The 72,089-nt window shown below is 44.7% G+C and overlaps 1 protein-coding gene across 4 annotated transcripts; it reads right to left on the bottom strand.

Annotated features, from left to right (window-relative positions):
• Positions 1-37,794: 37,794 nt before the first annotated feature.
• On the bottom strand, positions 37,795-49,897 carry BRD2 (bromodomain containing 2). 4 transcript variants are annotated; one of them, XM_044269137.1, is made up of 13 exons: positions 49,496-49,897; positions 48,620-49,396; positions 46,289-46,393; positions 45,600-45,737; positions 44,981-45,125; positions 44,066-44,262; positions 43,620-43,988; positions 43,069-43,197; positions 42,763-42,969; positions 41,831-42,066; positions 41,433-41,737; positions 39,476-39,619; positions 37,795-39,094 (listed from the first exon to the last, which is right to left on the bottom strand). In XM_044269137.1, the coding sequence occupies exons 4-13, from the start codon at positions 45,708-45,710 to the stop codon at positions 38,961-38,963; spliced, it is 1,977 nt and encodes a 658-aa protein (XP_044125072.1). In that variant the 5' UTR covers positions 45,711-45,737; positions 46,289-46,393; positions 48,620-49,396; positions 49,496-49,897; the 3' UTR covers positions 37,795-38,960. The 4 variants fall into 4 exon arrangements, with proteins under 4 accessions (XP_044125072.1, XP_044125071.1, XP_044125070.1 ...); XM_044269136.1 differs by lacking the exon at positions 46,289-46,393 and adding an exon at positions 46,876-47,179 and having other exon boundaries at positions 43,620-43,985; positions 49,496-49,895; XM_044269135.1 differs by lacking the exon at positions 46,289-46,393 and adding an exon at positions 46,876-47,179 and having other exon boundaries at positions 49,496-49,894.
• Positions 49,898-72,089: the final 22,192 nt, after the last annotated feature.

Genomic DNA, 72,089 nt, shown 5'->3' with positions numbered 1-72,089 from the left:
TAGTATAATTCATGTTTTCAGTGTTTGCATGTGTATTTGCTGCTGCATATAGTGTTTCTGCATTTTATTTCATATTGTTTTGTGGTGCTGGTCTAATTAGATTTTTTTGCATCTAAAAACTTGTTGTTCTTCCTGTCCGAATTGCTCCAACTTGTAAACTGTTATCCACATGCCTATCCATATCCACTGCTTTTATACAAGCAATTTTCCAGGTCATGTACTGAATCCTTCTACAGACAACCAGCCATGGCAGTGTGCATCATACTGAGAGCTTCCATGAAGAGCTTCCAAACTGCACAGATTATTGCACATGTGAGGCGTCGCTAAACAAGATGTTTGCTTCAAACAAGTCCAGGTATCTTCTTTCACTGTAAGGTGTTTTTCTACCACAGCAATTTACAGCATGACTTGAAGATCAGTGAGGGTCCTGCGGGGCCAGGACGAAGGGTAGGCTGGGGTAGGCGCCATCTCATAGAAGCCGGGGGGGGGGCGTAAAAAACACTTATAATGTGGTGCGTGCGCACCTCTCCTTCACACTCAACCTGTCACCGACAGACAGTATTTACTTCTCCATTTCCTTCCATAAAGGGGCACAATGTGCGCATAACTACTGTAAAGGGGGCACAATGTGGCCATAACTACTGTAAAGGGGGCATAATGAGGGAAAAACTACTGTTAAGGGGCCGCAATGTGGCCATAACTGCTGGGAAAGGGGCACAATGTGGACATAACTACTGTGTAGGGGGCACAATGTGGACATAACTATTGTGAAGGGGGCACAATGTGGACATAAGTACTGTGAAGGGGCACAATGTGGACATAACTACTGTGAAGGGGGCACAATGTAGGCATAACTACTATGAAGAGGGCACAGTGTAGGCATAACTACTGTGAAGGGGGCACAATGTGGTCATAACTACTATGAAGGGGGCACAGTGTGGACATAAGTACTGTGAAGGGGGCACAATGTGGGCATAACTACTATGAAGAGGGCAAAATGTGGACATAAGTACTGTGAAGGGGGCACAATGTGGGCATAACTACTATGAAGAGGGCAAAATGTGGACATAAGTACTGTGAAGGGGGCACAATGTGGTCATAACTACTGTGAAGAGGGCACAATGTGGTCATAACTACTATGAAGGGGGCACAATGTGGCCATAACTGCTTTGAAAGGGGCACAAAGGGGGCATAACTACTGTGTGGGGGAACTAAAGGGAATAGGTGGGATTGGATGTGTATAGATTGGGCATTGGGAAAAGTTAGAGGTGTGGCTTTGAATTGAAAAAATTTGCTGTGCGGTTTACTGTCCCTTTTTAGGCTTTTCAAAAGTTGGGAGGTAATATCAGTAATAAGGAGGAATAAAGCTGCACAGTGACACCACCCAGATTGCCATTTTATCCCCAGAACATTGATTGTGGCTCATGGAGGAAAATTAAAAACAGTGCTACCCAATCCAAACTGTGCTTTCATTTCAGGAAGAAGGCTGGAGTCTGGTTACCAGAGGCAACAACACCCGTATAGAGACATTCCTTGTCACATTAGGGGACAGATTTATCAAAATGAGTGTGAAGGAAAAGTGGCCTAGTTGCCCATAGCAACCAGTCAGATTCTACCTTTCATTTTCAGAGCTCCTTTGGAAAATGAAAGGTGAAATGTGGTTGGTTGCTAAGGACTTCTAAGCCAGTTTTCCTTCACAACAGTTTTGATAAATTTGCCCCAATGGTTGCCTGCACTGTAGGTTCAAGAAGTTTCTGATGTTGTGAAGAAGTTCTGGGACTTGTAGCTCGTTTGTACTGCACACATAGAAGCACAGACCGATTCTGTCTGGCCTTTATCATACATAGTAGACATATTACCTGGACATCAGCAGGTTCTGGCTTCTTCCTTCTCACAGCATTTGCTATTAGGACAAAAAATAATTATCCCTGGGCTTTTGCAGTGACCCAGTGGTTCACTGCTAAAGGAGTTAATATGTGCTTTTCCTTCCTAAATTGGTATACAGAGGAGAGTGCAAGCCCTTAGTTACAGTTGCTGGGTGTGAGCTGGTACCACCCCTCTAGTTGGGAGCTGCTGGGGAGTGTGAAGTGTGAAGAGTGGAGTTGAGAAACAGCAAACATAGACACTCCACCTCTCTGAGCCAAGTGCTGCCAAATAAGAGACTGTATTAGGAGCCAGCCTCTGGGGACAAGGGACACAAGGGACAGTGCAGGAAAAAGCCAGTGAAAGTAATGCATGTGTCAGGCTATGGACTTCACTGCAATTTGTCTGGGCTTGAAGCCTCTGGTTCCCAGGTATATCCAAGAGATAGACTGACCATCTGTTAAAGGACTACACCCTGCAGAAGGTATTGTAGAATTACTGGTAGAGAGAAATTACACGCCTCTGGCCAGACTGAATCGACTGCATTGTTCATCTGGAAAGGACCATCATACTATACAACCCCACCCGCAGTCTTAGGGCAAATGTGTTCTGTAACATCTAAAAACTGTGCCCACGTGCATTCGTGTACTGCAGAAGTTTCTTGTAAAGACTGTTCATTTGTTGAGCTAAAACTGGCCTCATTATAGGCTGATAGTTGTAGACGGGCTGGGCATGCTGGGAGTTGTAGTTTTTCAACAGCTGGAGAGCTGCAGGTTGGCCCTCCCTGCCATAGGTGATGTGAAGCTGGACAGGGTTGTGGCCTCCATTGAAGATACAATGTCAGAAATCAATGGTAAGTAAGGCTGGATCTTCACCTAGCAGCTCTTAGCAAGTACAGGTGAAGAACATGTTGTTTATGTGCTTCTGTGCTAACCAGCCCAGGAGGAGCAGGAGCGGAGGATGGGAGTGGTAGTGGCTCTGGCTGTAATGATTCTTTACAGTGGCGACCCTCACATCAATGCCCCCTAGGGCCAGGATGCACCCTTTCTTCCCTTGGAGCAGGCCCTGATGTTGGGGCTCCTACCTGATGTTGGGGTGTCCTTGATGTTATAGGTTTGGTGCAGGTGCAAGGCAGGAGGTGTAGGGTGCAATTGTTAACGGACAGCGTTGGAGTCAGTAACCAGGCCATTTGTTGACAATAAACAAGTGTCTCTTTACTAAAGTGCAGAATGGGATTGGGAGCTGTGGTGCATCCAATGATATCATGGCACAGTTCTGAGGTGAGTCACGGAGCAGTCTATTCCCAAAAGCTGTATATAGACAGAGCAACAACAATAATAATAGGAGTGGTAGTGCCTGAGATGTTTGCAACCTTTCCAAGAAGATCATGCAAAACAATTAAAACTGGGGTAGGCTTCCCAGACCACAAACCATCCACACACGTAGCAAGAAAGTGTGGTAGGTGCCAGAGACCACAAACCGTCCACATGCAAAAAGTCTCACAATCAGCTCTGCAATTCGTAGACTGAAGAAGGCAGATTGTGAAACTGTTATATGAGTGTGAAAGGTGCCGTTAACTCTTAATTCTTCTTTGGCCATACACGGCAAATACTTTGCTACCACGCACGGCTTTGTCATTTTAGGCAGTCTATGAATGGCTTCTCTACCTTTCCCTCAGGGATTGTTCTCTCGGCAGGAATGATGTTTCTCCTGGAGCTGAACTGGCATCTGCCCCTTTCACAGATAAACTCTGCAGTGGCTGTTGCAATACTTACTAGAATGCTCCTCCCTCAGAGGGAAAAGCTAATTCCCTCTGCTCAGTCAGGGCATAATTAACTAAATAGTGCCACCTACAGACACGTTTTGGAAATACATATGCAAAGCATAATAAAGAGCATGAACATATTACATAACATCAAATTAAAATTTTTGGGGAAGTACCCTGTTCTGGGGTACTGCACCTCACCAGCTGCGAAACTGGGGCAATTTGTGGTAAATTGCTGTGGTTTTGCTACACAATTCCCACACTACATTACCGTTTCTTCATGGAAATCTAGCTTAAAAGATAAGGAATTTGAGTCATGTAGCATGCAAAAGGGGCCAATTTGTTTAGTATAGCTAGAAAAATGTTCTAGAAAGACCTGAGACATAGAACTATAACTAAACAGGGATATTGCTTTCTTTCACCAGACAACTTTCCAATAAAGTAAAGCAGGGTTAGGCAACCTCCGGCACTCCAGCTGTTGTGAAACTACAACTCCCAGCATGCATACTTGCTATGCTCTTCTAAGAACTTTCAAAGAAATGAATGGAGCATGCTAGGAATTGTAGTTGTAGGTTGCTGATCCCTGAACTAGAGAAATGATCTCCTCTTTTAGTTTCTCAAGAGGAAGACATTTGAATAAAAAAAAAATATATAATACAAAAACAACTTCCCCTACTTTATATAACTTTTCTGTTGGAAACAGGCGCTTCATAAATACGACACCCTATTTCTCAATCTATTTACACTAGACCAGGGATGCTCAACCTGCGTGCGGCCCTCCAGCTATTGTAAAACTACGACTCCCACCATGCCCTTCTGTAGGCTGAAAACTGTAGGCTGTCCGGGAATGATGGAAGTTGTAGTTTTGCAACAGCTGGAGGGCCGCAGGTTGAGCATGCCTGCACTAGACATTAACTGATATAACTACATTGACAATTCTCCCCCATACAGATCACTATGTCTGCATCTTCCCCAGTATATTATAAAACTCTCTGCCTGCAGCCACCACCAGGCAGAGCTCAGTATATGGCAATTTATACACTTACCATTGACTGCAATGGAAACCGTAAAATCTCTTTGCAGTGAGCTTCCCTTAGTAGTGGCTGCATGAAAATTTCCAGTTTTCATGTTGGGAACAGAAGAAGTAGTGCAACACCTAGTCTCACCCCGAGGTCTAAAAATGTGGGTGTGGCATGGGCGGGAAGAGGGCGGGAGGACCTTCTGATTCATCATTTCCTATGTCTGCTTTAGGCGTAGAAAATGGTCTAAATATAAGACAGCTCGGAAGCTATCTTACATTTAGAACTGGCGCTGATTGTGCCGAAGTTAAGTTTAGGCCGGCGCCTCTTCATAACTTCAGCAGATCCTCCGCCAGATATAGGGGTTATTAAGACCGGCGTCTTACTAATGTATTGTGATTGTCCATATTTCTTCCTTTGCTGGCTTGATTCATTTTCCATCACATTATACAATGCTTTTATCCAGTGGTTGGGACCACCGTTGCAGCGCAGATACAAGGTGGCCCTCTCCCACTGTCCCGGCCACCAGAGAGGAAAGTGCTTTTTCCTATAGTGTGCAACCACGACCACCAATGCTGGATTGCAGGGTGGTCGTAACCCCTGGAAACGAGCAGTGTATAATGTTATAGAAAAATAAATCCATCCAGCAAAGGAGGCAATATGGAGAATCACAATACATTAGTAAGTGCCTTGTATTAACTTTCTCTACATGATAAATGCCACTTGCTGAAGTGAGACAACCTCTTTAGAATAACATAACTGCAAGGTGTAAAGTCAGGTCCATAAATATTAGGACATTGACACAATTCTAACATTTTTGGCTCTATACACCACCATAATGGATTTGAAATAAAACGAACAAGATGTGCTTTACCTGCAGACTGTCAGCTTTAATTTGAGGGTATTTACATCCAAATCAGATGAACGGTGCAGGAATTACAACAGTTTCATATGTGCCTCCTACTTGTTAAGGGACCAAAAGTAATGGGACAGAATAGTGATAATAAATCAAACTTTCCACTTTTTAATACTTGGTTGCAAATCCTTTGCAGTCAATTACAGCCTGAAGTCTGGAACGCATAGACATCACCAGTTTTGTCTTCAGCAAGTGAAATGCTCAATCGGATTCAGGTCCGGGGATTGACTTGGCCATTGCAGAACATTCCACTTCTTTCTCTTAAAAAACTCTTTGGTTGCTTTTGCAGTATGCTTTGGGTCATTGTCCATCTGCACTGTGAAGCGCGTCCAATGAGTTCTGAAGCATTTGGCTACATATGAGCAGATAATATTGCCCGAAACACTTCAGAATTCATCCTGCTGCTTTTGTCAGGAGTCACATCATCAATAAATACAAGAGAACCAGTTCCATTGGCAGCCATACATGCCCACGCCATGACACTACCACCACCATGCTTCACTGATGAGGTGGTATGCTTAGGATCATGAGCAGTTCCTTTCCTTCTCCATACTCTTCTCTTCCCATCACTCTGGTACAAGTTGATCTTGGTCTCATCTGTCCATAGGATGTTGTTCCAGAACTGTGAAGGCTTTTTTAGATGTCGTTTGGCAAACTCTAATCTGGCCTTCCTGTTTTTGAGGCTCACCAATGGTTTACATCTTGTGGTGAACCCTCTGTATTCATTCTGGTGAAGTCTTCTCTTGATTGTTGACTTTGACACACATACACCTACCTCCTGGAGAGTGTTCTTGATCTGGCCAACTGTTGTGAAGGGTGTTTTCTTCACTAGGAAAAGAATTCCTCAGTCATCCACCACAGTTGTTTTCCGTGGTCTTCCGGGTCTTTTGGTGTTGCTGAGCTCACCGGTGCGTTCCTTCTTTTTAAGAATTTTCCAAACAGTTGTTTTGGCCATGCCTAATGTTTTTGCTATCTCTCTGATGGGTTTGTTTTGTTTTTTCAGCCTAATGATGGCTTGCTTCACTGATAGTGACCGCTCTTTGGATCTCATCTTGAGAGTTGACAGCAACAGATTCCAAATGCAAATAGCAGACTGGAAATGAACTCTGGACCTTTTATCTGCTCATTGTAATTGGGATAATGAGGGAATAACACACACCCGGCCATGGAACAGCTGAGAAGCCAATTGTCCCATTACTTTTGGCCCCTTAACAAGTGGGAGGCACATATGCAAACTGTTGTAATTTCTGCACCGTTCACCTGATTTGGATGTAAATACCCTCAAATTAAAGCTGACAGTCTGCAGGTAAAGCACAGACTTTTTTTGTATTAAAAACACTATTCTTTTATTGGTCGGATGAAATATGCTAATTTTTTTAGATAGAAATATGGGTTTTTTATGAGCTGTATGCCAAAATCATCAATATTAAAACAATAAAAGGCTTGAACTACTTCAGTTGTGTGTAATGAATCTAAAATATATGAAAGTCTAATGTTTATCAGTACATTACAGAAAATAAAGAACTTTATCACAATATGCTAATTTTTTTAGAAGGACCTGTATATGTATTTATAGCTCCCTGCACATTTGTGAAAAGTGGACATCAGGTAATTCCTCCTTTTTGTGTTACAAACTAAACAACTAGAAGATGAGAGCTGGATTACAACAGGTAGGATCCCGATTACTGCACCAAAATGCCTGTAAAAAGAACATAAAGAAAAGTTTATTTTACTCCATGTTCATGAAAAAGGTGAAATTGCTAATACATGATCACATAAAGTGATTTAGTGCAGGGTCACTGTAGAAGTTAGCTTTTTTTTTTCAATTTAAGACATTAAAGTGTCTTAGGTCATCAATATTAGATCGGTGAGATATGAAACCTGGTGTCACCACCAGACATCTGAGAAGCTCTCACAGACGTTCTTCAGAACCTCCTCCTTGAGGTTCCTTTTGTTTTGCTTCTGTTTTCTCATCTTGTTAGCCTCTCTCAGCTGTCATGTAGTTGCACTGATTGCATCCCTTTAAATCCCTTCCCATACTGCATCACTTTGCGGTTTATACAACTTCCTGGAGTGTGTGCATGCTGGATGCTACTACTGAGTCTTCTACAGATAAGTCTGTTCATTTATTTGTGTTTTCCTGTTTGCTGGATCCCAGGTGACCCTGACTCCCTCCGTATCAAGTGTAGGGAGCCGGTGGTCGTGTCCCCTCACTATTATAGGGTGTTCAGGTGTTATACAGTCGAGGAACGAGGATATGCGATCATCTACCATTGAGATTTTTGCATAGGCTGAGCAGTTAGGGAGAGAGCCAGGTCTGTTGCAGGGCTCTCCCTTTGGTTCCTTAGTTTTGGATCCAGTCAGTCGGATCTTCATTTTGTGTCTTCTAGTTTTCTGTACACCTTCTGTGACATCTGGCACACCCACCAATCAGCTGTTTTGGTCTGCCATGGCACTGGGTTCCAGCAGTGTACAGAGCAGGAGCTGCAGTACACCTACACGACCACTACACAGTGTGTGGAGCCTTCTGCCTTCAGCTTCCTAGACCGGATAGTTTCCTGCACTGCGGCAGCCCAAAAAAGGGTAGTACAAGAATATACAATCAATGTTCGAATGTGTTTGCTTTATTATTTATTTCTAATAAAAAAAAATAATAAATTGGCCTGTATTTATCTATGATTGAATACGTTTTTTTTTTACTTTTATTTTTTCTCTCATATACATATCACTAATAAAAGTGATCTAATAGTAAGATCTCATTATATCTATGTTACCTGTATACAGAAACATGCAGAGAAGACACAGATCACATCGTCCCTGTTCTGTATGCCTACAACTCTTCCTACTGAAAGGGGAGCGTAACTACTGTGAAGGGGCACAATGTGGGCATAACCACTGTGAAGGGGGCACAATGTGGGCATAACTATTCTGAGGGGGCACAGTGGTGGCATAACTATTGTGAATGGAACATAATTTGGACATAACTACTGTAAGGGGGCACAATGTGGACATAATCTGTTAAGCATGCTCAAAGTGGACATAACTACAGTGAAGGGGGCATAATTGATGTGAATGGAACATAATTTGGACATAACCACTGTAGGAGGCACAATGTGGACATACCCACTGTGAAGGGGGCACAATGTGGACATTACTATAAAGGGGGCACACTGTGGACATAACTACTTTGTAGGGGCACAATATGGGCATAATTTCTCTGTGAGGGCACAAAGGGAGAATAATTACCATGTGGAAGCACTAAGGGAACTGGGTGGGATTTGGATGGGCACTGGCCAAAGTTAGAGGTGTGCTGTCCACATCCGTGCCACCAAGGCGCAAATTATAGAACACATCCTGTTCCTGTCTGTTTTGCAGAAAAAAATTGACATTTTTTCACTTTGGCCTGCGAAAAGTGTGGGATGCACACAGACTGCATCCATATTTTGCGGATACAGGTTTTGAGGACACATACGGCCGTGTGAGTGATCCTGTACTAATTTTTACATTTTCTTCCTCTCATGTAGATACAACTCCTAACACAAATCCCACTATACCGGTGGCCATCTTGTTTTTAGCTGCATCTGATGACTGAGGGTCTAGAAAATAAAATGGACTATTGTAAAATCCTATGACATTTATGACTACAGTTCTATCCTTTATTTATTTTACAGGATCTTCTTAACATGATTATATCAGCAGATATTCCCAGTTTATATGGGTTATTGCAGGAAAACTACCACTATGGGATGAGCAGGACATTTCAAATGACGTATTATTGCTGCATACATAAACACCCAACACAACGGTCACCTGACCAAATTTATCCCACTAGGGACCGACTCTGCATAAGAATATTCAAACATAACTTTTATTAAACTCCAAAAATAATGCCTTAGATTACAGGGGAAAAAAGCAGTCTGGTTTGAGAGCTGCCCAAATACCGCTGCATGCAACCTTTTTTGTAAATATTTTTGAAAATAATCCAGTCCGACGGTGATCCGGCCACCTGATCCAGTATTAATGCCGGCTATCGGCCTAACAAAAAAAGTTGCATGCAGTGGTATCTGTGCAGCCGAAACCCAACGCGGCTGGATCACGCAAGACCTCATTATAGTCAATTGGGATTCAAAGATGGATCCGGTGAACTTTCCCCGCAGGCTGTTTTCTGCTGAAACAGCCTGCCAGTGTTCACCAGATCCATCTTTGGATCCCAATTGACTATAATGAGGTCTGGCGGTGTCCAGCTGCTTTCCGGCATAAACGCTGGGTTTCGGCTGCACAAATACCGCTGCATGCAACTTTTTTTTGAGATGTGAATGCGGCCTTAGCCAGTTTTCCTTTACACCAGTTTTGCTAAATCTCCCCCAATATGTTTATTCTTGGTGCAGACTCCACATTGAAAGGAAGGACTAAATCCCACCCCAGCGATTCCCAGCCAGTCTCCTGTGCTGGTACTTGCTTGAAGCTGTGCAATGTCTACAATCTGACGAGGGCAGGCATGTTCAGCTTTGAATGGCATTCTAAGCTAGAGTGGCTGCCCATTATCAGATTCTAGATACTACGCCGCTTCGGGCCATGCAAGTACCAGCATGGGAGACTGGCTGGGAATCCCTGATTCCATCAGAGACCTAAAATCCACGTCAAAATCCAGACCAAATATCACTTCAAACAGAAAACTGCATGGAAATACCCTATGGCCCTCTGTGTGACGCCCTCTTTTTCTGGACCACACTACTAATGATTTTGGATGCTGGGATTTCCTGCTTGGTCGCAGGTCTATTGTACTGTACTCTCGGAGGTTAGGCAGGAACCTACAGCATCATAAATCGCGAAGATACTGTGAGTTCTGGAGCAACACATCTGCCTTATTTTCAGACACGAGCCTTCCACCAGGGGGTGACGTCTCTACTAGGGGTCCTAGGTAAGTTATTATGTGTATTTATTAGTTCTATTTTCCCGTCCCTGCTCTTATCTTAAAATACTTGCTTTATAGGTTAAATTACTTGCTTTATTAGTATCCTTTCCTGTATATATTCATTAATCCAGTCAAGCTTCCAATCTCAGAGAAATGATGCATAGGTGAAGCCCTCATTCAGTCCATAAGGGGCTAGGCTTTTTAGACGGTAAATCCATCTAGCTTCATTCTGTTGTAGTTTTCAATCCAGATGACCCATTCTGGGGCCTAGTGTCATTTTTTGGATTCCCCAAAATTTGAGGCACTGGCTGTTTCCATTATGTACAGTTTGTAGGTCTCTAGATAGAGTGGTGTCAGAATCCGTGTTAATACAACTTAGATGTTTGTATATACGTCTTCGAAGTTCCTGTATAGTTTTGCCTATGTATAGTTTGGGGCAGCTGCATTGTATGGCATAGCTGACTCCTGTGGATTTGCAATTTAGATATTCCTTTATTTGGTATTTTATATTGTCCACCGGATTCTCTAAATCCTTCCTTGGTGTCATCTTCTGACAAAAAGTGCAGTCTCCGCATGGATAGGATCCTTTTGTACCTAGCCATGTGCTTATATGTTTTGTTTCCCATAAAAAAAATGACTGAGTACTAGTTTCTCTTTAATATTCTGACCTCTTCTGTAGGTAATCGCTGGATTTTGAGGAATTATTTATTTTAGTTCCTCGCCAGTAATATATGCCAATGTCGTCTGGTGGACACCTGACCATATGGGGAGGGTGTACAGGGACTGTGGGTCCCCCTTCCCCTTTTCCTAGGTCCCCTATCCTTGTTATAGGGCCCCATTCGTTTGGGTTAAGGTTCTGGTGCGTTGGGGGTTAATGGTTGCATCCTGCCGGCAGGAAGGGGCGTGCTGCTGAGTGCCCCTTTATAAGGCTCTGCGTCCCCTCCCTCTTCCTCTTTGCAGAAGCGCTGTGTCCCTCCCTCCCTCCCTATTGTTTGGATACGAGGTTTCTGTTGGTGTGTTTTTTGGTCATGTAGGTCTTGTTAATTGGGGCATCCTATTAAGTCACAGCTGGCGGCTGGTAAACAGAAGTTGGTTACTGAGCAGGTGAACTGGCGTAATCCGCCCGCTGGGAGTCCAGCGGCTGGCGGATCGCATGGGCTCAGCTATGGTTATGCCGTTTAAAGAATTAGCTGTGGCCGACTACCACCCAACAAAATTGTTAAATAAAAGTTATAAACGTGACAAGGTTGTCTGTGTCATTTGTGGTGGGAGGGCATGTTGGGGCCAAGGGTTAGATGGTTCCCTCACCCCCCTTCTCCTTTCCTGAAAGTGACTACCAACAGTCTTAGAATGCTTCAGATTTTTTCATGTTGGATATCAAAGGTACCTATAGCTGTTTACATTCCTGCCCAAAACCTTCATTTGTAGAGCAATTGTGTTTTGCTCTCAAGTATTGTCCTATTGGGATGCCTTTCTTTAATGCAGCTGGATGGTGGCTATCCCAATGAAGAAGGTTGTTTGTGGATGTAGGTTTCCTAAATACTTCCGTTTTTACACTACCATCACCTTCAAGGCTAATTGTTAGATCTAGAAAATTCAACGTGCTTTTATTTTTTTCTGCTGTAAATTTAAGGCCTAATGTGTTGTTCTTCAGTTTTACCACAACATTATTCTGCAGTGCCCTCCCACAAAATTAATATATCGATATATCGATAAATCGACCCCAATATAAAATGTGTTTCGTGAATTCGATGTGTTCATCTGTGAATACTGTTCTTTCCTCCACCCTAAAAATAAATTTGCAAAACCCCATGGTTATCGGCCCACCAGGAAATTTCCCTGTAGGGTCTATGGCGCGTCCATCTTTGGAGATTACACGCAGACTGAGCCTTCTTTCTGGGCTGTACACAAATCATACATGCACACTTTCTTCACTGGACACAACAATGACCAGAACACCTTCTGATGTGATTTGCATTTGAATAGAAGTCAATAGGCAGATGCATCCAAACATACCCTGTTTTGGATCTATCTAGAAAAAAAGCAAAAGCACCACACAAAAAACGCACAAAAAAATGCAATAAATAGTGCAGATTTTTTTGCATTTTTGGTACAGATTTCATACAGATTTTCCGCAGCCACCCTTAGGCCCCTTTCACACGGGCGAGTATTCCGCGCGGATGCGATGCGTGAGTTGAACGCATTGCACCCGCACTGAATACCGACCCATTCATTTCTATGGGGCTGTTCACATGAGCGGTGATTTTCACGCATCACTTGTGCATTGCGTGAAAATCGCAGCATGCTCTATATTCAGCGTTTTTCACGTAACGCAGGCCCCATAGAAATGAATGGGGTTGCGTGAAAATCGCATAGCATCCGCAAGCAAGTGCGGATGCAGTGCGATTTTCACGCACGGTTGCTAGGAGACGATCGGGATAGAGACCCGATCATTATTATTTTCCCTTATAGCATGGTTATAAGGGAAAATAATAGCATTCTGAATACAGAATGCATAGTAAAATAGCGCTGGAGGGGTTAAAAAAAATATTATTATTTAACTCACCTTAGTCCACTTGTTTGCGTAGCCCGGCATCTCCTTCTGTCTCCTTTGCTGAACAGGACCTGGGGTGAGCATTAATTACATGAACAGGACCTGTGTTGACGTCATCACATGTTCCATCACATGATCCATCACCATGGTAAAAGATCATGTGACGAACCATGTGATGACCGGAGTGACGTCATCACAAGTCCTGTTCATGTAATTAATGCTCACCCCTGGTCCTGTTCAGCAAAGGAGACAGAAGGAGATGCCGGGCTACGCGAACAAGTGGACTAAGGTGAGTTAAAAATTTTATTTAATTTTTTTAACCTCTCCAGCGCTATTTGACTATGCATTCTGTATTCAGAATGCTATTATTTTCCCTTATAACCATGTTATAAGGGAAAATAATACAATCTACAGAACACCGATCCCAAGCCCGAACATCTGTGAAGAAGTTCGGGTTTGGGTACCTAACATGCGCGATTTTTTTCACGCGAGTGCAAAACGCATTACAATGTTTTGCACTTGCGCAGAAAAATCATGGGTGTTCCCGTAACGCACCCGCACATTTTCCCGCAACGCCCGTGTGAAAAAGGCCTTACAGTTTTATAAATGCATAAGGTAACAGAAATTCGCTGTTCTCTGCAGTCTCTGTCAAGAATGTAAACAGTCACTAGAGGGCAGAAGAGGTTTAACAAGTTTTAAAAAAAAGGGGAATTCTGGGGACCATATGTTAGGTTGTTTTGAAAACTAGTAACTATGAATGAATTGAACTTCAGGACTTTTAATATTCGCTTTGTGTGCTAAGACACCCAAGCTGTGGATAAAAATAATTAAAGTGGTATTCCCATCTTAAAATGTATGGCATATTAATAGAATATGTCATAAATGCCCTAACCCTAAGTTCACACCTGAGCGTTTTACAGTGCGTTCAAACGCGCTGTAAAACGCTCAACACATGAAAACCAATGCTTCCCTATGGGAATGGTTCTCACCTGGGCGTTTTACAGCGCGTACGATCGCGCTGTAAAACGCCCGACGCATAATCAAGTACTTGAGCTTCTTTGGGGCGTTTTGACGCGCGTTTGTGGCCATAGGACACTGCAGTCAATCACACAAACGCGCGTCAAACGCGCGTTTACTATTACAAAAAACACGCATAAAAACGCGCGACAAAAACGCGCGTAAAACGCGCGTTTGAGAAACGTTCAGGTGTGAAAGCAGGGTAAAGGTGGGGGTTCCATCTCCGGGACCTGCTCCTATATCAAGATTGAAGCCCTGTTGTGAGCGGAGATTCTTGACATAGGAATGGGTCCCAGAGGAATTATATAAGCAACATATTCTCACTTTGGCTGATTTCATACATGGCTTTTCATTTCTGGCATTTTTGCCAACCTTGTTTTTTTTAATTTTGACCTGCATTTTTGGTGTGTTTAAAAAATAAATTAAAAAAAGCAATGCTACCTCCCTATGTTACCTGTAAATCTATAGGAATTTTGAAACGCTGTACACACACATGCTGCTTCTTTTTTTTTTTTTTAGCATTTTATTTGCACTTGCTGTGTTTTTTGGGGGGTTCATGGTGTTTTCTTTGCTCTGTGTCCTTTTTGCAAGTTTTTACCCATACGCTTGTCTAAAAATAAAGCATACATCAAAAATGCATGTGAACAAAAAACCTCAAAAAAACTATCATAAAAAAAAAGCATATAAAGAATTAATTTTTACAGGTATTTTGACAAAAAAAGGTACTACCAAAAAAACTAAAAAACAACTCATAGCATGCTGTGACAGACGTAGGTTGTTAGGGCATGCTGAGAGTCATAGTCTCCCAAAAGACAAATAGCCGCAGGTTGAAGACCTGAATTACTGTTTTTCCAAACGTAAATGATCAGTTCAGGCCTCATGCACACGGCCGTTCCATTTTTTGCAGTCCGCAAACCGGAGATCCGCAAAAAACGGAAGCCGGGCGGCTCATTGTAGAAATGCCTATTCTTGTCCGCAAAACGGACAAGAATAGGACATGCTATATTTTTTTTGCGGGGCCACGGAACGGAGCAAAGGATGCGGACAGCACACGGAGTGCACCCGAGCTGCAAAAACTGCACCTCGGATGCGGACCCGAACTTCGGTCATGTGCATGAGGCCTTAGATGACAGATGTTAATAGAAGTCACCACTAGAGGGTGCATAAAACTGCATCTGATTACGACTTCCTTCACATCGGCTAAGAGAGGGATGTGGATCACGCCAACACTTCTGAGGAATACTTTCCACAAAAAAGCAAGAGTTCCAACATGAAAACAGTTCTTTCTCCGAGAATCGTTGATGCATGATTTCACTGACGTCGCGGGTGGAGGAGGCAGACTGGAAGGTACTGGGAACAAGTGAAGAGGCGAGCTTAGGCTACTTTCACACTTGCGGCAGAGTGATCGGGCAAGCAAACGGACAGCATTGCAAGAACGGATCCGTCTCTCCGGATGTCATCCGGAGAAATGGATCCGTTATATATTTGTTTAACATTTTTACCGGTGTGTGCATGTGCACGGATCCGGCATTGCGCTATTTTTCAATGTAAAGTAATGATTCGGCATTCCGGCAACTGATCCAGAATGCATGGGGATAAAACTGATCAGTTCTTTTCCAGTATTGAGCCCCTAGGATGGAACTCAGCGCCGGAAAAGAAAAACGCTTGGTCTTTATTAAAAATATGGAGTCCTTTTTTGTGTACAGAGCTGAGATGCTCTAGTAGGAGCCTCTGGATTTTCTGTCTTTTCCCATCAGTTGGGGAGCTGATGGACTCCTTATCTCTGCTCTCTGACCTTATAAACACTCATTATAGCTCAGTTCTTATCTAAGTGATAGGAATGTGGCTTTAATAAGTGTTTATGACTTCTGAGTAGTTTAGAGATAAGGTTTATTAGGGCACAAAGTGAAAGTAGGATTCACATAGCTAGAAAAACAGTTAACCATTTGTGACAGAACGGCTCAATATTTTTAATAAAGGCCAAATGATAATATGATTTTTAACTAAAAATGAGTAAAATGCAATCGTAAACAAAGCCGAAGGTGTACATAGCCTTTAATGGCCCCACTGAGCAATTTGAGACTGCTTAGCATACCAAAGTAAATTTTCTGGAAAGGTGGATAATAAGTCCTTATTCACACGTCAGTGTTTAATCAGTGGTTTCCATCAGTGATGTGAGCCAAAACCAGGAGTGGAAGCTACACATAGGTTAGGGGGAGTTGTTCATACCAGCGTTTCGTTTTCCATTAGAGTATTAAAACGGAAAATAGCGGAATTGCTATAATGGGAAGCCAAACGGAACTCGTTAAGGCATTACATTTTAATCCATCCTAATAGAGTTGAAAAGAGAAAAAATGGCATTGCGTCTGGTTTCTGTTATTTTGGATGGAAAAAAAAGTCCTGCAGACTTTGATGGTTTGATGTGTATCAAACCTTGTGACTTTTTACCTCCAGAGGCTACTAACTGTCCCACTTTGTCTGTAGTGATTTTTATAATTCACTATAGACTTTAACATCTGGCCAGATGGAGAAAAAAAATGCAAAAAAATAAATAAATGCAAAAACACACAACAAAAACTCTATGTGTGCAGAGACGTAGGGAGCACATTATTATTGCACCTATTTTTTAAAGCGACATGGTGGCACTTGGCTAAGTTGAATGATATAGCAGACTCACCGCTCCGCTGTACTCCTCCACGCTCCCCCTCTGGCACATATACCTGTGTATACCGCAGCCAGGTAATCCCTGTCCTGACGAGGTCATAACTATGACGCATAGATGTTTTTTTTAACACAGTTATAACTTTTTATTTGCCACAAATGCTTCAAGTTCTTTGCAGAGCCCGATTCTGACTTCTGTGCATGCAATGCCATGAATGCCATGTTAACCTTTGTGCCAAGTGCCTGTGATACTATGAAATGCCTAGTGACTGCCCTTGTACCCTTTGTGTTCCGTAACCTTTCTCTATTATTGTGCAAAAAAAATTAAAAATGAAAGGAGGTGCCCATTTTTTATCTTCTGTCCAATGGGTGATACAAAAAAAATCACACGAATCAAACTGTGTTCTATGGATCAAAAGGGAAATCTGCAGTTTTTTCTTTCTTTTTACCAAACATTACGTTGTGATAGACGAGGTGCCCATGAACGAAGAGTGCCGAGTGTGTCTGTATTCAGAAAACACATGGGTGTGACGGCATATTGTGAACATTTTATTATTCGGGCTATTGGTGTATGTAAAAGTGTTAAAACTTGTCTTTATCTTGTCTCATGAGCAATACGGATTGTGTTCAGGAAAAAACTGATGGTTTTATACGCAAGTTTAATCTTTTTTTTTCTGAAATAACATTGTTTTTCCATTTTTCTATCCAGATTGGATGTGTTTTTCACACACTTGAAGAATTAAAAACTCTCCTAGCAGCCATCAGGGAAAAACTTATTGCATCCGGATGCCTCCGGTTTGTAACGCGAGCCCCATTCGCTCCATGGAGCCAGGGTTGCGTGAAAAACGCACAATATAGAACACGCTGCAATTTTTCCTGAACTCTGAGGTGATGAGTGATAAAACAATGCGCATGTAGATAGACCCACCTGAATGAATGAGTCAGAATTCATCCCAGATGCGGTGTGTAGTTAAAAACAGAAGGCATCAGGATGCAATGCGTTTTTCACTGATGGATGCTAGAAGATGTAGATGGGGGGGGGGGGTCATCTATGGGGGGCACTAATTAGGGGTATTTTTTACTTGCAAATTATGGGGGACACTGAGGGCATCTACTGTGGCACTATATATGGGGCATTTTATACTGGTACATTACGGGGGGCACTAGGAGGAAGGGGGGAGAGGAGCACTATGGGGGCATTTACTGGGGGCACTATATAGGGGTATTTTATACTGGCACATTATGGGGGCACTATAAGGGACATCAGCTCAACTGGGGGCATTACAAGGGGGTATTTTTTGCACTGTCTATTATAAGGAGAATTATTACTACTGGGGGGGCATTATGGTAGGCTTTATTACTCCCCCATGGTATGACCCCCTAGTAGCAGCACCAGCCTCTCTCTGCTCTGCTATCCCTCTGCCCCTTCTCCAAATCCTTATTATGAAATCTTTCTCATTAGGATAAGGCCTCATGCACACGACCGTTGTGCCGTTTTTTTTCGCGGACCCATTGACTTTCAATGGGTCCGTGGAAAAATCGGAAAATGCACCGTTTTGCAGCCGAGGCCGTGATCCGTGTATCCTGTCCGTCAAAAAAATATGACCTGTCCTATTTTTTTGACGGACAACGGTTCACGGACCCGAAGATCCGTCTGCATAAAAGCTTTTTCTGATCTAAGTTTTCACTTCGTGAAAACTCATATCCGACAGTATATTCTAACACAGAGTTACTGCTATAGAGGGAGGGGGGGGCCGATGGTGGGCGCACACTGTGCCACCAACGATTTATAACAATAGAGGGAGGGAGGGGGGGCGATGGTGGGCGCACACTGTGCCACCAACGATTTATTACAATAGAGGGAGGGAGGGTGGGGGCGATGGTGGGCGCACACTGTGCCACCAACGATTTCTAACATTAGAGGGAGGAAGGGGGGGCCCGATGGGGGGTGCACACTGTGCCACCAACGATATTCAAACTGGGGAGGGGGGTCTGCCCCCTGCTGCCTGGCAGCCCTGATCTCTTACAGGGGAATATGATAGTACAATTAACCCCTTTAGGTGCCGCACCTGAAGGGGTTAATTGTGCTATCATATCCCCCTGTAAGAGATCGGGTGGTGCCAGGCAGCAGGGGGCAGTCTTGTACAAAGTTTGTAGTGTATTCTAACTAGAAGCGTCCCCATCACCATGGGAACGCCTCTGTGTTAGAATATACTGTCGGATCTGAGTTTCACGAAGTAGCTCATATCCGACAGTATATTCTAACATAGAGGCGTTCCCATGGTGATGGGGACGCTTCAAGTTAAAATATACCATCGGATTGGAGAAAACTCCAATCCGATGGTATAAAAGAACTCCAGACTTTACATTGAAAGTCAATTGGGACGGATCCGTTTGAAATGGCACCATATTGTGTCAACATCAAACGGATCCGTCCCCATTGACTTGCATTGCAATTCAGGACGGATCCGTTTGGCTCCGCACGGCCAGGCGGACACCAAAACGACTTTTTTTTCATGTCTGTGGATCCTCCAAAAATCAAGGAAGACCCACGGATGAAAAAACGGTCACGGATCACGGACCCACGGACCCCATTTTTGCGGACCGTGTGCATGAGGCCTAAAGCACAACATCAGCTCCACCGAGCCCCCTGCCAAGTGTTGAAGTGGTGTCCGAGATCCCCAAGGGCCAAGTAACTGTAAGTTTTTATGTGGAGTATGTTTATGTTATACACATATAGCACACACTGTGCCCCACAATATACAGTATACCCCTACTCTGTGTAGTCTTGTGGCAGCGGACAGAAAATAATCTGGAAGTGCCCCTGCCGAAACCAGGCTCTGGATCCGCCACTGCACTGAACGGCAAATAGGCCCTTACATTTTTCCACTAATACATGCTAAAGAAGGCTTTAGAACATATAACTGCACTGCTGAAAGGCAAATAGGCCCTTACTTTTTTCCACTTATACACGCCACAAAAGGCTTTAGAACATATAACTACACCACTGAATGGCAAATGATATATATTTTTGTGCCACTAATGTGTAAAATTAGTATTAAAAGGGGCGAGCACCAGTGGCCCAAGCAGAAAGAGTTACTTCACCAGGGAGGTGGGTGTGCAAGATAAACTCAAGACACTTCTGTACAGTCGTGGCCAAAAGTTTTGAGAATGACACAAATATTAGTTTTTACAAAGTTTGCTGCTAAACTGCTTTTAGATCTTTGTTTCAGTTGTTTCTGTGATGTAGTGAAATATAATTACACGCACTTCATACGTTTCAAAGGCTTTTATCGACAATTACATGACATTTAAGCAAAGAGTCAGTATTTGCAGTGTTGGCCCTTCTTTTTCAGGACCTCTGCAATCCGACTGGGCATGCTCTCAATCAACTTCTGGGCCAATTCCTGACTGATAGCAACCCATTCTTTCATAATCACTTTTTGGAGTTTGTCAGAATTAGTGGGTTTTTGTTTGTCCACCCGCCTCTTGAGGATTGACCACAAGTTCTCAATGGGATTAAGATCTCGGGAACTTCCAGGCCATGGACCCAAAATGTCAACGTTTTGGTCCCAGAGCCACTTAGTTATCACTTTGCCTTATGGCACGGTGCTCCATCGTGCTGGAAAATGCATTGTTCTTCACCAAACTGTTGTTGTTGGAAGAAGTTGCTGTTGGAGGGTGTTTTGGTACCATTCTTTATTCATGGCTGTGTTTTTGGGCAAAATTGTGAGTGAGCCCACTCACTTGGATGAGAAGCAACCCCACACATGAATGGTCTCATGATGCTTTACTGTTGGCATGACACAGGACTGATGGTAGCGCTCACCTTTTCTTCTCCGGACAAGCCTTTTTCCTGATGCCCCAAACAATCGGAAAGAGGCTTCATCAGAGAATATGACTTTGCCCCAGTCCTCAGCAGTCCATTCACCATATTTTCTGCAGAAGATCCATCTGTCCCTGATGTTTTATTTGGAGAGAAGTGGCTTCTTTTTTTCTGCCCTTCTTGACACCAGGCCATCTTCCAAAAGTCTTCGCCTCACAGTGCGTGCAGATGTGCTCACACCTGCCTGCTGCCATTCCTGAGCAAGCTCTGCACTGGTGGCACTCCAATCCCGCAGCTGAATCCTCTTTAGGAGACCATCCTGGCACTTGCTGGACTTTCTTGGACGCCCTGAAGCCTTCTTAACAAGAAATTAACCTCTTTCCTTGAAGTTCTTGATGATCCTATAAATTGTTGATTGAGGTGCAATCTTAGTAGCCACAATATCCTTGCCTGTGAAGCCATTTTTATACAACGCAATGATGGCTGCACGCGTTTCTTTGCAGGTCATCATGGTTAACAATGGAAGAACAATGATTTCAAGCATCACCCTCCTTTAAACAGGTCAAGTCTGCCATTTTAACCCAATCAGCCTGACATAATGATCTCCAGCCTTGTGCTCGTCAACATTCTCACCTGAGTTAACAAGACAATTACTGAAATGATCTCAGCAGGTCCTTTAATGACAGCAATGAAATGCAGTGGAAAGTTTTATTTGGGATTAAGTTCATTTTCATGGCAAAGAAGGACTATGCATTTCATCTGATCACTCTTCATAACATTCTGGAGTATACGCAAATTGGTATTATAAAAACTTAAGCAGCAACTTTTCCCATTTTCAATATTTATGTAATTCTCAAAACTTTTGGCCATGACTGTAGTTTAGCAGTCAGCTCTGCAGGTGGCCATACCTGGAGAGCTGACTGCTGAATAGGGATGAGCGAATAGTCTTCGGATTAAACATTTGAAGTCGATTTGCATAAAACTTTGTTAGAGGGGGGGGGGGGGGTAAAATAATCGACTTCAACAAAGCCAGAATTGAATACATAAAAAAGATAAGGTGTAATTCCAACCACATACGCTCAAACTATTCTGCAGGTTTTCCTTCTCTTTCCCTTAAAGGGTTTGTCTCACTTCAGCAAACGGCCTTCATAATGTAGAGAAAGTTAATACCAGGCACTTCCCTTACGTACTAACCAGCAGCAAGAGTGGAGATTTCTCCCATGTGAAACTGGTAGGACAGGTGGAATTTTTATTGATTACAATTGCTACCAAGACAATTAAACAATTAACCCACCCCCTATAAAGGGACGCCCGCCCCTAAACCAGTGCTTTTTTATCTGTCCTATGGACTGAGGACAGGTTCAGGCGCTGCCTGTTACCTTACAGATTCGTCTTGGCTCTTGTGGCCGTTTTTTTCCTAAGTTCGGCTGGGTTGCGGCCTCTGCCGCAGTTACATGGAGCTCCCCTCTGTTAGCACCTCTATTTCCCAGCTATATCCCTTTGGGTTCGGCCTGTACTCGACCGCGGCCCAGGCTGCCGCGCTCGACGATTCCCGGTTCAGTGGCGCGTGTATAGTCGGCGGCTATTTTAGCTGCGCTTTCGGCCCCTGGTGTGAGAAGCACCTAACTTGTGCCAACTGCGAGATGCCGATGCTGGACTTCTCTGAATACAATAGGTGTCCTTTATGCCGTCCTCCTCCGACGCATCCCACGATGGGTGACATGTTCGGCTGGATGAAGGAATTCATGGGTAATTCCATTATGTAGATCAAGAGCGCCCTTTCTTCTAAGAGGGACAGAGTTTCATCGCCAGGTCCTGTACCTATGGCTGAAGACGTCATTTCGATTGAAGACCGTTCCTCCTCCTCTGATGAAGATGATGCCACTTACCTCTCTTCCGCCAGTCGGCGGCCCCTATGGTTGCGTCCCTGGGTTGCCGATAACGCCTCAAAATTAAATCTGTGTGGCTTACCATATGAACTAGGAAGACTCTTTGATTCAGAATTAGAGGCGGATAAAAAGGGGAAGTCCCTCCCCCAACAATCCTTTCGGGGCAGGAGTAGGCCCAGAAGTTCTAGAACCCAGGGGCCCTCCAGGTCTCAACGACGTCAGGAGTCATCCAGATGCGGACGGGGTCGTGGAAAGGACCGTAGAAAGGAAGCGGATCTATGTCCTGGGTTTTCTTGTAGATTCCGAACGGATGACTCTTTCCCTCTCTCCAGACAGAAAGGATCGAGTGATAAGAGCCGCGCAGTTCCTCATGGTTCCTCAGCGGGTGTCCATCAGAACACTCATGAAGATGTAAGGCGACATGTCAGCATCTGCGGAAGCAGTTCCTTGGGCTCTATGGCACCTACGTCCACTTCAGGAAGAAGTGTTAGCAGTTTGGAATCGCAACCCCAAGGTGTTGGACAAGACGCACTCCCTGTCTACCGAAGTCCATTCCTCCCTCAGGTGGGAGGTCCTGGATCACGTTGACCAGACGCCTCCCTTCTAGGTTGGGGAGCCCATCTGGAGGACAATCCAGTACAAGGTACCTGGGGTCCGCAGGAGAGGCTTCTCTCGCTCAATCTGAGAGAATTAAGAGCAGTTCGTCTCGCTCTCTACCACTTTGCTCCTCTTATCCGCGGGAAGGCGGGAAGAGTCAGCTCGGACAATACGACGGTAGTCACTTACATCAACAGACAGGGAGGCACAAGATCTCAACCTCTTCTCCAGGAAGTTGGTTTAATTCTTGCTTGGGCAGAAACCAGTCTATCCCACCTTTCGGCTGTTCACATCAGAGGGAATCTCAACATAGTTGCAGATCAGCTGAGTCGGGGTCTGCCAGTTCCAGGCGAATGGTCATTGAACAGAGACGTTTTCAACCAGATCACACTCCGATGGGGTGTTCCAGAGATCAACTTGATGGCGACCCGCTTTAACACCAAGGTGGACAGATTCTGTTCCCTCTACATGGACAATCCTCTGGCGATAGACGCTCTGTCCATAACATGGAGGTTCAGGCTCGCTTACATATTCCCTCTAATTTCCATGATACCAAGGGTATTGACGAAAATCAAGCAAGACCAGACCTCGGTCACTGCGATAATACCATTCTGGCCAAAGAGGTCTTGGTTCACCCAGCTCATGAAGATGAGTCAGGGCACATATTGGAGACTTCCCCTAACGCAGGACCTTGTGTATCAGGACACAGGACCCTGCTTAGATCTGAGGAGACTCAGTCTGGCAGCCTGGAGATTGACAGGTCCCTACTAGAAGCTAGAGGGCTTTCTGCGGAGGTCTTGAGAACGATTTCACATTCCAGGGTGGAGTCTACAAACAAAGCTTATTCAAGGATATACAAGATCTTCCTTCAGTGGTGTGCTGATAAAGAGGTTGTGCCCTCAGATCCTCCTATTTCAGCGATTCTACAGTTTCTGCAGGACGGCCTGGACAAGGGTCTAAGCCCGTCAACGCTCAAAGTTCAAACCAGTGCACTTTCTGCCTTTTTAGGCAGACCTTTAGGGTCAAGACCCCATACTCAGGAGGTTCCTAAAAGGAACCGAAAGATTAAAACCTAGAATCCTGAGACCTATCCCTGAATGGGATTTATCTGTGGTTCTGAAGGGGCTATCCTCTCCCTCCTTAGAACCCTTAGAAAATGTGGACCCTATATTTTTATCTTTGCAGGTCACATTTCTACTGGCCATAACTTCGGCTAAGAGAATTGGAGAACTTCAGGCCTTAGCGGCCGCTGAGCCTTGTACCCTCCAGGACAGAGTTCTGTTGAGGTTTCTACTGACCTTTGTCCCCAAGGTACCATCGTTTAGAAATACTAATCAGACCATACCGGTTTTATGTCCCTCTTCCTCATCTCCAGAGGAAGAAGCCCTCCATTCCTTGGACATTTAAAGAACTCTCAGAATCTATCTGAACAGAACTGCGTACTTCAGAAGATCCGAACACCTCCTGCTGTCCTTGTCGGGAAAAACAAAGGTCTAAAGGCCTCTAAACCCTCTTTGAGTAGATGGGTAAAAGAGGTGGTCCACGAAGCTTTTCTATCTCAGGGGTTGGCTCCTCCATCCTTTGTCACTGTCCACTTTACAAGGGCAGTTTCTTCTTCGTACGCGGAGAAAAGTTTGGTTCCGCTGGAACAAATCTGTGCTGCAGCCTCTTGGAGCTCCCACAGCACCTTTATAAAGCATTACCGCCTACACTCTAGGTGCTCGGAGGGAGTGGCATTTGGACGGGGAACCCTCACAATTTGTCTGTTGCTCCTTGCTAGGTCCCCACTTGTGCTGCTGGTTAGGAAAGCGTTAATTTTAACGTAAATTTGTTTTCCCTTAGTCCTAACAGCAGCACACAAATTTCCCACCCTATTTTTGTTTGTGTACTTGCTGATAAAGCACTGGTTTAGGGGCGGGTGTCCCTTTATAGGGGGTGGGTTAATTGTTTAATTGTCTTGGTAGCAATTTTAATCAATAATAATTCCACCAGTCCTACCAGTTTCACAGGGGAGAACTCCCTACTTGTGCTGCTGTTAGGACTAAGGGAAAACAATTTTACATTAAAATTAACGCTTCCTAAAGTATTGTGATTCTCCATATTGCTTCCTTTGCTGTCTGGATTCATCTTTTCCATCACATTATACACTGCTTGTTTCCATGGTTACAACCACCCTGCAATCCAGCTGTGGTGGTCGTGCTTGCACACTATAGGAAAAAGCATTGGCCAGGACCACGGGAGTGCACATAGGTTAGTGCGTTTTAATATAGTCTACAAGCACGACCACTACTGCTGGATTGCAGGGCGGTCGTAACCACAGAAACAAGCAGTATATAATGTGATGGAAAAGATTAATCCAACCGGCAAAGGAGGCAATATGGACAATCACAATACATTAATAAGTGGCTTGTATTATAAAGGGGTTGTCCAAGTTATTTTTATTGATGGCCTATACTCAGGATAGGTCATCAATATCAGATCGGCAGGGGTCCGACGCCCTTGCTGATCAGCCGATGGAAGAGAAGGTGCACGCCGTGCCAGCGCTTACTCCCCTTTAAAGTTTTCCTGCTTGCCTTCACATCCACAGCGGCGAGCAGATGTAATAACACCTAAGCCGCCCCTTTCATTTCAATGGGGTTTGTTCCTATACATGTGTATATAGTCAGGGATCAGCAACCACCAGCGCTCCAGCTGTTCTGAAACTACAACTCCCAGAGTGCTACATTCACTTCTATGGAAGTTAGCGTTTCACAACAGTTGGAGTGTTAAAGGTTGCTGATCCCTGGTATATAGAAAAAAGCAGTCCCCATTGAGTGGTATGGCTTAGGCGTGATTACATCTGCTCATCGCTGCGGATGTGACAGCGTGCATGTAAACCAGGAGGCAGCGCTGGAACAGCTTGCGCTCTCTCTTCAAACAGCTGATCGGCAGGGGTGCAGCGCCACGCCTTTTCTGATATCGGTGACCCATCCGGAGGATAGGTCATAAATATAAATAACTTGGACAACCCCTTTACCTTTTTCTACATAATACTATTTGCTTAAGCCTCATTCACTCAACCGTATTTTGTTTCTGCATTTTTTGCAGATACCAAGTGGACCCATTTTTTTCTATCGGGCCGCACAAAGTGTCATCCATGTGCTGTCCATCCCCCAAATTACAGAACATGCCCTATTGTCATTGATAGGCTATTTCTACTACTGGGAAGAGTAAACAGATGGCTCACTGTGAGTAATCACGCTAGGTGCTCTGGACGAGAAGAGCCACCCCTTGCTCTGGTTGAGTAAATTGATAGATAAATTGGACCGGCACTCAAAACCCCCAGAGGAATGTGGATCCAAACTTGTTTATTCAGGTACAATAGAATAAAATAAATATAACAAAAATACAATTTTATCGATGGATATCGATTATAAAAAATCGACTACAATGAATCGATCTAATAAAATCGAAAAGATAAAATACATGCATAAAATTCAACTAAAAAAATAAATAAAAAATATCCGGGGGGCGTGGCTAACTGCCGACATGAGCGCACGCACTTGAGAGCGGCTCCGTTCCCTGTATTGAATCCTGACTAATCCTGCCAAGCTGCCTACTTCGAATTTCGAGTGGCAAGTGCAGAGGAGAAGAAGGAAGCCCAGGCGACTAGACATGGGTCCCAGCAAGGCACAATCTGCGGCTGAAAAGCTCAAGGAGTATGCCCGCCAGGAAAATCAACATGGCGCCGCGGCTCCCGCCACTCCGCGTGCAGCGGTGATGCGTGGGCAGGCTGCACAGCAGATAGAGCCTGATGATACTGGGGAGCCTGAGATTACACTGAAGCTGATGTCGGAGCAGCTCCTAACGGCGATCTCCTCATGCCAATCCTCCCTTACATGCAAAATAGAGGAGGTGCGGGTGGACTTGGGTCTGCTGAGACAGGACGTTCATCAACTACGGGAGAGAGTGAAGCAGACAGAGGATCGTGTGTCGGCACTGGAGGACTACACTAGGCCGCTGGACTCGAGACTACAGGAGGTTGAGAGTGCTGTTGGGCTGTGGAGGCAGAAGTGCGACGACTTAGAGAACCGTGCTCGGCGCAACAATGTGAGGATCCTGGGGCTACCTGAAAGAGCGGAGGGGCGAGATCCTGCCAGCTTCTTGGAGGTATGGTTTAAGGCCCAATTTCCTGACGCCGCATTCTCTACGGCCTACGCTGTTGAAAGAGCTCACAGGGTCCCTGCCAGACCACCTCCTCCAGGCGCCCCTCCGAGGCCTTTGATGGCCCGTCTACTAAACTGGAGAGACCGGGACTTAATCCTAAGCCAAGCGAGGAACAAGGGAGCGCTGATGCATGATAATGCTAATGTGTCACTATTCCCGGATTTCTCTGCGGATTTGCATAAGAAGAGGGCCACCTTCGTTTCAGTTAAGAGACGCCTCAGAGAACTGAATTTGCAGTATTCAATGGCCTACCCAGCACGCCTCCGTGTGATTGATGGGGACAGACCAGTATTTTTTACAGACCCGAAAGAAGCTGAGGACTGGATCTCCAGGCGCCCAAGGCCTCGTTAATTGTGCCATTAGATCGGAACTGCAAGTATTTTCCGATGTGAATTGAGTAACATGGGTGCCTTGCCACTGCGTTTATATTTATGTTATGGTGCAATCTTCTACCTCACTTGCACAAAATTTGATGTTTTTCAGTGTCTGACCACTGAGATCCTTATGCTGGTTCATGCTGTAGGTTTATAGCTAAGAATGGTCAGGACACATATACAGGTCCTTCTCAAAAAATTAGCATATTGTGGCAAAGTTCATTATTTTCTGTAATGTACTGATAAACATTAGACTTTCATATATTTTAGATTCATTACACACAACTGAAGTAGTTCAAGCCTTTTATTGTTTTAATATTGATGATTTTGGCATACAGCTCATGAAAACCCAAAATTCCTATCTAAAAAAATTAGCATATCATGAAAAGGTTCTCTAAACGAGCTATTAACCTAATCATCTGTATCAACTAATTAACTCTTAACACCTGCAAAAGATTCCTGAGGCTTTTAAAAACTCCCAGCCTGGTTCATTACTCAAAACCGCAATCATGGGTAAGACTGCCGACCTGACTGCTGTCTAGAAGGCCATCATTGACACCCTCAAGCAAGAGGGTAAGACACAGAAAGAAATTTCTGAACGAATAGGCTGTTCCCAGAGTGCTGTATCAAGGCACCTCAGTGGGAAGTCTGTGGGAAGGAAAAAGTGTGGCAGAAAACGCTGCACAACGAGAAGAGGTGACCGGACCCTGAGGAAGATTGTGGAGAAGGACCGATTCCAGACCTTGGGGGACCTGCGGAAGCAGTGGACCGAGTCTGGAGTAGAAACATCCAGAGCCACCGTGTACAGGCGTGTGCAGGAAATGGGCTACAGGTGCCGCATTCCCCAGGTCAAGCCACTTTTGAACCAGAAACAGCGGCAGAAGCGCCTGACCTGGGCTACAGAGAAGCCGCACTGGACTGTTGCTCAGTGGTCCAAAGTACTTTTTTCGGATGAAAGCAAATTTTGCATGTCATTCGGAAATCAAGGTGCCAGAGTCTGGAGGAAGACTGGGGAGAGGGAAATGCCAAAATGCCTGAAGTCCAGTGTCAAGTACCCACAGTCAGTGATGGTCTGGGGTGCCATGTCAGCTGCTGGTGTTGGTCCACTGTGTTTTATCAAGGGCAGGGTCAATGCAGCTAGCTATCAGGAGATTTTGGAGCACTTCATGCTTCCATCTGCTGAAAAGCTTTATGGAGATGAAGATGTCATTTTTCAGCACGACCTGGCACCTGCTCACAGTGCCAACACCACTGGTAAATGGTTTACCGACCATGGTATTACTGTGCTCAATTGGCCTGCCAACTCGCCTGACCTGAACCCCATAGAGAATCTGTGGGATATTGGGAAGAGAAAGTTGAGAGACGCAAGACCCAACACTGGATGAGCTTAAGGCCGCTATCGAAGCCTCCTGGGCCTCCATAACTCCTCAGCAGTGCCACAGGCTGATGGCCTCCATGCCACGCCGCATTGAAGCCTCCTGGGCCTCCATAACACCTCAGCAGTGCCACAGGCTGATGCCTCCATGCCACGCCGCATTGAAGCAGTCATTTCTGCAAAAGGATTCCCGACCAAGTATTGAGTGCAGAACTAAACATAATTATTTGAAGGTTGACTTTTTTTGTATTAAAAACACTTTTCTTTTATTGGTCGGATGAAATATGCTAATTTTTTTAGATAGGAAATTGGGGTTTTCATGAGCTGTATGCCAAAATCTTCAATATTAAAACAATAAAAGGCTTGAACTACTTCAGTTGTGTGTAATGAATCTAAAATATATGAAAGTCTAATGTTTATCAGTACATTACAGAAAATAATGAACTTTATCACAATATGCTAATTTTTTTAGAAGGACCTGTATATATATCCATTTGCTACCATTTGCACCTGCAGCTGTATTATCGAAATGTACAGGGAATGTTCGGCAACCAGTACGGGCTTAACACACCTTCTCTTCCCGTACCGGTCCCCGAATATACTGCCACAGAACTAGCACTATGATGTATGCACTGGATGTATATTCAGAAATGTTGGTTCTTCACATGTTCTGTTATGTGTTTATTATGTTATTGAAGGCATGGTCATCTCAGGAATTTGAAAGGATTGAGAATGTGAGGCACACCCTTAGGACGCGATGGGAGTCCCTCCTTTTTTCCAGAGGAATCCTGAATTATGTAGGGGGAAACCCCATGTCTACATTATGGGGTCCCTGGTGGTGATGTCCTGGAATGTGAGAGGCTTGGGAGCTCCGAATAAGAGAATTGCGGTGTTTTCGCATATAAGACGGTATAGCCCTCACATTCTAGGACTTCAAGAAACCCATTTGACAGCTGATACTGGGCATAGAATTGTAAAACAGTGGGTCCAATGGTCATTGCAGACATACGGTACTTCACACTCTAAAGGAGCAGCCATTTTGGTCCGTAAGGGTCTCATTTGGGAACCGCAGCAGTCTGTAGTAGATCCAGAAGGCCAATACTTGATGGTATACGGATTCATTAGCCATGTGCCTTATGTTATTATTAATATATACAACCCCCCTCCGGTTAGAATCTCGCTACTTCAGACGACATTGGGATTTGCGGCACAATACCCCTCGGCCCGGCTACTCTGTATGGGGGATTTTAATATGGTTATGCAGGAGGAGTTAGACAGGCACCGATCACCTGGTCTGGGGGTAGGGGAGACCCCATCGACCACCACACTATTTAGAATTGCTGCAGAGATGGGATGGTTGGACCTGTGGAGACTTAGAAATCCGCAGTTAAAGGAGTATTCCTGTTTTACCCCCTCTAGAGGCGCGCTATCGAGAATTGACTATATTCTGGGCAATGCTGTAGTATACACGGACCTAACTGATATTACTTATGAACCGCAGGGACCCTCGGACCATGCTGTGGTTATGGCACGTCTGAATATTCCTCGGGCCGCCTCTAGAGGGGGGAAGATGAGGGTTCATCCCTTCTGGCTTTCTCTTCTAACCCAGAATGATAGAATCCCTGATCAGCTGCGGGTTTTTCTGGACATACAAGGTGATGAGACTGAGAGTTTACTACTATGGGACACCCTGAAAGCCTATCTGAGGGGTTGTTTAAAGTCCTCAATATCTTATGTAAAGAGGGATACAGCTCGACAGGAATTAGACCTGCACACCAAATGTAGGGAGGCTGAGGCCTCTTTCTGCTCTGACCCCACGGAGGCGAATAGAATAGAGTGGATGACTAGGGGCAGGTCCTACATGCTGCATCTCAAAGAAAAAAGTGAGCGCAGAATATTCTTTATGAAGCAGCAGTCGTTTGAATCTGGAGACAGAGCGGGTAGGCTACTAGCACATGTTGCTAGGGCCAACCAACTGTCCCCCCCCAGTATTGCGTATACTGAACCCAGAGGGACGACTGGTGGAATCCGTAGATGAAATATTAGATGGTTTCAAGAGATTCTATCAAATACTGTATAGCTCCTATAGCTTCAGCACTACACTGAAGGGGAGCTGAGCGACTATATTGCCGAGGTGACTCATCCTAGACTTAGCACAGAGGATAGAAACTTGCTAGATGCGAACATATCCTTAGAAGAAATACAGCTAGCTATCCGTGACCTTCCTGCTGGGAAGGCGCCGGGCCCGGACGGGATCCCTGTGGAAGTTTACTCTAGATATAGTGAGATTCTAAGCCCCCAACTCCTTAAATTGTACTCAGCTTCACTTCAGCGGCATCAACTGCCTGAGACGTTATACGACGCTACTATTGTAGTGATATTAAAACTAGACAAAGACCCAAATGAATGTGGTTCTTATAGGCCAATCTCATTGCTAAATTTAGACTACAAGATTCTGACTAGATTACTGGCATCCCGCTTGAACAAAGTGATAACATCTATAGTGCATCAAGACCAAGCTGGATTTATACCTGGTAGGACTACCTCTGACAATATCAGAAGAGCGCAGGTCACAGCACAGATAGGGGCGGCGGAAGGGAGAAGGTGGGCCCTAGCGTCTCTTGACACGGCCAAGGCCTTTGACTCTGTTGAGTGGTCTTTCCTACAGCAGGTCCTACGGGGATTTGGATTTGGCCCAAGGTTTATAAGATGGGTTGAAATCTTATACCAGAGACCCAAAGGTAATATACTAGTTAATGGCACCCAATCGAACTCCTTCACGCTCCACAGGGGAACCAGACAGGGATGTCCTCTTTCCCCACTGTTGTTTGCTGTGATGATAGAACACTTGGCCCTACGTATCAGACAGGATGAGTCCTTTAAGGGGATCTCTAAGGGAAATAGGGAAGAGAAGATAGGTCTGTATGCTGACGATCTCCTCCTGTTTATGGATGAGCCTGAGCGGACTCTTTTCCGAGTGCAATTGCTGTGATAGAGAAGTTTGGTACATATTCGGGCTTGCACATAAACTGGATGAAATCGGCTATTATGCCTCTCTGGGCACATAACTGGCCGGGAAGCTTTCATAACCTACCAGTAGTGGACCAATTTAAATATCTTGGCATTGTAATTACAAGGGACCCTCATACATCGGTGGCGAGAAATATAGACCCTATAGAACTTTTGTTTATCGATAAGTTCAAGACATGGAAGTCCTTACCGCTTTCCGTGATGGGGAGATTAAATTTAGTTAAAATGATACTGCTCCCTAAGGGCCTATACCTCCTGTCGCATGCATGTGGTCCGATCCCCAAGGTTTTTTTCGACAGACTGCATTCTTTAACTACTGCTTTTGTTTGGGGCAAGGCCAGAAGGAAGCTCTCCTTGAAAGTGCTACAGAGGTCTAAAGTTCAAGGTGGGGCGGCCCTACCTGATTTTTTCTTATACTACTTAGCTGGTCAGCTGAAGCATATTGCGCCGTGGGTGGGAAGTGGGGAGTTACCCGGGCCGGAGTATTGGCTGAGGGAGCATGTCCATCTCTCTACCCTGTGGCCGGTGTTGGAGTCCCCGGGTTTAGTTCCTGGGAGACTACTCCCTGTTCACAAGCTGGCCAATCAAGTATGGAAGGCTGCCAAATTTAACGCGTATAAAGATCTGCCCGATGCTGCTCCTCTCTGGGACAATCCTATGTTTCCACACTTGGTTAACCTTGAGGGTTCGACGATTTGGAAAGGATGTGGGATTCTGTCACTGGGAGAATTATATGTCGAGGGGGGAATTAGGTCTTTGCAGCAACTACAGGAGAAGTTTGAGATTCCTCATACTCTCTTTTATAGATATCTTCAGCTAAGACACGCCCTAGACGCGCAATTTAGGGGGGTGAGCCGCAGCATCTCCAAGTATCCCTTGATAGGTGTGCTAAGATCTCAAGGTCCTAAGGTAATCATTTCTATCCCCTCTCAGGTTGCATAAAATGGGGAGATTACCTAGCAGCAGGTGTCACAGATGTCAGGAGGAAGGCGCTGACTTCTGGCATTTAATATGGAGCTGTAGCTATGTGCAGACCTTTTGGGGAAGAGTTGTGGAGATCCTGTCGACAATGGTATCCGCCCTGATAACAATCTGCCCCAAAACGTGCATTCTAGGAGTATTAGACGAGGAATTATGGACACATCACCAAAGAGTATTTTTAGGAGAGACTCTGTTTTTGGCCAGAAAGGCGATAGCTTTTAGATGGATGGCGGACAGGCGTCCTACAGTCAGTCAATGGAAAGTATTGGTAAATCATGCTATGTCTATGGAAAAAGTGGTTTATACCCATAGGAAGTGCCCGCAGAAATTTCACAAGGTATGGGGAGAGTGGTGCTCCTCCACTCAATCCTTACATCACACACACTTACATTCTGTGACAGAGGAACCTTGATAATAATATCCACTGCTGAATGACTTATTAGGTTGTAACGGAGGTTGAAATAATAAGATATGTTGTATCAGTTTGTCTGTTGATCTCATTTGAAGCACTACTGTCTCTGATGCTGTCTTTTATGATATGTACCTATATATTGGGACTCCCCTGCGTGGGATGTAACTACTTCATGCTGTCATGACTTATGCCTGATGTTAAACTTCAATAAAACGAGTTAAAAAAACAAACAAACAAACAATATCCTTAATCGATAAATACTCGATTTTTCTGGAGACCTAAATATTTCTCACAATTAAAGTCCCAGTGTAATAAGCCCATATCATATGGGTGAATCCCAATGGAAATGGTCAAAGCTGTGTCCCAGTAGGAGTAATCAGAGTTGTGTCCTCAGAACTCTATATAGAGAACATGGCTTTGCCTATTCAGGCTAGCATAGATGGTAAATGCAACCAGCTTTCACAATTCAACGTATAGAATTTTTGTTACTCACAACTTTGGTGCTGATCAAGATGTTCTTTGTATGGGTATTATTTCAGGTGGCGTCCCACCATTCACATCCCAGTCCAGTAGTATTGGTTTCCCTCTGCAGCAGTTCTCAGGATCTCGTCACAGGACTTGCTCAGTCTGTAGGTTTTCGTGAGTCAAATAGAAACTTTTCCTTACATGATTGGTTTCAATACATGGCCATGTAAAATAGCAGTCGAGTTTACGCACAGGTACTCCGCCCATTTTATTAGATCGATTCATTGTAGTCAATTTTTTATAATCGATATCCATCGATAAAATTGTATTTCTGTTATATATATTCGATTTATTTTATTCTATTGTACCTGAATAAACAAGTTTGGATCCACATTCCTCTGGGTGTTTTGAGTGCCGGTCCAATTTATCTATCTATTTCTACTACTTGGCCTGCGAAAAATGCAGCATGCACGTGTCCATAGTTTGCAGTGTGTAACCTGTGGATCAGCAAAATAAACATGGATGTGTGCAGTAGCTTTAGGCTTAAAAGTACTAATGACAAATAGTATGTGAAAGTGGCCTACCCTACAGGACAGGCTGAGAAAATCCCTCTCCTGCACGTTTTAACTGGCCTAGATGTGTGCTGTACATACAGTACAGACCAAAAGTTTGGACACACCTTCTCATTCAAAGAGTTTTCTTTATTTTCATAACTATGAAAATTGTAGATTTACACTGAAGGCATCAAAACTATGAATTAACACATGTGGAATTATATACATAACAAAAAAGTGTGAAACAACTGAAAATATGTCATATTCTAGGTTCTTCAAAGTAGCCACCTTTTGCTTTGATTACTGCTTTGCACACTCTTGGCATTCTCTTGTTGAGCTTCAAGAGGTAGTCGCCTGAAATGGTTTTCACTTCACAGGTGTGCCCTGTCAGGTTTAATAAGTGGGATTTCTTGCCTTATAAACGGGGTTGGGACCACGAGTTGCATTGTGGAGAAGTCAGGTGGATACACAGCTGATAGTCCTACTGAATAGACTGTTAGAATTTGTATTATGGCAAGAAAAAAGCAGCTAAGTAAAGAAAAACGAGTGGCCATCATTACTTTAAGAAATGAATGTTAGTCAGTCCGAAAAATTGGGAAAACTTTGACAGTGTCCCCAAGTGCAGTCACAAAAACCATCAAGCGCTACAAAGAAACTGGCTCACATGCGGACCGCCCCATGAAAAGGAAGACCAAGAGTCACCTCTGCTGCGGAGGATAAGTTCATCCGAGTCACCAGCCTCAGAAATCGCAGGTTAACAGCAGCTCAGATTAGAGACCAGGTCAATGCCACACAGAGTTCTAGCAGCAGACACATCTCTAGAACAACTGTTAAGAGGAGACTGTGTGAATCAGGCCTTCATGGTAGAATATCTGCTAGGAAACCACTGCTAAGGACAGGCAACAAGCAGAAGAGACTTGTTTGGGCTAAAGAACACAAGGAATGGACATTAGACCAGTGGAAATCTGTGCTTTGGTCTGATGAGTCCAAATTTGAGATCTTTGGTTCCAACCACCGTGTCTTTGTGCGACGCAGAAAAGGTGAACGGATGGACTCTACGTGCCTGGTTCCCACCGTGACGCATAGAGGAGGAGGTGTGATGGTGTGGGGGTGCTTTGCTGGTGACACTGTTGGAGATTTATTCAAAATTGAAGGCATACTGAACCAGCATGGCTACCACAGCATCTTGCAGCGGCATGCTATTCCATCCGGTTTGCGTTTAGTTGGACCATCATTTATTTTTCAACAGGACAATGACCCCAAACACACCTCCAGGCTGTGTAAGGGCTATTTGACCATGAAGGAGAGTGATGGGGTGCTGCGCCAGATGACCTGGCCTCCACAGTCACCGGACCTGAACCCAATCGAGATGGTTTGGGGTGAGCTGGACCGCAGAGTGAAGGCAAAAGGGCCAACGAGTGCTAAGCATCTCTGGGAACTCCTTCAAGACTGTTGGAAGAACATTTCAGGTGACTACCTCTTGAAGCTCATCAAGAGAATGCCAAGAGTGTGCAAAGCATTAATCAAAGCAAAAGGTGGCTACTTTGAAGAACCTAGAATATGACATATTTTCAGTTTCACACGTTTTTGTTATGTATATAATTCCACACGTGTTAATTCATAGTTTTGATGCCTTCAGTGTGAATCTACAATTTTCATAGTCATGAAAATAAAGAAAACTCTTTGAATGAGAAGGTGTGTCCAAACTTTTGGTCTGTACTGTACATACCCCAACTTTTGTTCCAGTTTCAAGCCACTAATCTGAGCACCAGTACAGGCCTCGTGCACACGACTGTTATTCGGTCCGCACCCGAGCCAGTTTTTGCGGCTCGGGTGCGGACCAATTCACTTCAATGGTGCCGCAAAAGATGCAGACAGCACTCCGTATGCTGTCCGCATCTGTTGCTCCGTTCCGTGGCCCCGCAAAAAATAAGTTTTATTTCCTGCTCCAAATAGACCATGGACTGTATCTGGGTGCAAGTCATAGGTGTACATCCACACTGCTTAATTTCAAACATAAAAATTCAGCAGCGGGTTTGCAATAAATCCTCTTAGAGCAGGCGAGTTTTTTTGCATTAGCATTACTTCAGCTATCGCAGCAGGTCTACCACAGCATTCAACCTGTCTGCACTGCACAGGTTTTCCAGACATGCTATGGACTAAAAACCTGCAGTGCAGGTTAGTTCTAAACTCTGCAAATACTCCAGGGATTTGCCATATACTAATTTTCTGCTGCAAATCCATAGCGTTTCCATCCTGGGTGGATTCACCCTTAGAGGTTGTCCAGGATTTTTAATATTGATGACCTATCCTCATGATAGGTCATTAAAGAGGACCTTTCACCTGTAAAAACAATGTGAACCAAGTATGCGGACATGTAGAGCGGCGCCCGGGGATCTCACTGCACTTACTATTATCCCAGGGCGCCGCTCCGTTCTCCCGTTGTGCCCTCCAGTATCTTCGCTGTGTAAGTTATAGTAGGCGGTGTCTGCCCTTGTCCTGTGGGCATCTCCTCCTCCTAGGCTGCAGCGCTGGCCAATCGCAGTGCACAGCTTGCAATTGGCCAGCGCTGCAGCCTAGGAGAAGGAGACGCCCACAGGATAAGGGCAGACACCGCCTACTATAACTTACACAGCGAAGATACCGGAGGGCATAACGGGAGAACGGAGCGGCGCCCGGGGATAATAGTAAGTGCAGTGAGATCCCCGGGCGCCACTCTACATGTCAGCATACTTAGTTCACATTGTTTTTACAGGTGAAAGGTCCTCTTTAATATCAAATAGTTACACGAGGAGACCTTCCTGCGCGCTGCTGCTGTCTCATAGACAAACAGGAGAAGAGAAGGAAGACTGCATGTGCGCACTGCGGGCACCATCTCCCCGTACAGCTGATCGGGAAAAATTAATGTGTATAGGGAGGCCAGGAGATCACAGTCAGCCGAACGATTGTTCAAATGTGTATGGGCGGCTTTAGGCCCCCTGCACACGATCAGGATTGCGTGCGGATTTTGCGCGCGGAAAATCCGCACCGTAGGTCATGTACATTGTATTCTATGAGAATTTGAAATTCTCAATGCACACGATGCAGATTTTAAAATCCGTGACATGTCAATTAAATTTTTTTTTTCCTGACCGGATTTTCTTCATTCACTTAGTGAAATCCGCACTGAAACCGAACCAATTAATGCGGATTGACCGCACAGATTTGCCTGCGAACACCTGCGGATTTCAGTGTGGATTCTCCGCACATGAATCCTGAACGTGTGCATGTACCCTTAGAGTGACAAGTCTCCCTTTCCAGTTACCAAACTTACTCTCTAAGAACCAGAAAAATGACATACAATTTTTTAAATATAAAAATGAAGACAACCATACATTTGGAAGTATATTTTTTTCTTTATTTACATGTTTCCAAACTAAAGGGCTTGAACAGATACAAGAGACAAATAGTAAAGACATCATACGTAGCGACAAACAAAACGGTCAATAGAAAGAAAATAAAAACATTTGCTTCCAGGTAAAAAATAAAGTCACCCTTTATATTGAGAAACATGCCACTTGTGCAACTTGTAATATATATAATATATATATATTTATAGATATATACAGGGCTTATAAAATCTTACATCTACACTGGCCCCTGTATCAACAGGAGCCTTCTGTAATTATTTTACATTATAAAACAAAAAAAAGTTATTTCCTTCTCTCAAAATAAATACAAAAAAAACAAAAAAAAAAACATGAAAGGCTATACAACACTTCTGTAGATGGGTTTGGATACAAGTAGGCAGTGTCCAGAGATAGAACTTGTCTTCTAATACACTGCGTGCATTAGAGAGCTGAAGGGATTACGTTAAGTGTGTTCGATAACATTAGGTATAAAATCTCATCCAAGCGTCTTAAACTTTAAGACATTTTGAAGGCAAGTCTTCAGGACCCTTGAACAGATCTCTTTGCTGTGCTAAAATTCCTCTATCAGTAATTCTCCTGCCATGGAGTGAATACTTCAGCAAAGTAACCTTCCTGTTACACACCAAATAGGAGGAGAGAAGAAAAAAAAACCCAGGAGAATACAAGATGAGTCAACTGTACACTGTAAAAAACTACCAGAGGCGCTCTTCAAATTGTCCCAGTGCCAACACGAGACCAACCAAAGACTCCACTTCCTCCGGGTATCTGTGCGTTCCATGAGAACTTGTAAACAGAATAATGAAAGGACACTGCATCAATGCCATCACTCGCCCACCCACTCTCAATAACGCTTATGTCAACATTGGGAGTCCAACATGAAGGGTGATGCCTCATGCTCCAGGAACTTCCCCAGCTGCGTTTATGTGGCCCACTTACAGTGAGAGAGAAAGGCAGGGAGTTCAAACATCCAAAGGCCTCAGTTTGCTTATCCCCCTGCTTTAAAGGGCGTCAAGTCTGGTTCACAAGGGTTCTGTTCCTGCAGATCCTTTAAGAACCATATACAAAGCATAACCCCCAGCCTTCCTGCCCTGTTCCAGTGAAAGGTGAAATCGACGTCACATAACCCACCCTTCAACCAGAATCAGAGTCACTTGTATCTGAGGAGCTGGACGTGGAACTGCTGCTACTGTCAGAGTCTGAGCTAGAGCTGGAAGCACTGAGACGGGAAGCGGAGATCGGCTGCGCAGATTCCACCTTTTCATGCGCTGCAAAAGGAACGAAAAAATTAAATTAAAGCATGACTTGGAAAGTAAATAATAACATTGTATACAAGTAGCTGCTGAATCATTTACAAACCACCATGTTCGCACCAGTTTAAATCTCAGTAGCAAAGCTAAAACCGCATTACAAAGGAAGGGAAGAGGGACAAGCGAGTCCTCGTCGTTCTCTGGGCGCCATGACCAAGACTGAGGCGCCAGCTAGACTTTTTTGATAATTGAGCTACAGCTGTAAATGGACTTTACTGGCAATCTGGGCTAATCCCAGTGACAGGATCAGTTAATATGCTACTTATGTTTTCAAGGCAATGCAGTATGGTTTTAACCAAATTTAATTCGGCTCCATCATTATAGGGTCCCACCACTTACGTTTTTTGGGTGGCTTTTTGGCTGAATTTAGCTGCCCACTGACATCCTGTAGTCTTTTCTCCAGCTCCCTTTTCTTCTCCATAGCAATCTCTTCTTTTGTCTTCCCCATCGGCTTTTTCAGTGCAGAGAGCACAGAGTTAGGAGCTGAAGAGGGAACAAACAAGAACATGTGTTATAAAAGAGCAAAGATATTCTCTTCAATAATATATATATATATATATATATATATATATATATATATATATATATATATATATATATATATATATATATATATATATATATACATACATACACACACACACATACATACACACACACACACACACAACTGCATAATCATAAAGACAAATCTATAGGGTCATGGTAGTTCATAGACAAAGTCTAGAGGCCACGGTATGCAAACAGTCTGGGGCCTTATTTTCTTCCAATTTTAATAAAAATTTTATGAACTTTCTATGCTACTGGAGGCTATTATGAAAGTATGACATTTTGGAGCCTTAGTGTATTGTAACCAATAAATCTGCACATGGACATCAGAGGTGACCTACCTGTCCAGCTTTAATCTGGTTGATGACCAGTAATGTGATTACATTAACATTTAAAGGGGTTGTGCAGCAGGTAGAGATTGATGACCAAGCCTGAAGTGAATAGGAGGCCTTATAATTACTATGCGTCTTGAAGAGGACGCAGCACTCGCTTGAGCGCCACCTCGCCTTAAAGCATCTGATCTGTGGGACCCCGATCAGCTATTTGAGAAGGCACCAGCGCTCACAGTAGCTCTGCGGCCTTCCCTCCGCTTTTCTTAGGCCAGTGACATCACATTAGTCGTTCAAATGGCCTAGGAACAGATTGGCCCATTCAGGTGAATTAGGCTAAGATCTGCAGGGGTCTTGGGTGTCAGAACCCCAAGGATCAGATAATAATAAACCATCCTACTATACAATCCGTTTAGAACTCTGCAGCACATGCAGCTTAGGCCACTTTCACACTTGCAGGAGAGTGATCCGGCAAGCAGTTCCGTCGCCGAAACTGCCTGCCGGATCCGGCAAAATGTATGCCAACTGATGGCACTTGTAAGACTGATCAGGATCCTGATCAGTCTTAAAAATGCATTGTAATGCCGGATCCGTCTTTCCGGTGTCACCCGGCATTAATTTTTTTCGGTTTGTGCATGCGCAGACCGGAAGGTCAGATCGGCATTCTGGTATTTTGAATGCCGGATCCGGCACGAATACATTCCTATGGAGAAAAGAAAATATGCCGGATTCGGCATTCAGGCAGTTTTTTCCAGCCGGAGATAAAACCGTAGCATGCTGCGGTATTATCTCCGACCTGAACACTCAAAAAGACTGAACTGAAGACATCCTGAATGGATTGCTCTCCATTCAGACTGCATGGGGATAAAATTGATCAGTTCTTTTCCGGCATTGAGCCCTTTTGACGGAACTCTGCGCTGGAAAAGAAAAAAGCTAGTGTGAAACTACCCTTAAAGAGGTTCTACAGTTTGTTTTAACTGAATGGAGCTTAGTTCCGCACAGGCGATACTAGTCATGACGTCACTGGGCCAGCGGTAAACAGTGAGAAGGCCGCGGCGCTGCTGCCTTCACAAACAGCTGATCGGCGGGGGTCCCGGGCGTCGAACGCACAGGAATGAGCATAAAAATAACCATAATACCGCTATTAAATATCCGGCTGCTACAGTCCTGCAGTGATGACATCCCATACATCGTTCACGTGACCCCTGCACAGTTCTTAACTATAGCGGTCATGTGCAGCTTGTGCTAGAATCAGTCTAGAGGTCACGCAAACGACTTACATGACATTGCTGTATGAGCGCCTGGAGACTTAAAAGGTAATTATTTTTTATTTATTTTTTTTCAGATTCCTGCTCTTATCTACACTACACCATATTTGCAGTTGTTCCCAGTAAAGTAGTTGGGGATAAGAGACTCACCAAAGAGCTTTCGTGGCTTCTTTCTTAGACAAGACATCACGTATCTTTCAAGCTCCCTAAGAGTGGAAGGTTTTAGAGTCTCAAAGTCAATTTCAATCTCCTCGGGGTTGGAATCTCGTAGTGAAGGTTCCCGGGACTGAATAATGTGTACGACGCGACCCAGCTTCTCGCCAGGTAGCTTGTTGATGTCTAAACTCAACTGCCGCTTCTCATCATAAGTCATGGGTTTGGTTTCCTCCTCTTCTTCAGAGTCATACATGACTGGTGGAGGTGGAGGCAGTGATTTTAAAAATTTCTTAGAACTCCTGAAGGAGGAAGTAAAAAATAAAATAAGTCAAAATACTGCAGAACGAGCATGTGCAGAGAGTAAATAAACCGCAAAGGATGAAAAAGCTTACTTTGAAAGCGCAGGAGCTGAGCTGCTTGTGCTAGCGTTCCCTCCAGATGAGGATTTCTTGGAGGACTTTTTATTCTGTGATGGGCGTGCTTTACCACACCGCCATTCATCGTCCTCTTTAACTTTCTTCTTTTCAGATTTCTTCTTTTTCTTTTTTTCCTTCCTTTCTTTCTTCTTCTTTGGCTTCGAAATTGGACCTTGTGATAGAGCAGCGAGCTGCTCATGTACCGCACGAAGCTGTAAACATTAGAAAGTGTTAAATAAACTGCATTAAATCCCAATTTGTAGCTGGTCCTTAAAAATATTGTCCAATACTAAGGATATTAGATGGGGTTCCAGCTCTGCACTGCCACCAATCAGCTGTTTGAAGGAGCGGCTATACTACAGCAAGCGCTGTATCCGTCACTAGGCATAACGCCATACATTTTTTAATGGCTGGCAATTCCATTATCAGATCGCCTCAGGCCCCTTTAAATAGCTGAACAACAGGGAGCCCAAGAGTCACCCCCTCAATATTGATGCAAAGGCAAAACGGATGGAGATGACTCAATTCTACATAGCCAGGTAACTCCCATTAATACAACTTACTAATTGTATTCCACATGAAATGACCCATCTGGAGTACCTATTCTAATTATGTATGTTATGCTGTTCATCTATTATTCCCACTAGAAGCTTATGAACTGCTAACTGAGGGTTACCAGTCAAAAGGGGGTGGGGGTGGGTTTGTCTGAAACAAGCCAGTGCTGACAGCAAACTGTGCAGAGACACACTGGAATGATCAAAGACCCGAAATAAAACTTTACCCTTCAAAAGTATCATGCAAACACTACGGCTTGCACAGCACGCCTTGTGCGCGAAAACAAAAATTTGGACATATGTACAGTAAAGCAACCCTGCTCTGACATAATTACTCGACTTATGTAAGCATACCTGCTCCTGAAGTTCTGCGAGTCTGTTCGCTCTCTCTTCCTCAGAGTCATCCGAGCTCTCGCTCTCATCAGAGCTGTCGCTGCTACTCTCGCTGGAAGATTCAGACGAAGACTTGGAGTCAGAGGGAGGCTGCTGTGTGGATGTGCTCAGAGGAGTAACTACCATTGGCTCATCTGGCATTTTAGCGTAACGGAATTCAAACACATCCTGGAAGGAAGACAGAGCAGATCAGTTTAGATGCCCATAAAAAAAAAAAAAAAAAAAAAAAAACGATTTTCAAGATTTTAACACCCTTCTCATTCTCACCTGCAATTTCCTTGCCATGGCAACGACGTCATGATCTGGAGGATTATACTTGTAGCAGTTTGAGAACATAAGCCTGATGTCTGCTGCGAACTCTTGCGCATCGTGGAATTCCCTATTTTCCATTTTTTTCTGTACAAGAAAAACAAACATCAGTGAATACCATTATAACCAAACGCGAATGGTATAAAGATCATATATTCCTTACAACAGCTCAAAAGATTGTGCATAAAGAGGACCTTTCGTGTTTTTTTTTTTAATTAATGGAGATAAATACCTTTACTTGCGGGGTACCCCCCCACCTCCGATTTTTTTAAAATATCGCTCCTGCGCCCCCGCTGCACTTTTCCCACTCAATGGGAGTCGCCTTCTCCCTGGCTGTGCCACAATCCAATCACATCGGAGAGCGTCACAGCCAGAGAGAAGGAGATGCCCACTGAGAAACCCGTGTACCCGCAAGGAACGTTCTTTATCTCAATAAAAAAAAAAAAAAAAAAACATGAAAGGTCCTCATTAATGCAAACACGTGTGGCCATGTCTGTCCCTCAACCCACCTTAATGGTGCTGAGATCCATGGGATATTTAATGATATCATGATAATCATGCAGTCCCAGAGCAGAGGCATCCACGGGTTTGTAAAAAGGCCAGGCATAGGCAGCATGTTTCTTGGAGAGAACTTCTTTAAGTATGCCGTTGCAGTATTTGAGTTGCTCGGAAAGCTTGCCTTTTTTAGACGTTTGATGCTGCTGAGAGTCCGGCAGGTCTTTTCGAGGCGGCTTGATCGGCCGGCCACTTTCCCTACGGGCAGGGATCTTAGCAGGCTTGTTTTCTGATGGAGTTAGAGGGGAGGAATCTCCACTGGTGGCAATAATAGCAGGGGTGGTTGGAGTTGTAGTGTCTGCTTTCCTTTTCACCCCTTTCTTCTAAGGAGAGGAAACAGTGTCAGATACAGTACAAGCACTCTTGAAGAAAACAGGTTAAATAAGAAGTGGCAGCTTACCTTAGAAAGTGCCTGTGTGGCTGCTGGAACTGGCAGCAACGTCTGAGCAGAGGCCATGGATTTCAGCATGGGGCTAGACAGGACTGCAGGATGTGGTAAAGTAATGACTGTCGTGGGCACTTCAGGAGAACTTGGGTATAGTGTAGACTGAGACATGGAGGAGACAGCTGGCACTTGGTGTGCAGATGTGATTCCACCTGTAACAACGAATAGCGTCAATATTAAAAAGGGACACATCCAATAACCTATATGTGAATATATTAAGTAACTGAATGTATTCTACTTCCTGTCCTGGCTCTTGAACTTCCTTTAGCACAGCAATTGATTTTTTTTTCCCAGATAGAACATAACCGCGCCCGAAAAACACATAGTTACTCAATGAGATCATACATTACATTAATCAGTGCAATGTTTCCCCTCACTGCAGCAATAAACTGAAAAGGGGTTACCCATCTATATAGAAGTGTTCTCTCTATCCTAACTGCAACAGGAAGACAGTGGAAGCAATTTATCATGGCGTAAAAACGTGCGTGGGCTTAAATTTAGGTGAACACAACATTTTACGGCATCCTCACCTGTTCCCAGGTGTAACGGATGTTCCAAATCTACTCCAGTTAGGGACAAGAGTAGATTTCAACCTAGACGCACAGACTACCAGAAGATGTGCTTAATTTATGAAAAGACCAGAGTCTCATCATGGGGGCTTTCAAAGACTGCTTAGAACGATGATCTTTGATAAATGACCTCCAGTATTGTAAATCACAAGGGAAAAACGGTCAAGGTGGTTTCCATAAATTTGAAGTAAAATATATTATATAATAAAAATACTGTGTTCTGATGAAAGTAGCCCAAGTCAGCTTTGTTCCTCATGTGGGTAAACAAAAGAGATATATAAATGAGGTTTAAAAATCTTACCTGGTGACTTGGCATTTGGCGATTTCACATGTTTGCTCTTAGTAGCGGTATTTGGGATCTCCTGCTCTTCCTGGGGCATCTGCGCCACTTTCTGCAGGAACATCTTCTCCAGGCTTTGGGCCATGAGCACAATATCATCTGTGGGCTTTAGTAGAGACAGTAAAATAAGTTACTAACTAGGTTACGTTAACTTTTCTCAGTAAATATCTTCCATCACTCCAGCAGATTAAAAAAAAGGGACCGCCTTATTGCGAAAACCCTGTCATATGGACATCAAATGTAGCTCCCCCACCCAGGAGTGCCTCTGTAAGGGCCGATTCACATGCCCATGACATGGTCCAACCAGGGCCATTGCACTGTACTTACATGGTCATGTGAGCACACTGTGATAGCCCCACCGTCAGATGGTAATTTAAGATACAGTCAGTCTGGGTTAGGGGAGCCACGGTCGCCCAGGAGATAGGGCCAACACACAGACCATATATTCCAGGCCGATCAATGGTGCAAGCCCCAAGCCAGAATCGAAAGTGAATCGGGGGGGGGGGGGGGGGGCCTGCCACGCAAAGCTAAACTATGAAAATCAACTGTTATCTGATGCGACAACAGCAGCTACACATACCTTGTTATAAATGTAGCAGTTTGTGAACATAGTATTGAAGTCCTGCATACACTCCAAAGCACTCCAGTAGTAGTTGTTCTCCAGCCTCCTCTTGATGGTGCCCATATCCATAGGCTGCTTGATAATTTTGTGATAATCCTGTAACGCCAGCAAAGAACCACACAAAGCGAGAAAAGAAAACAATGAGCCCTTTATATCGTATCCAGCATCGGAAGGCATGGTTAAAATATAATCATGGAACTGGGGGATTTTTATAACTGGCAAGCAAAAAGTTGTGTGGCTACAAGAATTTAAAAAATAAAAAAAATAAAACACACACACACCCCTCCACGACTGACCAACTCAAAGGATGACTGCTTCTGTGTACAACACGCCTGGTGACAGCTCTGGGATATTGTGAGGACTGAATTATACACATTTCCGAGGCAGTTTAAATACCAGAGTAACACCAGTTATGAAAGAGACCACTTGTAAGATCGCCATACAGCCCCCAAAACTCTGAATGAAACCAAAGCGTCTTGGCATAAAAGAGCCATCAACAGATGAACGAGTTGTCAGCCCCGCAGGACACTGCTCGTCCCATACGTGTACTGATATCGCCAAGGTCTCGGGCCATACACAGACAGGGCGGTGATGTGGTGCAGGGAGAATATAACTGTACTCTAAAAGCTAAATAATAGGACACCTACCAGTTTAATGTACCTTCATACTTCTAATCCAAGACATCTCAGTATGTGTAGCTTTAAATACTTTGTCACAGTTGGGGTCCTGTACAAATTCATGGATGGGCAGATCTGCAAAATGTATCAATTGGAAATTTGCATTTCACAAAGTAAAAAAAAAAAAAATAATTCAACCAGTTCACAAAATATAGGGTTTGTGGCTACGTTCTATGAAGCTTTGAACTATGCAGCGCATCGAGACCTCCATACAATCGTAGGGATGAATGGGAAGGGGCAGTGGAGTGCAAGGTAGGAGGACAAGATAGGAGCGCCCTTTCCTTCACATGAGAACTTGTTACAGAGACCAAGGAACAACTCTCCTTCAAGATGCAATAACATGGCCGGTTCCCTGTGCCACACAGCACCAGATGCCTCAAACTGTCTGCAAACCAGAGCTGTCACCAGGTCGTGTCAACAATACATCTCGGTACAGTCCGAAGAATGACAAACTCGTCACCATGTTGCCATGGTGTTAAGATAAAAACGATGGTTATTAAATGACTGAGGCCCACCGTACCTGCCCCCAACCTAAACGTCACACCCCAGGAACGTACCGGCAAGCAGAGCTTCACAGCATCCACGGGCTGGCGGAAAGGCCAAGAAAACTGGTGCTTCCACAGAGACTTCATCACCACCTTATGCAGGTACTGCAGCTGATTGGTGGAGCGCCCGGGCTTCTTCGGATTGCTGACTTCTGGAGGTGGTGGACTGACTTGTGGGCCGTGACCAAAGACACCCGACGTCATGTTGTTAGGTCCCTCAAAGTCCTCATACAGGAGGGAGGGCTTGCGGATACGTTTTCCTGGTGTTCCCTCCACAGACTGACCCATTATAGCATGGTTTAAATCCAGAGGTGGCCTGCGGACGGCAGAAAGCCTAGTGAGTGACCAGTACCAATCACGAGCTCCTGGCATAGCAGAATAGTCAACCGCAAACCTACAGCTCATACCCCAAAGGACACAACAAAAAATAAAAAAAAACAAATAGACCTCCTCTGCCAAGAATACATCTCTATCACCAGCCAAAAGGTGATTGACTCAAACATAGAACAGCCCAATCTGCCACATTTAAAAGAAATACTGGGGAAGTGGCTGCTCCATAACAGTCTTGTCTCGTAACCACATGGGGTGTGGGAGGAGCCATCCGCACCTTACATAACGTAACTACAAAGCTCAACATCCGGGAGGATTGAGACCAACGAGACTCAATGTGCCCCAGTGAGGGCAACACTGTTATCTTTAGGGCTGGGACACAAGGCACGTCTTACCACGATCACTGTTGATCTCTAAAACTGAGGGCCGAGCAGAAATAACAGCAAGGCGACTCCACCGGGCGAGCACCCAGTCATTCTCTGGATTGGGGGAATTGTTGACTCATCCCCCTCCAGCCCAGCGTATACGGGCAGTGACATCATCACACCGTGTGATCCTTCTCGCTGAATACAAACAAGTAATCACGCCAGATCTGCTCGGTATCGGGGTTCACGCACGGGCGCCAGTCACTGACTACACAAGACGCCCTCCCATCACTAGGGTGTAAACACGGGGCGCCCAGCACCACGACACACTGATTACATGGAGCTCCCCACACCTCAGGTAAAAAAATAATCTGTGAAAAATATAATTATACATATAAAAACAATACACAGACTCATCTTCAATTGCCCCACTAATAGAACCAAGGCATTGGCCCCCCAAAAGTCTGCAGTGAGGGCCAGAGACTGACATATGAGGGCTCAGAGCTGCCCTAGACATGGAGGCAGCACAGCATACCAAACAGTGAAGCCACATACACCCAAAGCAACAATGTAACCCTGTCCACCCGGAGCCTGACCCTGGGAGGACCACACAAACACATTGTTATGAACGCACCCCGCAGGTCAGCCAGCAGTGGCCGGCACAGGGCTAGTGTTAGCGCCGGGTCCGCCTGTTGCCGGGATACGCAGCGTCCCCTCCCCCGGGGTATAAAGGTCTAGCCAGCCGGAAGAAAATGGCGGCGCCGCAGAGTTACTAGGGCGCAGTTACAGATCTCCCAGAGAAGCGCAGTGGCTTTGAACGCCGGCGGATAATACAAATCGATATATTGATGCCGGCTCTAGGTCCAGTGTAAAGCCGGCGGCGGGGACCAGACCGATTGAGTCGGATTGTTTCGTTGATAGGGGACGCCATCTCTATGGATGCAAGGCCGGGTAGGGGAGGGGGGGCTGCGGGGAGTCTACGATTTCTAGAAAAAAAATACGGATTTCTGTAACAATATGGGTCCTGTTTGGTACAACATCGCTCCATCGGTAACATGTACCTTTTAAACGCAGGGTTGAGGGTTGCCTCCATGCGGATGGATACGGATTGTGAAGCCGCCCGCTCTCCGACCGAGGGCGTAGCGTTCTCTTTGGCTCACACCACTTCTGGCTTTTTTTTGTTTCCCCCCTTCCAGCTCCGGCTCTCCGCTTCAGCGAAATGGCGCCTCGAATGCCGAGGCCGGTCTTATATAAATACGGCGGCTGTTTCCTATTGGTTGAAGAGGGCCAGCCCCTTGTAGAGCTCCATCGCTTCCATTGGCCGACGCGCCCATCTATCACAAGGTCATCCGCCCACTCCCATCGAAGCAGCTTCCCATTGGTTGTCGGGTTACACGTTGTTCGACTGCCCCTGGTGGTTGCCATGAGCACTGCTACTGCAGCAGCGAACGAGGACGCGCCCTTTCCATCGTAGGACTCCAGGACTAGTGACTCAGCGCGGCTTCCACGTCATCCAAGAAAACCTCCTCCCTCATTGGCTGGAGCTAGGCAGAACTCGGCGGCCCCGCTCGGCGCCATTGGCTGTTACTAGGCAGCAGAGCTCAGACGGGGCGGTCTTCCCGCATCACGCGACGTGGCCGTTGTTTTCTCCTTCTCCAGCTTGAAGGAGACGGCGCCATCTTGTTGCGCAGCTCTAGTGTTCTTCGCGAGACAATGGAGAAGCCGCCATTTTGTCGTTCACTTCCCTCGCCGAATGTGTCACGTAAAAGCGGTTTCCACCGTGTAGCGGGTCCCATTTCACAGCTCCACGGCGAGGGGGTGGCGGAATGGCTTCAAATCTGTAAAATAACCGTCCAAACACGTATAAGTTTAAACAACGACACTAAAAAGACGTAAAACAAACACATTACCACAGAAAACGATTGCACTGAACTTACCGTAAACCGACATCGGTCCGTTCTCGTCAGGTCACCTTCAGGGTCCACGCAATGCAACTCGACGGTTTTACACGAGAACCAAAGCTTTTAGGCGAAAATAACCTCGGTGCCCGGGTAAATCCGGCTCCGCTTGTTAAAATGAGCCGGCTCTCGACGCATTCCGCCGTCGGAATCTCGTTCACCGTCCCCGCAGGCACACGCCGCCCCCGCCTGCTTAGATCCGCCGCCATTTTGTTGTCAGGAGCCGAGGCAGCGACGCTGTGCCTCTCCATCCTCCTCCTCTAGCTCTCCTCTCCCCCTGCCGCCGCTCTCCCGCAGCTCCTGGGACGCCCCGGCCCCCGGATGCTTGTTCCCTTCCGCCACCTACTGGCGGTTGCATTATCATTTCCTCCCCCTTTTCGGTCCACACCTCCCTTTCCTCCTCTGATATGTGCACAGTCATCGCTCTAAGATGGCGGCTGCTCCGTTGTTCTATTCATTTCCCTGAACGCAAGGCGGCGGCGCCGAAAAAAAAAAAAAAAAAAAACAAGGCGGGAAAGGGTGGATTAGATAACCCTCCGTCAGCCCAGGTCGGTGTGAGAGCGCCATGTTCCTGGTACACGCTGTGGTGAATAGGAGCAGAGAAAGCAATGGGTGGCTGACAGAAAAGAAAGAAGCCGCCATGTTCTGTGATGTCTGCCTCACACTCCCTACAGCTGGGACTGAACAAAGCCTGATGTATGCAGGCAGTGAGGAGACACTGAGGGGCCCCTCAGTAAATGTGGCTGCTCCACAGAGACTCCAGTTGTAAAAAAAAAAATCGATTTGGAGAAATTTGATAGTGTAAATGAGTGGATTTGAAGCGTCCGCTCCCCTCCCCACCGAGTATTGCGCCTCGCTTGCATCAGACGGCTGGTGTACTCTGAAGCGTGTCCTCCTGCCCTTCTGATCACCATGACCGTGGAGAAAGTCTAACCTGCTTTCAATATCTTGAGAGTATTTATAATCCGAATAACGTGATAATTTAAACAACTGCAGCAATATTTCGTGACGATTATGAGACTCATTTACAATTTAGAGCGTTTGCAAGATTTTGTTTTTTATCCTATTTGTTGGTTTCTTTGGTGATTTAGAATAATCGCCTGTATGCTACATGCAAACAAGATCTGCACGACTTTCCCTTTCAATTTATATGCATTTCTGCCGCATATCCGAACCAAAATCAGTAATTTTTGCTGCAGATCTCACACTTCCATTAAAAAAATGGTGGAATCCGTAGCCTGAAAAGAATTGACGTGCGGTTTTGGAAATCTAGGTTAATTTCCGCACAGAAACAAAGTGTACATGAAATTAGTGTAATCTTATACACTTTTCAGGTACTGTACTATGCTGCGTATCAACACAAAAAAATCGTCCGTATTCCGCTACTTTCACACGCGTTTGGTGCGGATCCGTCTTGGATCTGCACAGACGGATCCGTTCAGATAATACAACCGTCTGCATCTGTTCAGAACGAATCAGTTTGTATTATCTTTAACATAGCCAAGATGGATCCGTCTTGAACACCATTGAAAGTCGATGGGACACGGATCCGTTTTCTATTGTGCCAGATTGTGTCATAGAAAATGGATCCGTCCCCATTGACTTACATTGTCAGAACGGATCCGTTTGGCTCAGTTTCGTCAGACGGACACCAAAACGCTGCAAGCAGCCTCCAGCCCAGAGCGGAATGGAGACGGAACGGAGGCAAACTGATGCATTCTGGGCGGATCCTTTTCCATTCAGAATGCAATAGTGGCAAACTGATCAGTTTTGGACCGCTTGTGAGAGGCCTGAACGGATCTCGCAAACGGAAAGCCAAAACGCCAGTGTGAACGTAGCCTTCCTCGATGTGTGCAGGTGGCCTTAGGCCTCTTCCACACGAATGATACGGATTCTCTCAGTATGCGTTCAGTGAAACTTGCACCATTTCGCAAGTAAGTTCAGTCAGTTTTGTCGGCAAATGCGTTCAGTGTTTCCGTTTTTTTCCCACACGGGTGCAATCAGTTTTGATGCGTTTTTCACTGAAGACTTAGGCTACTTTCACACTTGCGGCAGGACGGATCCGACAGGCTGTTCACCCTGTTGGATCCGTCCTGCGGCTATTTCGCATGACCACCGCTCCGTCCCCATTGACTATAATGGGGACGGGTGCGGAGCTCCGGCGGTGCATGGCGAAAGGCCGCCGGCCTAAAATTACTGCATGTCAGGCTTTTTAGTCCGGCGGCTTTCGCCGTGCTGCGCCGGAGCTCCGCCCCCGTCCCCATTATAATCAATGGGGACGGAGCGGCGGCACGGCGAAATAGCCGCAGGACGGATCCGACAGGGTGAACAGCCTGTCGGATCCGTCCCGCCGCAAGTGTGAAAGTAGCCTAACAAACCAACATCTCTTAGAAACCATTAGTGAAAAACGCATTGCATCCGGATGAAATGCCTTTCTCACTGAAGCCCCATATTCTTCTATGGGAACAGGCCAGGGCTGCTTGAAAAACGCAGAATGTAGAACATGCTGAGATTCTCACACAACTCAGAAATGATGCGTGAAATACAATGCTCAAGTACACACACCCATTGAAATGAATGGGTCAGGATTCAGTGCTGGTGCTATGCGTTTACTTCATGCATTGTACCCGCGTGAAAAACTTGCTTGTGTGAAAGAGGCCTTAGGGTTCTTTCATACTTGCGGCAGAGGATTCCGGCTGGCAGTTCTGTCGCCGGATCCGGCAATCCAGATGCAAACGGATGGCATTTGTCAGAAGGATCCGGATGCGGATCTGTCTGACAACTGCATTGAAAAAACGGATCCGGTATTTATTTATTTTTTCCCACAGATTGAAAGGTCTGCGCATGTTTAGACCGGAAGAACGTATCCGTCAATGCGGCATTTTTAATGGTACCTGAAATTAAATCTGCAGCATGTCATTTGTGCGGATGTGTGGCTGATGCAATGTGGTTTTCCAAAAGGCGTAGAGCTGTTAACATACATCAAAAAGTGCACAAAAACCATGATAAATAGTGCATCGCTTTTTTTAATGCTGTTTTCATGCAGATTTTCTGCATACCAATCCGCACAGTGTTCTTTTTTACCCTGATATGGTCAAGGAACAATTAAAACTACTGTCTTAGGCCTCAGGCACACGACAGTTTTTTTTCACGGTCCGCAAAAACGGGGTCCGTGATCCGTGACCGTTTTTTCGTCCGTGGGTCTTCCTTGATTTTTGGAGGATCCACGGACATGAAAAAAAACGGATCCGTCCTGAATTACAATGCAAGTCAATGGGGACGGATCCGTTTGATGTTGACACAATATGGTGCCATTTCAAACGGATCCGTCCCCATTGACTTTCAATGTAAAGTCTGGAGTTCTTTTATACCATCGGATTGGAGTTTTCTCCAATCCGATGGTATATTTTAACTTGAAGCGTCCCCATCACCATGGGAACGCCTCTGTTAGAATATACTGTCGGATATGAGCTACTTCGTGAACCTGAGATCCGACAGTATATTCTAACACAGAGGCGTTCCCATGGTGATGGGGACGCTTCAGGTTAGAATACACTACAAACTTTGTACAAGACTGCTGCCTGGCAGCACCCGATCTCTTACAGGGGGATATGATAGCACAATTAACCCCTTCAGGTGCGGCACCTAAAGGGGTTAATTGTACTATCATATTCCCCTGTAAGAGATCAGGGCTGCCAGGCAGCAGGGGGCAGGCCCCCCCTTCCTCCCTCTAATGTTAGAAATTGTTGGTGGCACAGTGTGCGCCCACCATCGCCCCCCCCCCCTCCCTCCCTCTATTGTAATAAATCGTTGGTGACACAGTGTGCGCCCACCATCGCCCCCCCCCCCCCATCATTGGTGGCAGCGGATTTCCGATCGGAGTCCCAGTTTAATCGCTGGGGCTCCGATCGATAACCATGGCAACCAGGACGCTACTTCAGTCCTGGTTGCCATGGTTACTTAGCAATAGTACAACAGTAGAAGATTCATACTTACCTGCTTGCTGCTGCGATGTCTGTGAACGGCCGGGAGCTCCTCCTACTGGTAAGTGAAAGGTCTGTGCGGCGCATTGCTAAAGAACTGTCACTTACCAGTAGGAGGAGCTCCCGGCCGGTCACAGACATGTAAGTATGAATCTTCTACTGTTGTTCTATTGCTAAGTAACCATGGCAACCAGGGCTGCAGTAGCTTCCTGGTTGCCATGGTTACCGATCGGAGCCCCAGCGATTAAACTGGGACTCCGATCGGAACTCCGCTGCCACCAATGATGGGGGGGGGGGGGAATGGGAGGCCGCACACTGCCACCAATGTTGTTAATGCTATAGAGGGAGGGGGGGCCGATGGTGGTTGGCACACTGTGCCACCAACGATTTATTACAATAGAGGGAGGGGGGGGGGCGATGGTGGGCGCACACTGTGCCACCAACGATTTCTAACATTAGAGGGAGGAAGGGGGGGCCCGATGGGGGGCGCACACTGTGCCACCAACGATATTCAAACTGGGGAGGGGGGGGGGGGTCTGCCCCCTGCTGCCTGGCAGCCCTGATCTCTTACAGGGGAATATGATAGTACAATTAACCCCTTTAGGTGCCGCACCTGAAGGGGTTAATTGTGCTATCATATCCCCCTGTAAGAGATCGGGTGCTGCCAGGCAGCAGGGGGCAGTCTTGTACAAAGTTTGCAGTGTATTCTAACTAGAAGCGTCCCCATCACCATGGGAACGCTTCTGTGTTAGAATATACTGTCGGATATGAGTTTTCACGAAGTGAAAACTTAGATCAGAAAAAGCTTTTATGCAGACGGATCTTCGGATCCGTCTGTATGAAAGCAACCTACGGCCACGGATCACGGACACGGATGCCAATCTTGTGTGCATCCGTGTGATTTCATGGACCCATTGACTTGAATGGGTCCGTGAACCGTTGTCCGTCAAAAAAAATAGGACAGGTCATATTTTTTTTACGGACAGGATACACGGATCACGGCCTCGGCTGCAAAACGGTGCATTTTCCGATTTTTCCACGGACCCATTGAAAGTCAATGGGTCCGCGAAAAAAAACGGCACAACGGCCACGGATGCACACAACAGTCGTGTGCATGAGGCCTAAGGCTCCATTCACACGTCCGTGATGTGTTGCGGACCCACAAATTGCGGGTCCACAACACACCCGCCCGGCACCCCCATAGAAATGCCTATTCTTGTCAGCAAGCTGCGGACAAGAATAGGACATGTTCTATCTTTTGCGGAGCTGCGGACCCGAAGATCGGGGACGCGCTCCGCAATTGCGGATGCAGACAGCACACTGTGCTGTCCGCATCCATTCCGTCCCCATAGAGAATAAATGGGTTCGCACCCGTTCCGCAAAATTGTGGAATGTATGCGGAACAATTTTGCGGACGTGTGCATGGAGCCTTAGGCCTTTTTCACCTTTCGTGTCCGTTTGATGCCCGTGAAAAAAATCAGTGCTTCATCCATGAAGGATCCGTGTTTGGTCCTTGTGTTGTTTTGTGGGTCACCCTTAGGCCTCTTGCACTTGAACGTATTTTTATTCTGTGTCCATTCCGTTTTTTTTGCGGACCGTATACGGAACCATTCATTTCAATGGGTCTGCAAAAAAACCCGGAAGGTACTCCGTGTGCATTCAGTTTCCGTTCCGCAAAAAAATAGAACATGTCCTATTCTTGTCCGCATTACGGACAAGGATAGTACTGTTCTATTAGGGTCAGCTGTTCCATTCCGCAAAATAGGGAATGCACACGGATGTCATCCGTATTTTTTGCGGACCGCAAAATGCATACGGTCGTGTGCAAAAGGCCTTATTCCATGAACCCTGCTCAGCGTAAAATTTCAGCCCATGATTTTCATAGACCCATGGACTTCAATGGGCGTGTTTGGTCCGAATTACAAAAAATGCTGCCACTTAAAAAAAACGCAGGACAGAAAAATGGCAGTAAACGGTCTTAAAACACAGGCCCAGTTTTTTTAATTGTAACAATGGTGTAAACTAAGGCTACTTTCACACTAGCGTTTTTTTGCGGATCCGTCATGGATCTGCAAAAGCGCTTCTGTTACAATAATAAAACCGCATGCATCCGTCGTGAACGAATCCGGTTGTATTATGTCTTCTATAGCCATGACGGATACGTCTTGAACACCATTGAAAGTCAATGGGGACGGATCCGTTTTCTATTGTGCCAGATTGTGTCATAGAAAACGGATCCATCCCCATTGACTTACATTGTCTGTCAGAACGGATCCGTTTGGCTCCGCTTCGTCAGGCGGACAGCAAAACGATGCAGGCAGCGTTTTGGTGTCAGCCTCCAGAATGGAATGGTGACTGATCAGAGGCAAATTGATGCATTCTTATCGGATCCTCTTCCATTCAGAATGCATTAGGGCAAAACCGATCCATTTTGGACCGCTTGTGAGAGCCCTAAACGGATCTCACAAACGGAAAGCCAAAACGCTAGTGTGAAAGTAGCCTTAGACAAGTTGTCTAAGGCTACGTTCACACAGTGAAAAAAATGGCCATTGAAAACTGACACTGTCAGATTTTCATGGCCATTTTTCAACCATTTGTGCAACCATTTTTTGGCCATCTGTCTGTTTTTAATGGCTGTTTTGCATCTGATTATCGTGGCTGATAAAAATTGATAATTTACATTGGCTTTTTTTTCTCATTTATTTGAAAGCACTGTTAATTTTATGCTGTGCATCAAAAGGGGGTTAAAGATACATAATATAAAACACAATGGAGTACAGAGGGGGAAAGGACCCTGCCCACAAGAGCTTACAATCTACAAAGAAAGGGGGAAGAACCAGGTAGGTGAGGGTAAATGCGGCTCATTTGGCTGTCTGGTGGCAGCATGCTTATTGCAGGTGGTAGAATTTTCTGAATAGGTGGGTTTTCATGTTACTTTTGAAGGTTTGTATGTTGGGGGGGAGGGGGGAGTCTGAACAGAGAAATAGGTGATTGCGTGTGGGGATGTATCGAGAAAGCAGGTCAGAGACGTAAGAGGGGAACAGGTTGTGGACAGCTTTATATGTAGTTGTATTTTAAAGGGGTTCTGCAGTTTGTTTAAACTGATGATCTATCCTCTGGATAGATCATCAGCATCTGATCGGCGGGGGTCCGACACCCGAGACCCCCGCCAATCAGCTGTTTGAGAAGGCAGGAGCGCCGTGGCCTTCTCATTGTTTATTGCAGGCCCAGTGTGACATCACGAATAGTATCAACTGGCTTGGGCACGGCTAAAGAGGACCTTTCACCGATTATTACACTGTGAAGGAAGTATACAGACATGTAGAGCGGTGCCCGGGGATCTCACTGCACTTACTATTATCCCCGGGCGCCGCTCCGTTCTCCCACTATGCCCTCCGGTATCTCTGGTCACAAAGTTATGGTAGGCGGAGTCTGCCCTTGTTCTTCTGTAGCACTGGCCAATCGCATTGCAGAGCTCACAGCCTGGGAGAAAAGAACCTCCCAGGCTGTGAGCTCTGCGCTGCGATTAGCCAGCGCTGGAGCAGAACAAGGGCAGACTCCGCCTACCATAACTTAGTGACTGAAATCTCCGCCTACTATAACTTAGTGAGCGGAGATACCGGAGGGAATAGCGGGAGAACGGAGCGGCGCCCGGGGATAATAGTAAGTGCAGTGAGATCCCCGGGCGCCGCTCTACATGTCTGTATACTTAGTTCACAGTGTAATAATCGGTGAAAGGTCCTCTTAAGCTACAATCAAGTGAACAGAGCTTAGCTGCGCCCAGGCCAGTTGATACTAGTCGTGACTTCACTGGGCCTGCAGTAAACAGTGAGAAGGCCGTGGCGCTCCTGGAGCGCTGCTGCCTTCGTAAACAGCTGATCGTTGGGGGTCGGACCCCTGCCGATCAGATGGTGATGATCTATCCAGAGGATAGATCATCAGTTTAAACAAAGTGCAGAACCCCTTTAAACTGAATTCGCTGTGCAATGAGTAGCCAGTGAAGAGATTGGCAGAGGGGGGAGGCAGAGGAGAAATGAGGAGAGAGGTGGATTAACCAGGCAGCAGAGTTAAGAATAGATTGGAGGGGAGCGAGTGTGCTAGAAGGGAGGCCACAGAGGAAAATGTTGCAGTGGTCCAGGCGAGAGATGATGAGAGCATGCAGTAGCATTTTAGTTGACTCGGGGTACGGAAAGAGCGAATATGAGTAGTGTTGACCGAACTTGTGTTTTAAGTTCAGCTTCTAAAGTTCGGGTTATGGATTCCGCTACCACGGACTATAACTTGGTCCGTGGTAGCAGAATCCATAACGCGATTCTTCGATAACCCGAACTTTAGACGCTGAACTTAAAACACAAGTTCACTCAACACTAAATATGAGAGATACAAATAAAAATGACATGAGGGGCACACCTGCACCTGGAAATCACATGGAAGGCCAGCCAAAACGTATGTGTAACAATAATTTTATTAACACACACTATATGTACAGAATGTATATAAATATAAAATGAGGATCCTCAACTTTCACATAAATCAATACGTAGACATATGATTAAAATATGTGTGCAACAATTTAAAATTGACTAAATGGTGCCACTGAGGAAGGAGTCACTGCCAACTCCGAAACGCGTCTGGTAACAAGTCTCAACTAAAAAGGAAAAAAGCCGCAGCGGATTTACCTGCGCACCACTACAGATCTTCCGGAAGCGCTTATCCACACATTGGACAGAAAGGAACACAAGCGGTGAAGTGGCAAAGTGCCTTGAACTTAAAGACACTAAACAACGCCGAAATCTACATCGGGTCCCAAATAAGTTTGACCCCGGCGTCTCAATCACTGCTTACCCTGTCCCAACAATCCGCTCGCCAGTTAAAAAGAACAGACCGGAACCCAGACCACCGATGCTGTAACACGTGGGACGCTACGTTAAGCACGGAGGATCGGGTATTGTACCACATCAGAACAGTGAGTAATGTGGGTACATTAAGTACGGTTTAACAGCAGTTTCAGAGATATGGGCTGTGAAAAAACCTCACTATAAAGACTGTTCATACAAACACCTTTACCGGCCACACAGGTGCGGCATTATTAGACTGTATACCAGCTACATAGAGCGGTTTTTCAGCAAAGCAAGCCATATAAGCTGTGAAAACACTTTCAATCAGGATTGGATATCACCACTGACCATAGTCAGAACTTTAAATAGAGTCAGTGTGCCTCCATCTTTGTGCATTCGAAATATAACAAGTCTGCACCATTTAGTCAATTTTAAATTGTTGCACACATATTTTAATCATATGTCTACGTATTGATTTATGTGAAAGTTGAGGATCCTCATTTTATATTTATATACATTCTGTACATATAGTGTGTGTTAATAAAATTATTGTTACACATACGTTTTGGCTGGCCTTCCATGTGATTTCCAGGTGCAGGTGTGCCCCTCATGTCATTTTTATTTGTATCTAATTATTCTGAAAGATTGGGGATATCTTTTTTTGGGGGAGCACCCTCGCGTTGTGATTGATAGAGTGAGCCAATCCATCTATTTCAAACTTTAAATATGAGAGATGTTATTAAGTTGAAAACGGCAGGTGGAGGTGAGGGTTTGGATCTGTGGCTTACAGGACAAAGCAGAATACAATGTTACCCCCAGGTAGACTGGAGAAAGCGTTGTGCTATTAACTTTAATGGATAGGTCAGATAGAGTGGCTGAGTGACAGTGGGAAAGATAATAAATTCAGTTTTCTCCACGGTGAGTTTTGGGAAACGGGAGGAGAAGAATGAAGATTTAGCTGATAGACACGCTAGGATTCTGGATGACCAGGAAGTGACATCAGGGACAGAGAGGTAGATTTGAGTGTCGGCAGCATAGAAGTGGTATTGGAAACCATGGCACTCTAAGCTGTGCCAGGCCGAATGTATAAATGGAGAATAGGGGACCCAGGACAGAGCCTTGAGGGACATCAACAGAGAGGCGCCAGTGGTTGAAGAGGTGAATAAATTGAAGTGGTAGGTTAGGGCAGGGATTACTATAGAGGTAAAATTGGGGATGAGGTGGGATGGGATTGGATCAAGGGCATAGGTGGTGAGGTGTGACTTGGAGAATAAGATGGAAAGGTTTTCTTCTGTGACAGTGGTACACTGGGTTATGTAGGAAGATCACTGGGCAGCTGTGTACGGGGGTAGTTTGAAGTTTTCTCTGATTTTGTAAATTTTATCTTTGAAATATGAGGTAAAGACTTCAGCTGAGATGAGGGGAGTAGTAGGGGGCACGGGAGGACTGAGCAGAGAGATAAAGGTATTAAACAGTTTGGGGTTGCGTGAAAGAGATGATATGAGAGTAGTGAAGTAGTCCTGTTTAGAAAAGGGGATTGCAGACTTGAATTAAGAACAGCTTTTTTGTATGAGATGAAGTCTTCTTTAGAATGGTTTTTATTCCAACGTCATTCTGCAGCTCTGGAAGCTTGTCTCTGTTTTTTTTTTTGTCTGGTGAGCGCGCCAGGGTTGTTGATTGATTTGCTGGGTTCTGGTGTGTGCGAGAGGGGCGACTAAGTCAAAGGCTAAAGTAATTGTGGTGTTATAGAAGGCAGCGGCTGTGTCAGCTTCATGACGAATCCGTGGAAATACACCACCACAAACCTGCCCACCAGATGATGAAAGATGTCATTGATGTCATGACCTCTTCATGATGCTGATGAAATGTTTAAAAAACAGCAGGAGCTTTGGTCATCCCGTTTGGCTCAGTTTCGTCAAGTGGACAGCAAAACGCTGCAGGCAACGTTTTGGTGTCCGCCTCCAGAGCGGAATGGTGACTGAACGGAGGCAAACTGATGCATTCTGAGTGGATCCTTTTCCATTCAGAATGCATTAGGGCAAAACTGATTCCTTTTGGACCGCTTGTGAGAGCCCATGACGAATCTCACAAACGGAAAGCCAAATCTCTAGTGTGAAAGTAGCCTAAGATTGATAAGTGTGTATTTATGGTTCCGGAAGTGCAATTCCTGGGTTACCTACTCTCCTCTTTGGGTTTTTGTATGGATCCGGAAACAGTCCGTGCTGTGTTGGACTGGGATCGACCCAAAAATCTGAAAGCGCTCATGCGATTTTTGGGGTTCACCAACTACTACCGTAAATTTATCTTGAATTACTTGACTGTTGTTAAACCATTAACAGATATGACTAAGAAAGATGTGGATTTCTCAGTCTGGTCTGATGAGGCATTACAAGCCTTTTCAGCTGTGAAGGAATGTTTTACTTCTGCTCTTATACTGGTGCAACCTGATGTCACAGCCATTCAATTCATTGTGGAAGTTGACACATCCGAGTTAGAGGTTGGAGCAGTCTTGTCGCAGGGTCCTTCTCCTAGCAAATGGCGCCCATGTGCTTTTTTTCTCTAAAAAAAACTCTCTACTGCTGAAAGAAATTATGATGTAGGTAATAGAAAGTTGCTGGCCATTAAGTTGGCTTTTGAGAAATGGCGTCATTGGTTGGAAGGAGCAATTGATCCCATTACGGTAATTACTGATCAAAAAAATCTGGCCTATCTGGAGTCGGCTAAATGTCTGAACCCAAGGCAGGCCAGATGGTCGTTGTTTTTTAACAGATTTAATTTTGTTGTCACCTATTGACTTGGGGTTAAAGCTGATGCTTTGTCCCGTAGCTTTCCCGGGGATGATTAGGAGGATCCTTGCCCAATATTAGCTGATGGGGTGATTGTATCCGCCCTATATCCTGAACTTGAGGCAGAGGCGTTGGAGGCCCAAGTAGATGCACCTGATTTTTGTCCCCCAGGAAAGTTGTTTGTTCCTTTGGAACTACGACACAAGATGTTTCAAGAGCATCACAGTACTGTTCTTATGGGACACCCTGGGAGCAGATCCACGGTTGATCTCATTTCCCAGAGATTCTGGTGGCCAGGATTGTGTAAATGTGTTGAGGGCTATGTGTCAGCTTGTGCGTGTGCCAAGGTGACACATACTTGCCCTTCAGGACCTTGTCTGTCCCGACCATGGACTCAAGATGTCGCACTTTATAGCATTTATCAGGTCTACCTAATGCTAAAACTCTCGCACAAGTGTTTGTTGATAACATCGTGAAACTACATGGTATCCCCTCTGATGTGGTGTCTGATAGAGGGACTCTGTTTGTTTCCAGATTCTGAAAAGCGTTCTGTACTCGCCTGGGGGTACAATTGTCCTTCTCTTCGGCCTTTCATCCTCAGTCGAACGGACCGACTGAGCGCACTAACCAGAATCTGGAGACTTATTTGAGATGTTTTGTCTCGGAGAATCAGGAGGAGTGGTCTTCATTTTTGTCGTTGGCTGAGTTTGCCATAAAAAACCGTAGGCAGGAGTCCACTGATAAGTCGCCATTTTTCTGAGCGTATGGGTTCATCCGCAGTTTGGCACATTTTCTGGTACTAAGACTTCTGGTATATCGGAAGAGGAAAGATTTTCCTCTTCGTTGTCATCTATTTGGCGAAAATTCAAAGCAATAAAAAATAAATAAAAATGGGCAAAAAGTATAAACGTATGAGTGGTCCGGACCTGAGAGTAGGTGATTATGTGTGGCTGTCCACAAGAAACATTAAGTTGAAGGTACCTTCTTTGACGTTGGGGTTAAAGTTTATTGGGACATATAAGATCTCTTCCATTATTAATCCAGTTGCTTTTCGTCTTGAACTTCCACAGGCTTTAAAAATTCATAATGTTTTTCACAAATCATTACTGAAAAGATATGTCAAACCTGCTGAACCATCCTTCTTACCTCCGGCTCCAGTCTTGGTGGACGGTAATCTTGAATTTCAGATTGCCAGGATAGTGAACTCACGATTTCTCAGTCGATCTCTTCAGTATCTCGTTCACTGGAAAGGTTACGGTCCAGAGGAAACAATGTGGATTCCTGCGACCGACGTTAATGCCAGTCGCCTTGTGAAGGCCTTTCACAGGGCGCATTCTGATAAAGTCAGTCCTTGGTGTCCAAAGGTCACCCGTAGGGGGGGGGGTACTGTCACTGTCCCTCCCATGACAGAGGTGAGAAGATTGAAGAGACTGGCGGCACGTAAGAGTATCTGACAGTCTCTCTGTTTTTTCCTTTCAGTGTTGTGTTTGGTAATGACCACACCTCTTGTCTGGTGCAGCTTGAAGTAATTTCTGAAGCCCTATTTAGTTCTGACTCTCACTGCTTACCATTGGTTGCTATTTACTCCTGGAGTTGGTTGAGCTGGTGTGTTGTTCCTTTGGATCTCCTGCTCCTCCACTCTGCTTTAAGCTAAGTGCATTTTGTCTTGCATTTTGTTGTTCGCTTGTGTGTGTTGTTGTCTAGGCCTCAGGGAGACGCTGGTTCCATCATCTGGGAAGGAACCAGTAGTCTTATTCCCTGCCACCATTCCTAGGGCCTTCCAGGGTCTTCAGGGCCTTGGTTCCGGTGTATGAGTATTTCTACCTTCAGTGTCTACTCATACTGACAGGAGTCAGGAAGAGGTCTAGGGATTCCTAGGAGGTCACATCCATCTCCCTTAGCATTGAGGCCTAGACTCCAGTCTATTCCTTCTGTGTGTCATTTGGTGTTATCCCCTCCCCATTATCTGTGACAGTTACTAACGGTATTCTTTGAGACTGTGGTCCTAACTCTCCTCAGGTCATTGAACAGATCCTCCCGTGTAGTTCTGGGCTGATTCCTGACCTTTCTCAGAATCATCCTTTCCCCACGAGGCGAGATCTTGCATGGAGCCCCAGACCGAGGAAGATTGACAGTCATTTTGTGTTTCTTCCATTTTCTAATAATTGCGCCAACAGTTGTTGCCTTCTCACCAAGCTGCTTACCTATTGTCCTGTTACCTATCCCAGCCTTGTGCAGCTCTACAATTTTGTCCCTGGTGTCCTTAGACAGCAATTTGGTCTTGGCCATGGTGGAGAGGTTGGAGTGTGATTGATTGTACGGACAGGGGTCTTTTATACAGGTAACGATTTCAAACAGGTTCAATTAATACAGGCAATGAGTGCAGAGTAGGAGGGCTTCTTACAGAAAAACTAACAGGTCTGTGAGAGCCAGAATTCTTGCTGGTTGGTAGACGATCATGCAATAAAATGCAAATTAATTATTTAAAAATCATACAATGCGATTTTCTGGACTTTATATTTTTATTTTATTTCTGTCTCTTACAGTTGAAGTGTACCTACGATTAAAATTACAGACCTCTCCATTCTTTGTAGGTGGGAAAACTTGCAAAATCACCACTGTATCAAGAATGGTGCATCCATCCACCAGTCGTGATCTCCCTGCACCTGGCATGAGAGGCAGAAGACTCTTAAGTCGGCACATCTCTGCCCTGCCGTGCACCAGATACTGAAGTCTACACCAGCTACAGTCTTTTAAAATACAATGCACTATCCTTATAGTACTATACTGACATTGACCAGGAGGCTACATTTACGGGGTTCCGATCGGAGACCGAGTGCCATTGCCAACAGCGTGTAGGGGGTTAAACAGCCTGAATCAGCACTTCTGCCAGTCTGGGCTGTTAGAGCAGGAGGGGACCTGTGCAGCGCATAGACTGAGCTACATTAAAAAGGTGGCGGCCCAGCCTAATGCCCCATGGTAACCACCGTAAAAAGATGTATTGGTGATGTCTAAGGGGTTAATGTCCTTTAGATGACTGTTAAAAATAGTCCCATTTATTTCAGTGGGGTCTGTCTGGCTGTGATCACATGACCCGTGTGACTAGCCCCATGGACTTCCATTGGTTCTTAAAAAAATGCTCTTGTCAAGGTTATAACTAACAGCTGTCACATGGACATTTTTCCTGTTCGTGTAAATGTAGCCCAAATGGAGTTCTGTAATGTCTCGTCTCATTGTTGGCATGTCACTAGAATATGCCAGCAATGTCCGATAGTTGTGGGTCCCAACTTTGACAATCTGAGTCTGGGACTGTGCAAACTTTTAGAGTGCTCTTAACCCAGTCCCTGCCCTACCAACCAGAAATATCCCCCCCAAAAATGTCACGTTTGAAGTACTTGTGAAAGAGGGAAGAATACTGTCCCATGTGCCCATCACAACCATGCCCCTACTTGGGGAGTCTTTTTAGAAGTTAATTTGTATTCATATATCTGTTTAGTTTATATGCTTGCCAAGTAGGGAGGAATTCATTTAGGCGAGGTTGTACAGCAGAGCAGGAGTAATGGTGTAGCAGAGTTGGAGAACCGGAGTGAGAGATTCTTTGTAGTGGAGATGTAGCTGTAACAATGACAGTTTTTTCACAGGACCTCAGAACTAGACTCCTTCTGTAGCAGTTACACTTCCCAGGTGCTAACAGTGTCTCATGGTACTCGGATACTTCCAATATTTAACCCCTTTCTGACATCTGCCATACATCTACAGCGTAGTGGGAAGTGACTTCCCGACAGCCACCATACAAGTACAGCGTGCTGGTCAGGCGGGTGCAGGAGCTGCGCTTGCTCGTTCAGCGGCAGGGGCCCAGCTGTTCTTGACAGCCAGGCCCCTGCTGCATACGCCAGCATTGATGCTGGCGCATTAACCATTTGTATGCCACAGTCAACACTGACCACGGCATGCATGGAGTTGCGGAGGGAGGCCCCTTCCACAGGCATCGGGGCTTCTTCCCTACGGAAACTGGGGAGACCAAATCCACTGGCTGGGTCTCATAGGCACATTGTCAGTACACTATGTATTGTAATGCATTGTAGAGGGGATCAGACCCCCCAAAAGTTTGTGTTTAAGTGGGACAAAAATAAAAAGTTAAAAAAAGTTTTTTGTTTTTTTTTTGTTTTTTTTTATATAAAAAGTACCCTTTCCGCTCATCAAGCCTTACACAATAAAAAACAAAAAATAAATAGACATAGTATGTATCTTCGTGTCAATAATAACTGGCTCTATAAAAACATCACATGATCTACCCTGTTAGATGAGTGCTATAAAAAAAAAATAAAAAAAATTCTGCAAAATAGCCATTTTTTTTTGGTCATGTTGCCTTACAAAATGTGTAAAAAGCTATCAAAAAGTACTATGTACCCTACAATGGTACCACTGAAAACATCACCTCATCCCTCAAAAAATGAGCCCCTACACAAGACGATTGACAGAAAATGAAAAATATGGCTTTCAGAAAATGGCGACACAATTATTTTTTTTTTAAAATGCTTTGATTGTGTAAGATTGCAGACAAAAATTAAAAAAGACATATTAGGTATTGCTGCATCCGTAATAACCTGCTTTATAAAAATATCTAATGGTCTACCCCCTAAGGTGAATGCTGTAAAAAAAAAAAACTCAAAACAGCCATTTTGTCAGCCATTAAAATAAAATAAAAATGGCACCAAAATAGCCATTTTGTGGTCACCTTGTCTTACAAAAAGCGTAATAGCGAGCGATAAAAAAGTACTATGTACCCCAAAATGGTACCAATTAAAAAATCTATTTATCCCGCAAAAATAAGCCCCCACACAAGTAAAAAAAAATCTAAAAATATGTCTCTGACAAAATGGTGAGACAAAAACAGGGTTTAGTTTTTTTTTCAAAAATGCTTTGTGTAAGAGTAGTAAAACATAAAGAAACTGTATAAAATTGGTATCTCTGTTATTGTGTCCCTTTTCCCGCTCATGTTCACCGCAATAACAAAACTCAAAAAGCAATGGCAGAGTTGCCTATCTTTCCTGCTTCCCAAAAAGCTAAATAAAAAGCAATCAAAAAGCCATATGTACCCCAAAATAGAACCAATGATAAAACTCCATTGAGAGAAAAATAAAATGTATGGTTGTCAGAAAATGTCTCCAGAGGCTGATCAATAGCAACATGGCACCTCTAATCCATTCCACTAAAATCTGCCCTCCAAAAACCATGTGGCGCTCCTTCTCTTCTGATCCCTGTTGCATGCCCAAACAGCAATTTATGACTACATATGGGGTTTTGCCATGTTCAATAAAAAATGCTTAACAAAATTTGTGGGGCTTTATCTCCTGTTACCCCTTGTGAAAATGAAATATGGGGAGCTTATACAACCTTTTATTGAAAAAAATTAACATTTTCAATTCCACAGCCAAGTGTTTCTAAATGGTATTATAAGCCTGTGGGATCAAAGTGCTCAGTACACCCCTTCAATAAATTCCTTCAGTGGTGTATTTTCCAAAATGGGATCACTTTTTTTCAGGCATTCTACTGTGGGGGTACCTTAGTGTGCCTTCAAATGTAACATGATGCCCAAAAACCATTCTAGCAAAATCTGCTCTCTTTTCCTTCTGAGTCCTACCGTGTGCCCATACAGCAGTTTAAGGCCATATAATAGGGTGTTTCTGTAAACTGTTGAATCAGGCTAATAAATATTGAAGCTTGTTTGGCTGTTAACCCCCTGCTGCCTTACAGGAAAAACTGGATTAAAATGTAAAATCTGCAAAAAAAAGTTGAAATTTGGCCTCCATTTTCCTTTAATTCTTGTGAAACATGTAAAGTGTTAACAACCTTTGTAAAATCAGTTTTGAATAACTTGAGGGGTGTGGTTTCTAATATGGGGTAATTTATGGGCAATTTCTAGTACATAAGCTCCACAAAATTGAATTGGTCCTTTTAAAAAAGTGGATTTTTGGAAATTTCCTTAAAAATTAGAAAATTTGTTTCTAAAACGCTAAACCTTCTAATGTCCTAAAAATAAAATGACATTCACAAAATTATGCCATCATGATGTAGACAGATGGTGAATGTTAATTAATAACTACTTTGTGAGGTATCACTATCCAAGCAGAGAAATGAAAATTTTGAAAATAGCTAATTTTTTAGATTTTCTGTAAATTTGGGACTTTTCTTATAAATTAAAAGGTAAACCACTCAAATTTACCTTAAACATAAAACACATTGTGTCACGAGAAAACATTCTCAGAATGGCTTGGATAAGTAAAAGCATTCCAAAGTTACTACCACATAGAGAGACACCGGTCAGATTTGCAAAAAAATAGGCTCTGTCAGGAAGGTAAAAAATTTCTGTGTCCTGAAGGGGTTAAAGTAGGACTGAACTGCATGAAGAAATATACAAAGTATGGATAAACAATGGCAGATAACAATACTGAAGTAACTCACCGTGAGATGACAGGAACGAACAATGATGGCCATGGATGAAAGAGGGGGTAGTTCAGTAATGGAGCAAGACAGCCATGACAAGTAAATTACCGATTCTACAGACGATAACAGAATTATAAGATAAAAATAACAGCAAACTTCAATGCTGACAGCAATGAAAATCTGGAAGACCTCAGGTCCAAGTATGCACTGACACAACACAATAGACTAAAACAAGATGCTAGGAATCTGAAAACATGCACAGGGAATTCACTATCTCCAACAACCAGAGAAGCAAAAGGCCAAGACCTTTAAGGCGAAGCAATCAACTGGACTTCACCTATATCAGTCCCCATTCCCAAGTACTAATGTTGTCTTTTGGTACTCAAGTACCATCAGGGTTTAATTGCACAGCAGCCAAATGATCGAAAGATATAAAGAATGTAACAACACTGGCATACAGTAATCCAAATATATATGAAGAGAAGTAAATCTGCTTCCCAACACCCTAGTAGGTGTTGGGAATGAACACCTATGTGTAGCCACTGACCTGCTCCAAAACTCTCATTTCCCTGTGTGAGAAAAGCACATTACAAATGTTTGTAGTTGAAGTAAACTCCTCTATAGACAGGACAGATGAGGATGTCCACAGAAGAAAGGGATGGGAATTCGGCAGTAAAGTAGACGGGAGATGGTGATGACTATTGTTGAGCGAACTTGTGTTTTCAAGTTCGATGCACAAGGTTCGGGTTATCAAAGAATTCCGTGATGGATTCCGCTACCACGGAAATTCTTTGATAGCCCGAACCTTGTACGCCGAACTAGAAACCACACGTTCGATCAACACTAGTGATGACATGTGGATGAATGAACAGAATAGAACAGAAAATAAGATACAATGAACTCAGCAAACAGACAATAGCAATAACCTAGGCAAATAAGAAACAACAAACTTGCTATTGCAAACAATGCTGGCAGCAATTAAAGGCCAGAAAGACCACAGGTCCCTGGATACATTAGCACAATAGACTACTAGAACAAGATAGTAAGAATCTGGACACAAAAGCACAGAACATATGCTATCTCCAGCAACCAGGGAAGCAAAAGGCAAGGACTTTTAAAGACTGGGCATTCAACAGCTGCTCTGCATTAACCAACCAAACTAAGCGATGACCTTACACAGTTTGCCCCAAACAATGTTGGAAAATAGGTGAGGAAGAGGCAGCAAGGAAATCCCTGTTGCTTGTATCAGGAGCCAAGATAACTAAAGACCAGTGTAGCTGAGTTATAGCAGTGAACAGAAGATTGGTGTAGTCGAGTAGAAATATTGTAGTGGAGTAGCAGCTGATGTGCAGGGAAGCCAAGGGCAGAAGAGAAGACTGAACCAGTCAGAGGAGGGGTCAAGGCAGTGCATGTGACTGGATTCAGGACAGATGAGGGACCTCCTCAGAGGAGTTTAGTAAAGGGAGAAGATGTTGGCATGGAAATCCCTAAAAACAGAAGCATTTAAGCGGTTGTCTCACTTCAGTAAATTGTATTTATCATGTAGAGAAAGTTAATATAAGACACTTTCTAATGTATTTTGATTGTCCATATTGCCTTATTTGCCTGCTATATAATTTTTTCCTTTGTATTATATACTTCTAGTTTACATGGCTACGTCCACCCAGCAATCGAGGCTGTGCTTGCACACTGTAGGAGAAAGCGGTATCCTATATGCACTCCCACGGTCCTGGCTACCATAGATTGTTGCGCTGCTCTATTGCACTGTGGTTGTAACCATGGAAATGAGGTGTATAATATTTATTTATGTTATGCACTTATATAGCGCTGTTAAATTCCACAGCGCTTTACAGAGATTAGTTTCAAGCTGTCCCCACTGGGGCTCACAATCTAAGGTCCCTATCAGTATGTCTCTGGGGTGTGGGAGAAAACCAGAGTACCTTGAGGAAACCCATGCAAACACGGAGAGAACATACAAATTCCATGCAGATATTGTCTTTGGTTGTATTTGAACCTGGGACTCCAGCTCTGCAAAGCACCAGTGCTAACTACTGAGCCACTGTGCTACGATGGAAAAATGAAATAAGCCAGCAAAGGAGGCAATGTCCTTTTTAGGAGCCCAGCTTTCCATTTTGGACTATGACATTGACAGAAAATAAGGACATGGAAACTGTTAGCAATCTTGAGAGTAGAAGGTACTGTAGCTTTAAAAAGATTACTCCTTTAATTTGTTCAAGTACTTTGAGAAAGTTTCTTGTAGGCAGTTTTGAAGAAGATGTTTTTTGAAGAGAATCAAATTGTATCTCCTGTGAAAATAGGAGTAGGGAACCTATGTTTTTCAGTTCTCTTAGCATTGGCCACAGCTGAGGACAGATTCACTTGAACCTTGATGTCACGGGTATCAAAACAAATCTGTTCCATGGCTGGAAGCCGACACTGAGTAGGGAACAGAGGAAGGCAAGGCTCCAGTCAAAAGTTAGTACAGAATGTTTTTCCAGTAGACTCATTCATCAAGTTATTAGTAGATTCAGCCCAAGGAAGGCATTAGTAAACATTTTTACTTATTGCCCCTCGTATTAATTCTCTCAGTCTAGCCTAATCTTGTAGATCAGGGATGCTCAACCTGCAGCCCTCCAGCTGCCAACTCCCAACATGCCCTAAGAGCTGTTGGCTGCAACAGCTGGAGGGCAGCCAGTTGGGCATCCCTCCGGCACTTAGAGACAAATTCAACTCTTCAGCCTGAAAGAATATGAGACAAAAGGCCATAGAAACAAAACAATCTTCCTGAAAAGAATTGGTCAAATTGTGAGAAAGAGAACTGTAATAAATTCTATAAATAATTCGGACCAGGGTCCCCAAGGTATGGATAGAGGCAGTAGAGCTCTGAAAGGTGGTATATTAGTAAATAAACTCTTTCAAGTCTTGTCCCCTATTGGGCCACCAGTAGAAATAGAAAAGCGGTTCTGAGGTGCATTTGACTATAGTTATGTTGTTTGTGGTCTAATGAAGCGGCCGGTCCAGCCCTAAAATACATCACCTTTAAATAACTAATAAATAAACCATTAAAAACCAGGGAGGCCCAACCTGCGGGCCTCCATGTGTTGCAAAACTACTACTCCCAACATGCCCTGATAGCTGTAGTCTGTCCGGAGCATGCTGTGAGGCGTAGTTTTGGAACAGCTGGAGGGCCTCAGGTTGGGCATCCCTGATTTACACAATACAAACGTATCTGGACTTACATTGGTTGCACTGCTGCTGTATCCTGCACTCTAAATAAGCTTGTTTTTATGGTCCACAATGTGTTCTTTTATCTTGTGAACAAACATATTTTTGGATATATTGCATTTCACTCTGGCACAGTTTACTTTCCTTGCTAAAATGAATGGTATATCAGACCACAATGCTGTTCACAAGGGCATCAGGATGACACAAATGTAGTACAACTGCTATGTAAGCAAGACATAGTCACATGTATAGGCAAAATGTTGTAAAACATTGGAGTAGCATTTAGATAGAGGAGCCTGGCTGCTGCTTTAAGGATAGATTTGATAAGGGAAAGTTTAGTGAGGGCGAGACCAATTAATAAGGAGCTGCAGTAATCGAGACAAGAATGGATCAGAGCCACAATGAGACTGTTTGTTTGTTGTTTCCACAGTAAGAAATTGGTGGATTCCAGAAATGTTTTTGAGGTTCAGGCAACATGAGTGAGAAAGCGATTGAATATAGGGGTGAAGGAAATATCAGTGTCAAACATAACACTGTGACAATGGACATGATGCCTAGGCATTATGGCAGCGCCACATACTAAGATGGTTTTCTTCTGGCCGATTCTTGGCATATTTGCTAGGTGGTGGCTTGATCTCCGCTGATCCCCATTATTTTTAATGGGGCTGGACGGAGATGCTCAAGGTTTTGGCTATGCCGGAATTCAGAGAGATCCAGTAGGCTGTTCCCTGGCAGAACAACCTGCTGGATCCCTATCACTAGTCTGAAACCAGCCTTAGGTACGTTAGTAGATGGAGAAATCACCAGTAGTTCAGTTTCAGATAAAGAGAGGACATGATGTTAGAGACAGTAGACAGTCATAGGTGTTCTAAAGTACAGCAGGGGTGAGGCCATGGGATTATGTGTATAGCTGAGTGTCGTCAGCATGGAGATTGTACTGAAAACAAAATCTACTAATAGTCTGTCCGATAGATGCTGCGTAAAGAGAAAAAAGCATAGGACCTAGGACTGAACCCTGAGGAACCCCAACATGAAGAGGGAGAGGAGGGGAGGTAGAGCCACCAAATGACACACTAAAAAATAAGAGAGGGCAGTGTCCTTAAAGGGGTTATCCGATATCTAAAATATCCCACCCAATGCCTGGGCCCCTTGTATGGATTATATTTACCTGCTCTCCGACACCCGTGTCTCTCCGAATCCCCACACGGCTGTCGCTGCATCTCCCCGTCGCTCGGTTCAAAACATCCGGCGATGGGGGAAGCAGCCCGTAGCATGCCGCGACGGTGACCAGCCT

The sequence above is a fragment of the Bufo gargarizans genome, chromosome 9 (genome assembly GCF_014858855.1).
Source record: "Bufo gargarizans isolate SCDJY-AF-19 chromosome 9, ASM1485885v1, whole genome shotgun sequence".
NCBI classification, from domain to species: Eukaryota; Metazoa; Chordata; class Amphibia; order Anura; family Bufonidae; genus Bufo; species Bufo gargarizans.
Note: the sequence above shows the minus strand (reverse complement) of the source record. Positions and strands in the feature narration are given on the sequence as shown.

Excerpts from the sequence above, each read along its gene's own strand:
- BRD2 (XM_044269135.1), bottom strand. The coding sequence starts at position 48,651 with ATGGAGGCAACCCTCAACCCTGCGTTTAAAAG. Across the intron at positions 42,067-42,762 it reads TCGCAGAACTTCAGGAGCAG|CTTCGTGCGGTACATGAGCA; the intron begins GTATGCTTACAT and ends TAATGTTTACAG. Across the intron at positions 39,620-41,432 it reads GAAGCCACGAAAGCTCTTTG|CTCCTAACTCTGTGCTCTCT; the intron begins GTGAGTCTCTTA and ends TTCCCTCTTCAG.